Raw genomic sequence first — 72,089 nt, 5'->3', positions numbered from 1 at the left:
GAATTGATGTCAGGCACACGCCCTGCAAATGCCTGGACATGCCTGCATTTTCCACGGCACTCCCAGAAAACGGACAGTTGCCACCCAGAAATGTCTTTTTCCTGTCAATCTCTTGTGATCGGCTGTGCGAATGGATTCTTCATTAAATCCATCACAGAGCAATGATCCGCATTGTACCTGTATGACGCGCCTGCGCAATGACCGCCAAAGTACCTTTGAAAAATAATAGGGGACCAGCTCCTAATCGTGATATGGCTCCCTATACATGGACCTTCAATGGATGCTTTGTTTATTCACATCTCTTATCATGGGAGATATCCTGTGAAGAGCCAATTTTTTTTAATCATATACAGTAATTAAATAGATTACAGTATACTGTACATACTGTACTGTATATATACTGTATACATTATACAGTATATATAGTACAGTATATACATATATATGTATATATATATATATATATACTGTATACAGGGTACATACAATACAGTATATACCTGTACAGTATATACTGTACTGGATACAGTAATATATATATATATATATATATATATATATGAGCGGGTTCGGTTCTCAGAGAAACTAACCCTACCGGACTTCACCATTCAAGCCCAGATCCGAGGCTCGGGTTTTCCCGCCTGACTCGGAAACCAGAATGAGGCAAAACATCATCATCCCGCAGTCGGATTCTTGCGGGGTTTGGATTACATATAAGGAGCCACGCATCGCCACCATTTTCAATCCGGCATTGGAGAGTGTAGAGAGAGGACGTGTCTCCATTCTCTCTGTGTCCGTGTCTTGTGCTGTATGTGTCCAGTCACAGTGGTTGTGTCCTCTTGCTGCCATATGTCCAGTGCAGCTGTATAAGTCTGGTCCAGTGGTGCTGTGTTGTGCTGCATCAGTTCAGTGGTGGTGTATTGTGCTGCATCAGTCCAGTAGTAGTGTCCTGTGCATCAGCCATCAGTCATTCCAGTGACCAGTCACAGTGGTATACTCTGCTGCTATATGTCCAGTGCTGCTGTACAATAATTAATAACAAGTCCCTTACAGTGTTGCTGTGTTGTCCTGCATCAGACCAGTGGTAGTGTCCTGTGCATCAGCCATCAGTCATTCCAGTGACCAGGCAGTCACAGTGGTATACACTGGAGCCATATGTCCACTTCTGCCATATAATATTAAATTATAATAACAACAAGTCCCTTACAGTGTTGCTGTGTTGTCCTGTATCTGACCAGTGGTAGTGTCCTGTGCATCACCCAGAGTATACCAGTGACCAGGCAGTCAAAGTGGTATACTCTGCAGTCATATGTCCACTGCTGCCATATAATAATTAAAATAACAACAAGTCCCTTACAGTGTTGCTGTGTTGTCCTGCATCACACCAGTGGTAGTGTCCTGTGCATCAGCCATCAGTCATTCCTGTGCTGCACATTGTGTTATATAACTACAGAAAGAAAAATAATGGAGAAGAAAAATTTTGAGGATAAAATAGGGAAAGATCAAGAACCACTTCCTCCTAGTGCTGATGCTGCTGCCACTAGCCATGACATAGACAATGAAATGCCATCGTCGTCTGCCAAGGCCGATGCCCAATGTGATAGTAGAGGGCATGTAAAATTCGAAAAGCCAAAGTTCAGTAAAAAGAGCCAAAAAAAGAAATTTAAATCGTCTGTCGAGAAACGCAAACTTGCCAATATGCCATTTATGACACAGAGTGGCAAGGAACGGTTAAGGCCCTGGCCTATGTTCATGACTAGTGGTTCAGCTACACATTGCGATGGAAGCCCTCAACCTCTATTTTGCCATTTAATTCCAGTGATTTGGATGTATAATTCCAGTGATTTTGCCATTTAATTCCAGTGATTTGGATGTATAATTCCAGTGATTTTGCCATTTAATTCCAGTGATTTGGACGTATAATTCCAGTTATTTTGCCATTTTTTTCCAGTGATTTGGATGTATAATTCCAGTGATTTTGCAGTATAATTCCAGTTATTTGGACGTATAATTCCAGTGATTTTGCACAATAATTCCAGTGATTTTGCAGGATAATTCCAGTAATTTGGACGTATAAATCCAGTTGGAATTGTTTGTGTTGCTTGGCTTAGTCATACAGCTACCTCATTGCACCTCTTCGACATCTTTGCATGAGGTGCTGTTTAGGGCCTATCTTTTGAAAAGTGCCATCCTATCTGACACTGCCATATGAGTCCAGGGGTACTGCTGTATTAGTCCTGGGGTACTGCCGTATAAGTCCACCAATTGCAGATTTTTTTTTAAATTACAGGGGCGTGCTGGAGATGCTGTCAGTGGACTGAACAATTGCGGCCCACTCTTGACATTTAGCCACTGCGTGACACTACTAGATGGGCCAGGTGGTTGTGTCGCTTAGCTTAGTCATACAACAACCTCGGTGCACCTTTTTTTCTTCTTTGCATCATGTGCTGTTTGGGGCCTTTTTTTATATCTGCCCTCCTGTCTGCCACTGCAGTGCCACTCCTAGATGGGCCAATTGTTTGTGTCGTTTGGCTTAGTAATACAGCTACCTCATTGCACCTCTTCTACATCTTTGCATGAGGTGCTGTTTGGGGCCTTATTTTATATCTGCCCTCCTGTCTGTCACTGTAGTGCCACTCCTAGATGGGCCAATTGTTTGTGTCGCTTAGCTTAGTCATACAGCTACCTCATTGCACCTCTTCTACATCTTTGCATGAGGTGCTCTTTGGGGCCTAGTTTTTGAAAAGTGCCCTCCTGTCTGACTCTGCAGTGCCACTCCTAGATGGGCCAGGTGTTTGTGCCGCACACTTGTGTTGCTTGGCTTAGTCATACAGCAGCCTCGGTGCACCTCTTTTTCTTCTTTGCATCATGTGCTGTTTGGGGCCTTTTTTATATCTGCCCTCCTTTCTGACACTGCAGTGCCACACCTAGATGGGCCAGGTGTTTGTGCCGCACACTTGTGTCATTTAGCTTAGTCATACAGCCACCTTGGTTCAACCTTTTGGCCTAAAAACAATATTGTGAGGTGTGAGGTGTTCAGAATAGACTGGAAATGAGTGGAAATGAATGTTATTGAGGTTAATAATACCATAGGATCAAAATTACCCCCAAATTCTGTGATTTTAGCCATTTTTATGTTTGTTTCAAAAATCATCCAGATCCAAAACCAAAACCAAAACACGAAAGGGTGGTTTTTGGCAAAACCAAACCAAAACACGAGAGTGGAATTAGAACCAAAACCAAAATACAAAACACGAAAAGTGCCAGCCGCACATCTCTAATATATATACTGTATATCAACAGTCAGGTGGCAGTCAGATGAATAAACTGGCAACCGGCAGTTGTAAATGCAGTGTTTCGATGATGAAGTAAAGTGCTTTGAAACATTGAATTTACAACTGCCTGTTGCCTGTTTATTCATCTGAGTGCCGCCTGACTGTTGGTATAGATTGGACCCGCCATGTTACCTACTGTAGGTAGGCACCAGCTATTGTATCTGATCATTGAGAGTGCTGCTTGAAACACATATATATATATATATATATATATATATATATACATATTGCACACTCTGTATATTGATTTACGTCATTGTTTTAGCACTTATCAAAGGATTATTAACTGTGTAAAAGTGTGCATTTATGCTTTATACTGCTTACAGTATTTTACCTAGTAGTGCCAAAGGTCATTCCCATTTTCCGATGCATCCTTCTAATGCTGGTGATCGATATGTCCAGGTCATACTTGGAATGGAGAATTTGTTTTATTTGCGAAGCAGTACGCTCATCATCCTCACGAGTTAGTTCCTCCACAATTTCTTGCACTCTCCTACAGTACAATACAGTATGAAGAATACGAATTAATGAACAGCACAATCACAGGAAGATAAAGTGTTCCTTTTTTTCTTACAAAAAAATTGTCTATTGTATACAGTAAGTCAGTTAAACATCACAGTACTGTATGTACCAGTGGCGTGCGGTGAGGTCAGTGGCTGGTGAGGCACTGCAGCCATAATGTCCGCCGAATCCTGCCGATGACCCCTACCACCGCCGAGCCAATGCCCGCTGCCACCGCCAAAGGCTTACAAACTCGCCCACAATCAACTGACTCAGCCCTCCGCCACTAATTTCTATCTCAGTCCGATGCCGCCAATGCCCGCTGCCTGCTCATCATACTTGTAGTGTAGTGTACTTGTAGTGTAGTGTACATTTTTATAGTATACATTTTTATAGAAAAAATAAATAAAATTAGTGTTTGGGACTGGGAAGGGAGTGGGAGGAGGACATGAATGCAATTTTGTTGTCCAGGGCTTCCATTAACTTAATGGAGAAGGGTCTGAATGGGTTAAAAAAAATGCGTGGGGTCCCCCCTCCTAATTATAACCAGCCTCGGGCTCTTTGAGCCAGTCCTGGTTGTTTAAATACTGGGGGAAAAATTGGACAGGGGTTCCCCGTATTTAGACAACCAGCACCGGGCTCTTAGTCCGGTCCTGGTTCCAAAAATACGGGGACAAAAGATGTAGGGGTCCCCCGTATTTTTAAAACCAGCACCGGGCTCCACTAGCCAGGGACATAATGCCACAGCCGGGGGACACATTTATGTAGGTCCCTGCGGCCGTGGCATTTACCCCCCCAACTAGTCACCTCTGGCCGGGGTTCCCTGGAGGAGTGGGGACCCCTTAAATCAAGGGGTCCCCCCCCTCCAGGCACCCAAGGGCCAGGGGTGAAGCCCGAGGCTGTCCCCAGCACCCCTGGGCGGTGGGTGCCAGGCTGATAGCCATGTGTGTAAAAAAAGAATATTGTTTTTTGTTGTGGAACTACAAGGCCCAGCAAGCCTCCCCCGCTTGCTGGTACTTGGAGAACCTCAAGTACCAGCAGGCGGGGAAATAACGGGCTCGCTGGTACCTGTAGTTCTACAACAACAAAAAATACCCAAATAAAAACACAAACACACACACCGTGACAGTAAAATTTTATTAATACACACTTACACACTCACACATACTTACCTACATCCCACGCCGGTCACGTCCACTTGTCCAGTAGAATCCAATAGGGCCGATACCTGTAAAAATGAGAGAGATTACTTACCTACATCCCACGCCGGTCACGTCCACTTGTCCAGTAGAATCCAAAGGGGTACCTGTAAAAATGAACATTATGCTTACATATGATCCACAGGAGGGGGAAAGGAGAGAGAGAGAGAGAGAGAGAGAGAGAGAGAGAGAGAGAAACGAACACACACAACACACAGAACTAACCTGCTGCTGCTGGAGCCGGCGGAGGAGGACAGCCGCACAAGCCGCTGCTGGCTGTCAGGTGATCGGGAGCCGGGAGGACGGAGCCAGACGGGGGAGGACGGGGGGGGAGAGCTGCACACTCCTCAGGACCGCCGCCGCCGCTGGCAAGGTGAGCGGGAGCCGGAGCAGGAGGACGGGAAGGGGGGAAGCCGCAGACACACTGGCCACCGCTACTCCTGCCTATCATTCACGCCGGGACCCGCCGCCTGCAGCGCCGCATGTGGGTGATTGGACAAGCGGATCCAGCCCTGGATCCGCTGTCCAATCACAGGTGCCTCGCTGACATAGGGGTGGTGTCCCTGTCAGCGAGGCACTTGGAACAGTGCCGCTTTCCCCATGTTTTTTCATGGGCTTTTACAGCCCAGTGATAGGCTCCGCCCCCCGCACTGTCCCGTTCCCATTATCCACGGGAGGCACCTGCTGTCAGTGCCTCCCAAACTGCTTTAAAGCAGTAAAATGAGTAGGATTCAATAAAGAAGATACTTATGACACAGAATATGTGTCATAAGTATCTTCTTTTTATTATTTTAATAATCACAGTGGAGGCACTGCCTCCCCTGCCTCCCCTGACTGCACGTCCCTGGTATGTACCATGTGCATTTTGTAGGAAATAGAAATCTGGGCGTTGTTCTCTCGAAAGCATGATAGCGCACAGTTTGCAAAGTGACTATAATGCCACTTTCCTTGAGCCATGCTGGCTCTCTTTGATACTTTTATTTTCTTTATTCAGGTTGGCGATTATCTTGCTCATAGTTTTGTTAATAGTTACTGGTATGTTGTCCAACTGTAACTCCTGTGTGGAGAAAAAACATTTGTGAATACTGTATTCAGGTTTCTTAAATGTACACATTTGAAAATTTGCATTGGTTTTATGCTAGAAGCTAATACTATACATGTTTACTATACAGTACCTGATGTTCAAATGTAAGTACTGTATACTGTACTGTGCAGAACTGTACTGAAAATACAACATCAGTGTTATGGACTGCAATTACTGTCCTGTATAAAACAGTTGAATAACCATCATTGGAAGTGTATGGGCCCTGTGAAACTTACAGTACTGTACAGCATAAGGGATGACTGACCTACTGTACCAGCATTACATGTCACTACTGTTTGTAAATTCTTCAATTATTGCCTACCAGCAATGCTGCTTACTGTATATTAAATACTGCAGGCCTAGAAATGTGCATCTCAATACGCTAGTTAAAAAACAGGGGCTAAGGGGATAAGCGAGCTCAATGCACCTTACGATACAGCAGACTCAGGGGCATAGCCAGACCTTTGTGGGACCCATAGCAACATTTTAGGGGGGCCCAATCCCAATGCTTGTAGAGAGACTCTTCTCTGCAGCAGTTTTTAATTTTGCCCTATATATACCCTATAGTGTCCTACAGTACTGTAGTTCATTTTATAAACCATAGCAGAGCCTTATTTAATGTTATGCCCCATAGTAGTGCCCTAGTTTCTTTTATGTATCATAGTAGTGAATAAAGTTCACCCTACAGTACTGTACTGTATGTCACATTTCTGAGCTGCCAGTACACATTATGCCACACAGTACCCCCAATTCACATTATTATCTATAGTGCTCCCCATTCAAATTGTGCCTCATTACAGAGCTACGGTCCATATAACATTAAAATGTTCTACAGTTCATTTTATACCACACTACAATGAGCAGGTCCAGGGGCATACCTACAGTAGATACAGTACAGTAAATTGCAGGCCCTATGTAAAAAGTTTGAAAGGACCCCTACATACCACCCAATGGTGAAAAATGTATATAAAGTAACTTTGACATGGAAGATGTGCCCCTCTCAGCTCTGGGCTCCATAGCAGCTGCACTGCCTGCACCTACAGATGCTCCTTCAGCATTGCTCTGTAACTTGCAAAACCTATGCTATCACTAGCTCCATAGCTGAGGGCTGCCACGAGGTGGGGGACTCGGGCGGCAGCCATTTTGTCAGTTTGCTATGCGGCCAAGTCCAGTGTATTGTAATGTGCATAGAGCTCACTTATCACTATAGCCCCTGTGTATTTTTAGCTAGGGTATCGAGACGCTCCTTCAGCATTGCTCTGTAACTTGCAAAACCTATGCCGTCGCTTGCTCCATAGCTGAGGGCTGTCACGAGGCGGGAGACTCAGATGGCAGCCATTTTGTAAGTTTGCTATGCAGTCGAGTCCAGTGTATCGTAATGTGCATAGAGCTCGCTTATCCCTATCACCCCTGTGTATTTTAGCTAGGGGATTCAGACACTCCTTCAGCATTGCCCTGTAGCCTACAAAACCTATGCCATTGCTAGCTCCATAGCTGATGGCTTCCACGAGGCAAGGGGTCACGGGAGGCAGCCATTTTGTCAACTTGCTATGCGATCGGGTCTAGTGTATTATAATGTGCATAGAGCTTATCCCTATCGCCCCTGTTGTACTGTATTTTAGCTAGCGTATTAAGACGCTCCTTCAGCATTGCCCTGATCCTTGTAAGACCAAAGCCGTCACCGGCTCCATAGCTGAAGGCTTCCATGAGACAAGGGGTCACAGGTGGCAGCCATTTTGTGAACCCGCTCCTGTGCCCCTGTGTGTTGAAACTAGCGGAATGAGACGCTTGTACTGTACTGTATATCCTTGCCCTGATTCATACAAAACCTATGTTATGCCCCTTTTATGAAACCCCCTCACCCGATACTATTTTGATGATTCAGGCGCCTTTGGTTTCAGTGTACAGCACACCACCCTAAATGACCCTCTCAAAGAGGGACAGAATGCTCTGTTCCTAGACTTCTATATTAATGTACTTTATGATTAGCATCACCTGTGGTGAAACACCTTTCTTATCAAATAACTACAGTACTGAAGTTCAACACAGGTGATGGCAATCATACTGTACATTAAAACTGAAGTCCAGAAACAGAGCATTCTGTCCCTCCTGGAAAGGGTCATGTGGGGAGGCACAGTACAGTATGATGTGTTACAGGGAGAGAAGTATAATACTGTATTTGAAAATGTACAGTTGTGCACTATACAGTATTTGAAAATGTACAGTTATGTTATGTCAAAGTCAAAAATATTACATAGAGAGAACATACAAACTGCACACATTTAAGTCGCTATACTTGCAAATATGCGCAGCGAGCACAGCAATATATAGTAACACACGCATTTGCTCGGACATGGCACGGAGATGGATTCGGCGCTTGTTTCATACAGTACATGGTTATAATAATGTCGGGCACCAGACATCATGGAGATTTAGAATTGGCTGATGAATTGATGTCATGAATGTGTATTATTTGAACAGAACCAGATGCGCCCGTCATGTTTGGTATTGAAGCAAGCAGATTGATGTGTGGGTTAGTTTGATGCCTGTTGTGAAGTTGTGGGACATTGCAGCGGATAGATATGATTATATGTATAAAAGCTAAGATCACTTTGTTAGAAAGTTTTCAGGGCTGAACCTGATCAGCATATACAAAGAGAATAGTGACTCAATCATAAAGGAGAGAGAGAGACCCCTCCCCCAGGAACAGACACACAGGAGAATAGTTCCTGTCTGGGGGGGTCGGGGTCAGTTGTGGGGGCCTCTGAGGACAGATATACTGTAACTCACTCACACAGCTACCTTACACACAGCAAGCATGGCTGGATCATCACCAGGCTCCTTACAAAAGGCTAAGTATCATAATCTCAATATCTCATGGCTGATTGGCATAGAATAGTTTTAAATATGTGTTTGTGTTGATACTCTGTGAAGTCTGTGATGAATTGGAACAGTAGACAATCTGTAGCATAGTATTTGTGGTATTTGTTTGCCTATTCTGATTTAAAATAGATTGTGCTGGTTTGTTATAATATATCTTGTTAATCATGAATAAGACCATGCAGTACTTTTGAATATGTGCTTGTAGCAGTGGCAGGCTGATACTTGTGGGTACCTGGTGGTCTGGTCTTGTGATAGCTCATATGCTCTGGTTATTGAGATACTGAAGTTGTTTGGAATGTGAAATTGAATAAGATGGTTCTAGGAAGTTGGATTGAAATTGTGAAAGGTGATTTAGATGGTTTGGAATTGTAAAATCAGAACATATGCATTGTTCTGAGGCTTGGACATTTTGGAATAAAATGGAGTCTTGTGTCTTCTGCTATGTGATTGTGGTGTAGCAGAGAGTGCCATGTGTTTGGACCTGCAAATCTAAAATGGCTGCTGCCGGGTATTTTCCCCTCCCCCTTTCAACCATGTGGTGCAGTCTTTGGAATCATGGGGGCTTTCTCAAAATGGAGTCTAGCTTCCATCCCATGCGGTATTCAGCATTGACTAACTGCACAGCGATTGTTCCTCACATGTGTAAGCTTCGCTGCAATCATATTGTCTTTCTTGTTGTTATGGGCCATATCTCTCTCTCTCTCTCTTCTCCTCTTTCTCTCGTATTCTCTTAAACGTAATTGTATTGTATTGTATTTCCCGTGTAGTTATCTGGTTAGTTAGTCTATGTTATATTGTAGTGTATGACTTGTATTGTATTAATTCTTTTGCAAGTATAACATTCATAATATATATATATATAAGGCGTTGGACCCTAAGCACGGTATCTGTGTATTTCTTATAGTGTTAAGTATTCTCAGAGCGTCGGTGACGCTCGAACAGCTTTTAAGTTAATAAGGTTATACTGTGCTGCATTTACACTCTATCACTACACTAAGGTCTTACTGCATAATACACTGTTTATGGTTTAGATATAAAGGTTTAACATTGTGAGCGTCAGCGCCGCTGGTGATCTCCTCGTGGTCCCGAGCGTCCGCTACGCTATAGCGAATCATTACGTTAGTCGGCAGCCAATAGCGTGCCTGCCTGTGATCTCTTGGCCGTGAGCGAACGTGACGCTTGAGCGTCTCGACTACGGCTAAGCGATTGTTACGCAACGTGCGTACCCTTACGGTACTCCATACGTAAATAGCGTACAGTGTTCTTAGACCTCATAAAGGGTATTATATAAGATAAATATTTAGCTTTATCAATTGGCTGCTCGTCCAGTCCTTCACATATCTCTGCTAGGTAATTTCAGCAGACATTATCCATCAGCAAAGGGCTGGAGATCATATTCTTCGCAGTGCTGACGGGATAAGCGTCTGCTTCGCTTAGTAAAGGGTGCTGAAGGAATCCGGGAACCGGAGGTAAGAACAACACACTAGTGTCTTTTAAAACTGTTTATTTCTGTTTTGTATACACACGCATATATCTGCATTCCTTTTTCGTGTATATTCATATCACTCTCCTGTTTGCCATTGTATAATTGATAAACGTGCTGAGAAAGATTTGTTGCTATTGGTAGTTAAAGAGTAAAAACGATACATTAAGGGGTAATTTGTAAAACACACGCACAGCTTCGCCTGAGATACAAGGAAAGACCTGTGTGGTGCTTGGTAGATGATTACAGTTAAAGATCATCTACATTGATAAACGTGCTAATTGTATTTTTGTATGGCCAGCGTACACGTGTCTCTAACAAAAGGCTGAGACTCGCGAACGCAACACAAAGGCCGACGCACGCAGCGTATATTACGCAACGGAGCGTCTGGGTACGCCCACCGAAACTCAAATCGCACAATAGCATTGTTTTAGTGGGGGCGGTATAGCATAGCCACGTGATAATAGCACAAATTGATTTCAGTTTTTCCAAAACTTAGTTTAAATACCTTACTTTACTGTAATGCCTCTGGGGACAGCTATCAGACTACGGGAAATGATTTTTCTGATCAGAAAACTATAAGAATGATAGTGGGTTGAAAACGGTATGAGTGTATTGAATCCCGCTTTGTGAACTGAGTGATCTGGGTGATCTTTGGTGGAACGTGATGAGCACGGTCTGAGTGAAAACGTGCAACAGAGTGTGATAAAGTTTTCGTTGTATTACGCTCTGGCTGTTTTGGAGCACAGTAGGGAGACTCCAATGATCCTACCATTTATGGGCAACAAGTGTCTATAAGTGGTACGATTGGACCGCACGGTTGTATGTGTGACCAATAACGCAACGTGATATGAGGTAGTATATCCATGCGTAAATCTTGCCCTCATACGTGTTGTAGGGAGCACATGCAAGCGTGATTTGTGTAAAGAAGGGAATTTTCACTGGTCTCTCAGGAAAATCTCTAGAGATAGGGCCTGTAACGGTTACACGTGTCTGCTAAAAGGGGCGGATTTGTTGTACTCGGAGCAGAAGGAGTTCAGTGGAAGAGCTTTAAGGATTTCCACCGTAGACTTCTGTGTTTGGTGCATTTTAGGAAGTTTTTCTGTGTTAAAAAAGGTCCACAATGGAAGCCAAGTGCACAACACAGGGACGTTCAGCAGTCAGGGTTCAGACTGCAGAGGCTTGCAGACCCCGAGGGTCTGCTCGGTTAGTAATGTGGAGGAGGTATGGTCCCCACACTGAGACCTTTTGTGATGAATGGACACGAATGACTGCGGGGGATAAGGCACCATTTCCCGGGATAGGTAGTTTTGACTTAGAGGTATTGCATAATTTAAGGCGAAGGATCTGTCTCATAAAATCCTGGAAACAACGAGTTAAACATAATGATTGTTTACAGATATGGCTACAGGAAAGTGACATGCAAAGAAATGTAACTTACATACCTAACTTTCATCCTTAGAGGAGAGACATGGCAATGGAGAGGATTATGGTTGCGGAGAAAGGCACGATGGGGTGCGATAAAAGTGCACTTAGTAACTATATTAAGAATGAATGTAACAAACGTAATAAAGTTTATAAAAATGAAAGTGTTAAATGTACAACTATTAACCCATGCAAGTCGCACCCCTTGTTAAACTTTCCTCAGGAACACCAACAAGAAAGTGAGCCCAGCACAATGTCGGAGCCTTTTCCAGCAGCCATCACACAAGACATCCAGGTGGACGCGACCAAATCGGTAAAGACTGTAATCAAACCCCCTAACGGAGGGTCAGGTGAGGTCGTGTCCACAGGTACGTATGATATTATACATCACGCACAAACAAATGTACCTCATATCGTGGAATCAATTCAGAATGACGTTACTGGACTTAATCCTGTCAAGGTAATTGCAGTACCAAATGGGAAAACTGACTCTTCAGGAGTCACTCCTGTCAGGAACATCGCCATGTACTGCCCCTTTTCCCGAACAGAATTAAGAACAATTCTGTCTGAATTTCCTGATCCCAGGAAAGACTTAGTTGCTTGTCAAAAATACATTAGAGTGCTAGGAAACACTGCAGAGCCAAATAACAAAGATTGGAGGACAGTTTTGAGGGCATGTTTACCCCCCGATGTTGATTCTTTGAAATTTATCGCTGATTGTAAGCTAGATGAGGAAGTACCACTAACAGACAAGTATAACCAAGATAATGTAAAAAGAATCAATCTACAGTTAGGAGTATATTTTCCTACAGTAGTAAAGTGGAATAAAATCTTTACAATAAAACAAAAAGAAGGTGAATCCGCATCAGAGTATTTTCACCGGGCTCTGCAGGATATGGCTAGGTACACTGGTATAGATGACATTGAAACTAACGTACACCACAGAGAGGTAGCTGTGTCTGTATTAATGGACAGCTTAAAAGACACACTAAAAATTAGGGTACAAACCTCTATACCTCATTGGAGAGGTATCTCGGTGGCTGCATTAAAAGAGTCCGCTATCGAGCATGACCAAAATATCCAAAGAACCAGGGAAGCACAGGGAGAGCGGTTGATGGTACTGAGCATCCAAGCACTAGAGGAGGCATCAAGTCGACCGGAACCCCAGGCCCCTAGCACATGGAGAAAGCCAAGGATTTGTTATCATTGTAGAAGAGAAGGGCATTATGCCAGCAACTGTAATAACCCACATAAAGTCAGACCCCCTAGACCAAGAAATGAGCAAAATTATAACACACACAATTATAATCAGGGATCTTTTAGGAAGAATTTTGGGCCACACCCATGATATGTAGTCAGGAAAGGTGATCATTAGGACTGATGGTAAGCCTGAGGTAACGGTTAATAAATTGGGAGGTCATTCACTGAAGACACAGGAATGACAAGGTGAAACGTTGTAAATGTATTTGTGAAAAATGTTTTTTTTTTTCTCTCTCTCTCCCCATCTCTGACGATTATTGATAGGACTCAAACATTGCATATCTACTTGGTCTTTGCAGAAGTCTACCAAACCCCAGCATGACCTATCCGCATCAATGTATTCTGGCCAGATACAGAGGGTGGAGTATGGAGGTGCTGGTGGGAGGGACTGCGCAAGGAAACCATTGGACGTGTAGATATGACAGCCTGATGATCTGACAATGTTTTAAAATGTTTGAAAAATGTTTTTTCTGTTGTTGTTCTCTGTTGATTTATGTGATATATACATATATGAATTGTTCTCTCTCTCTTTTGTTTTTTTTTTGTTTTCTCTCTTCTTTCTCATGTTTTCATGTTTTAAAGATGGTATGTCACACATCAGTTAGACAAATGGTAATGCAAGATTTTTGCTCCTTACAGAGAGATCGCTGGTTTGGAAGGAATATTGCATCACCGGAATGTTCGGTTGGAAGACTGAGAGACAGCACCTTTGAGATGACGACAGAACAGGAAGAATGACAAAGACTAGAGAACTTAATTATCGTAACAAGTTTCTCTCCCCCTCAAACTGGTTTTCCTGTACCCCCATTACAAATTTCTCCTTTTCTCCTCCTGTAAGATGGACTCGCCTCAAGAGACTGTGATCCGTGTTTTCATGTTGACCCTGATGTTGACCAGAGCAGTCTGTTTCGGTGAGAGTACCAGTGAGGTCGAGAAAGAAGTTTTGACACCAGAAAGGTTCCAATGACTAAGACGGAGGTGTAAATTTCCAATAGCAACACAAGCACCGAACAAAGGCGAGTACCGGAAACAATCTAACAGCCATGTTATTTGTAAACATTTTTTTTTTTTTGGATTGTTAGCTGAAGAAAACTGTATCTGTAGGCTCTGTGATAACGTAGTTGAGGATGGGTGCATTAAGAAATGCCAATCCAGTTTTAATATCCACATGGACCGGCATCCATCGAGTGACTATCACTCCTTAGTGGGTAGTGAGTGTTAAATCAAACAGATTGTTGGGTATGCTCTCAAGTACCTCAAGGTCATAGCAAATCAGGACTAGTACCATTTCCTTTAACGGTAGGGGAGGTACTTGAGCTAAAGGGTGGGAGACCGGTGGACAGGAGGTTTAATATCTCCAGTCCTCCTAGTTTGAAGCTCCACCAATATCATGTGGATAGATCCCTAATATGTTTTAACATTACCAATCCCCGAAAGCCGGGAAGTTGGGAAGTGTCATGGAGCAACCAAACCATGACCTTTTCATATAGAGCAGATAGAATGCCTACAGATACAGAGCTTATACGCCACATAGCCAGTAGAGAAAAATCTTTCCGATATAGGTATACCCTAGGAGGTAGGATTACGAGAGTTGGAGAGGTATCACCAGGATACTGCGCACATATCATACAAACTGATACGTGTACTAAACAAATGGGAGAATTAGGGGTAGGAGATTTCACATGGAGGATGTGTAATATGGTTATGTCTTACTCCGTCCCATATGTTCTCCCCGATGATGCATATTTCATATGCGGGAGGAAGGCGTATAAGTGGCTTGCCCCAAACTCTGAAGGATTGTGTTATGTTGGAAAAGTACTGCCAGAAGTAATGACTGTATCACATGCCAAAATGAAAGATATACACCGTGTTGCCCAAGCTCCTTATACTCACACCCATTACGAGCACGTAGTTAAACGGCACCTGATAGAAAGAACAGAGCATCCGGCCTCTGACATGATCCATGAATCCACCGGAATTCAGTTTCTAATCGCGTTAGATATCACTCGCACCGCTAGAGGAGTGTTGAATTATAAATACATATCTGCGCTCGCAAATTTGTTAGATAATATCACAGAAATGTATGATGACACATTTAGGTATACTGGAAGAGAACTTCAAGCTTATAAAACAGAACTGGTTCAGCATAGAATGATTCTCAATTATCTCACGGCAGTAACAGGTGGATATTGTGTCACAATGGCAACGCAGTACGGCGTGAAATGTTGCACATATATTACAAATAGTACCGAGGACCCGGTCGAGGTCATAGACCAAAAGATGGACGATATTCTCCAACTGAAGTGGGAATTTCGCAGGAGACACAATCTCACTCTTGCTGCTGTAGGTAATGAGCTGACTGGTTGGGTGTCATGGTTGAATCCGCGAAATTGGTTCTCTGGTTTAGGAGAATGGGCTCAAGGAGTCATAATGGATGTTGGGAAGTTTCTCCTATGTATCTTAGGTGTTATCATAACGATTGGCTTGATATTTAGATGCGGTCAGGCATTAACGAAGTGTAAACGAAGTACCAGGGTGATGAGTTTAAGGAGTGAGGAAATTGTAATTCCAATGGATTTGATTTATGACCCAAATGTAGAAACAATGATGTGATGAAAATGCGATTTCTACGGTCCGTTTCTTTCACCTGTTTTTCCGTTTTCCCCAAGGTAAAAAGACCCACTTGGACGAGGAATTTGATGATCCTGTATACAGACAACTGATGGATTAAAGAAGAAGTTTTGACAACCTTATACACAGATATTTGATGAACTTTGCCATAGATCCCCAGTTTCCCTAGAAATTTTAAAATTACGCTAGCCCAACACTTTTGTAAATCTATGGACATTGACAAAGCTTTTTGCCCACACGCCTTTTGGCAAAAGCACAAAGAAGACTGCATTCAACAGACACCGAACAAGACTTCAACCGACAAATGTTCATTTACCTGACATAGAATACCACTGCATTTACCGTAATTATGTCTTTTCTTCATCTCTACAACCTTCAGGTAATTACACACATAGTCGATAGGGAATACAGGCACAGATATCAGCAATCACATATTCCCCCATTCATGTATCATCAACTAAAATGTGCTCCCCATTTGTTACAACCACAACCGAAAAGAGCTCGGTAAAGTTTGACAGCCCATCCACAGACCCGTACCACGGGATAAGAAGGAATTCAAATGTATACTTCGCAATACCTCGAAGCTTGATGTACAACACGTAAGGCACGATGATACATGACCCCCCAAACATGGATTCATACACACATGCTTCTGCTATCTCACTAGGTCATACCCTCTTCACACCTTCTCTTCTCTCCTCCCTTACCCAATCATAGAAATGTATTTACATATGACATATATTTTTCTCTTTTTGAAATGTTTTAGGAAGTGGCAGTTATTGGTGACTGCCAAAGGGTGGACTGTCAAAGTCAAAAATATTACATAGAGAGAACATACAAACTGCACACATTTAAGTCGCTATACTTGCAAATATGCGCAGCGAGCACAGCAATATATAGTAACACACGCATTTGCTCGGACATGGCACGGAGATGGATTCGGCGCTTGTTTCATACAGTACATGGTTATAATAATGTCGGGCACCAGACATCATGGAGATTTAGAATTGGCTGATGAATTGATGTCATGAATTTGTATTATTTGAACAGAACCAGATGCGCCCGTCATGTTTGGTATTGAAGCAAGCAGATTGATGTGTGGGTTAGTTTGATGCCTGTTGTGAAGTTGTGGGACATTGCAGTGGATAGATATGATTATATGTATAAAAGCTAAGATCACTTTGTTAGAAAGTTTTCAGGGCTGAACCTAATCAGCATATACAAAGAGAATAGTGACTCAATCATAAAGGAGAGAGAGAGACCCCTCCCCCAGGAACAGACACACAGGAGAATAGTTCCTGTCTGGGGGGGTCGGGGTCAGTTGTGGGGGCCTCTGAGGACAGATATACTGTAACTCACTCACACAGCTACCTTACACACAGCAAGCATGGCTGGATCATCACCAGGCTCCTTACAAAAGGCTAAGTATCATAATCTCAATATCTCATGGCTGATTGGCATAGAATAGTTTTAAATATGTGTTTGTGTTGATACTCTGTGAAGTCTGTGATGAATTGGAACAGTAGACAATCTGTAGCATAGTATTTGTGGTATTTGTTTGCCTATGGTGATTTAAAATAGATTGTGCTGGTTTGTTATAATATATCTTGTTAATCATGAATAAGACCATGCAGTACTTTTGAATATGTGCTTGTAGCAGTGGCAGGCTGATACTTGTGGGTACCTGGTGGTCTGGTCTTGTGATAGCTCATATGCTCTGGTTATTGAGATACTGAAGTTGTTTGGAATGTGAAATTGAATAAGATGGTTCTAGGAAGTTGGATTGAAATTGTGAAAGGTGATTTAGATGGTTTGGAATTGTAAAATCAGAACATATGCATTGTTCTGAGGCTTGGACATTTTGGAATAAAATGGAGTCTTGTGTCTTCTGCTATGTGATTGTGGTGTAGCAGAGAGTGCCATGTGTTTGGACCTGCAAATCTAAAATGGCTGCTGCCGGGTATTTTCCCCTCCCCCTTTCAACCATGTGGTGCAGTCTTTGGAATCATGGGGGCTTTCTCAAAATGGAGTCTAGCTTCCATCCCATGTGGTATTCAGCATTGACTAACTGCACAGCGATTGTTCCTCACATGTGTAAGCTTCGCTGCAATCATATTGTCTTTCTTGTTGTTATGGGCCATATCTCTCTCTCTCTTCTCCTCTTTCTCTCGTATTCTCTTAAACGTAATTGTATTGTATTGTATTTCCCGTGTAGTTATCTGGTTAGTTAGTCTATGTTATATTGTAGTGCATGACTTGTATTGTATTAATTCTTTTGCAAGTATAACATTCATAATATATATATATATAAGGCGTTGGACCCTAAGCACGGTATCTGTGTATTTCTTATAGTGTTAAGTATTCTCAGAGCGTCGGTGACGCTCGAACAGCTTTTAAGTTAATAAGGTTATACTGTGCTGCATTTACACTCTATCACTACACTAAGGTCTTACTGCATAATACACTGTTTATGGTTTAGATATAAAGGTTTAACATTGTGAGCGTCAGCGCCGCTGGTGATCTCCTCGTGGTCCCGAGCGTCCGCTACGCTATAGCGAATCATTACGTTAGTCGGCAGCCAATAGCGTGCCTGCCTGTGATCTCTTGGCCGTTGTCAGGGCTCTGGTATTTTGTGTATCCAAGTTAGAATCAATATGTGGTTCTGTGGTGGGCACACAGTGCAGGAAACTTGGTGGGCGTAGATAAGACTTGCGGATGAGGTACACAGTAAGATGAGGTTAATATTGATATACTTTATTGTAGATTACATGAAATATACTGGCAAAAGAATCAGTTCAATATCTGGATTGCTTGAGCCGGACTGGAATCCAGAGAGACAACTGGAACTGGAGTCAGTTAAATATCTGACTTGCTTGAACCGGCCTGGAATCCGGTGAGACAACTGGAACTGGAGTCAGTTAATATCCGACTTGCTTGAACCGGCCTGGAATCTGGTGAGTCAACTGGAACTGGAGTCAGTTAATATCCGACTTGCTTGAACCGGCCTGGAGTCCGGTGAGAAAACTGGAACTGGAGTCAGTTAATATCCGACTTGCTTGAACCGGCCTGGAGTCCGGTGAGAAAACTGGAACTGGAGTCAGTTAATATCCGACTTGATTGAACCGGCCTGGAATCCGGTGAGACACATGAATTCACACTGATTAGCTTGCACTTGGACTGAGCTGTTTCAGGAATGCTTGCAGCAGCACACACAAGGACACACTGGAAGGTTATTTAACTTCAGGAATCTCAGCACAGGTGTACTGCTATGAGCTGGAATCACAGTGTCAGTATTGCTGCAGTGAGTAGAAATCACAGTGCTGGTAATACTTGCTTTGAGCTGAAATCACAGTGCTGGTAATGCTGCAGTGAGTAGAAATCACAGTGCTGGTAATACTTGCTTTGAGCTGAAATCACAGTGCTGGTAATGCTGCAGTGAGTAGAAATCACAGTGCTGGTAATGCTGCTAAGAGCTGAAGTCTCTGTGCTGATGATATATAATGAGCTGGAATCACAGGTAGTTTAAAGAGCTTCAGAGCACAAGGAGTGAACCCTGAAGTCTGAGTCTAGACACTGCTAGGAAGCGACGTTGTTCTGGACAATTTGCTAGGGCCCTGCCCAGCCCCTTTATCCCCCTTGCTGGACAGTGATTGGGCAGGTAAATCATGTGACTGAACCGACAGCCGCGGTTGGTAGAGTTGCGGTCAGCTGATCATCGGCAACATGGCGGCGCCCAGTACCTGCGGCCAGCGGGGAGGATAGCGGTGAGCTGGAATGGAGTTCAGGGGTACTGGAGCCAGCACAGTGGGAAGCAGAGCAAGGGGCGACATGACACCTGCAGGACCACCGGAGCCGGACTAGGCTGCGCACTGGTAAGATCTGTGACGCTAAGTCCCGATTCCTGACAGTACCCCTCCCTTTGAGGGTGGCCACCGGACACCTTTTAGGCTTCAATGGAAATTTGCTATGGAAGACTCGGACTAAATAAGGAGCATGCACATCTGAAGCATTGATCCAAGCTCTCTCTTCAGGACCATATCCTCTCCAGGATGTCCAAAGAACTGAGAAGTATGTGCCCAAGTCAGTAATTTCTTCCGCAATTCTGGTGTTACAAACATTTTGCCAGGAGGAGGAGTAGAATACGTAACTTGAGTAGTAGCAAATGATACTGGACTAATAATAGGACGTTCTTCTTGTAAATTTGCCTCTGTATCCGGAACCATGGAACGTGATAAGGCGTCCGCTTTCACGTTTTGAGACCCAGGACGAAATGTGATAAGGAAACTGAATCTAGAAAAGAATAAAGCCCACCGGGCCTGACGTGGGTTGAGACATTGAGCAGACTTGAGGTACAGCAAGTTTTTATGATCTGTAAGAATTGATACCGGAAATTTAGCTCCTTCTAGGAGATATCTCCATTCCTCCAGAGCCAACTTGATTGCTAACAATTCTTGATCACCAATAGAATAATTTCTTTCTGCAGGGGAAAATTTTCTGGAGAAAAAACCACATGGATGCAACTTTCCAGTATCAGAAGTCTGTGAGAGAACTGCTCCCACACCTACTGTGGACGCATCCACTTCTAAAATGAAAGGCTTCTGAACATCAGGCTGATGGAGAACTGGTGCGGTGATAAAGGCTTGCTTGATAAGGTGAAAAGCAGACAGAGCTTCCTTGGACCAGTGAGCAGGATCAGAACCTTTGCGGGTTAAAGCAGTAATTGGTGCTACCAGAGTTGAAAATCCTTTGATAAACTTTCTGTAATAGTTAGCGAAACCCAAAAACCTCTGTACTGCCTTCACAGTTGTAGGAAGAGTCCAATTGAGTATGGAATCTAACTTGGCAGGATCCATACGGAGTTCAGAGCCAGATATAATGTATCCAAGGAATGGAATAGATGAGACTTCGAATGTACATTTTGATAACTTTCCATACAAACGATTCTGACGAAGACGGCTGAGAACTTCTCTGACTTGCTGACGATGTGTTGCAAGATCTCGAGAAAAAATGAGGATATCGTCTAAATAAACAACGACAAATTTGTACAAAATGTCTCTGAATATTTCGTTTACAAAATGCTGAAACACCGCAGGAGCATTACTTAACCCAAAAGGCATCACAAGGTATTCATAATGACCATCTCTAGTGTTAAAAGCTGTTTTCCATTCATCTCCTTTGCGTATTCTTATAAGATTGTAGGCGCCTCGTAAATCGAGCTTGGTGAAGATAGTGGCACCTTTAACTCTGTCAAAAAGCTCGGTAATCAAGGGCAAAGGATAACCATTCTTAACTGTAATATCATTAAGACCACGATAATCTATACAAGGTCGAAGACCACCATCTTTCTTTTTAACGAAGAAGAACCCAGCGCCTGCAGGAGATGAGGAAGGCCGAATGAAACCCTTTTGGAGATTTTCTTTAATGTATTCTGACATTGCTATAGTCTCAGGAACAGATAGTGGATAGGTACGTCCCTTGGGTGGAGTTTTTCCCGGAATGATATCAATGGGACAGTCCCACTCTCGATGAAGAGGTAACACATTTGCAGCTTGCTCACTGAATACATCTGAAAAGTCCTGGTATACATCTGGTAATACATCTGAAGCTTTAGTCTGCCGAACAGGAATAACATGCTGTAAACAGGACTTGAAGCAAGAGGGGCTCCAAGCAGAAATCTGAAGAGTGGACCAGTCAATAGATGGATTGTGCAATTGCAGCCATGGAAGACCTAGAACCATCTCGTGGGTAGCCTTGGGAATCACAAAGAACTCAATCTGTTCAGAATGGAGAATCCCAATACGTAAAGACAAAGGTGCTGTCTGAAGGGTGATATTACTTTCTGGTATGCGACTTCCATTAACCGCAGTCAAAGCTATAGGCCTGAGTAATGTTTTAGTAGGCAGGCCCAATTCATGTACTACAGAGAGAGTCAGAAAGTTGCCTGCAGCTCCTGAGTCTAGGAGTGCTGAGAGAAATCTTGTACCATGGAAGTATTCCAGAGTTGCAGGCAGAATACAATCTTTGTGTGGGGAAGTTTTCTGAAGGATTCCTAACCTGACTTCCCCTTTACAGGTTAGGCTCTGGCGTTTCCCGGACGGGTGGGACAGGAACCCAGGAAATGACCTGGAGCAGCACAATAAAGGCACAACTTCCGTCGCAGTCTTCGAGAGCGCTCCTCAGAGGATAGGCGTGATTGATTAATCTCTATTGGTTCTTCTGAGGATGCAGATGTAGAAGATGCACGAGGAACAGAGAGTATCTTTGTGTGGTCACCCCTGAATCTCTCACTAATCCGTTCTCTCATACGTAGATCAATCTTAACGCATAAGGAGATCAGGTCATCTAACTTAGTCGGAAGATCACGCGTTGCCAGTTCATCCTTCAGTTTATCAGAAAGTCCATGCCTAAAGGCGGCCACCAAAGCATCATTATTCCAATTTAGCTCGGATGCTAAAGTCTGAAACTGAATTACAAATTGCCCAACAGGGCGTGATCCCTGCTGTATCTGGAGAATGTCAGCAGAAGCGAAGGAAGACCTGCCGGGCTCATCAAATATTCTTCTGAAGGTGCTCACAAAGTCTTTGTAGTTGGATAACAGAGAATCAGCACGCTCCCATAATGGTGACACCCAATTCAGAGCAGAACCTGACAGCAAGGACACGATATAGGCCACTTTAGTTCTATCTGTAGGAAAGTTATGAGGAAGCAATTCGAAGTGTACTTCACAAACATTTAAAAAACCTCGGCAGAGTTTTGGATTGCCGTCAAACTTGCAAGGTGTGGGCAGCTGAAGATGTGACGCCCGGGTGTCGGCTGTTGCTAGCTGGATAGATGTAACTGGTGCAGGACTGGATACTGGAGTAGCTGAATTTAAAGATGATTGCATGTTATTAAGATGTATTGAGACCTCTTGCAAGAACTGAACCACTTGCCCCTGGGCGGTTTCCTGACCTTCTAGTCTGGTTATAAGACTTTGAAGAGCCCCTGGACCAACACTCTGATCATCACTTGAATCCATTTGGTCCAGAACAAACTGTCAGGGCTCTGGTATTTTGTGTATCCAAGTTAGAATCAATATGTGGTTCTGTGGTGGGCACACAGTGCAGGAAACTTGGTGGGCGTAGATAAGACTTGCGGATGAGGTACACAGTAAGATGAGGTTAATATTGATATACTTTATTGTAGATTACATGAAATATACTTGCAAAAGAATCAGTTCAATATCTGGATTGCTTGAGCCGGACTGGAATCCAGAGAGACAACTGGAACTGGAGTCAGTTAAATATCTGACTTGCTTGAACCGGCCTGGAATCCGGTGAGACAACTGGAACTGGAGTCAGTTAATATCCGACTTGCTTGAACCGGCCTGGAATCTGGTGAGTCAACTGGAACTGGAGTCAGTTAATATCCGACTTGCTTGAACCGGCCTGGAGTCCGGTGAGAAAACTGGAACTGGAGTCAGTTAATATCCGACTTGCTTGAACCGGCCTGGAGTCCGGTGAGAAAACTGGAACTGGAGTCAGTTAATATCCGACTTGATTGAACCGGCCTGGAATCCGGTGAGACACATGAATTCACACTGATTAGCTTGCACTTGGACTGAGCTGTTTCAGGAATGCTTGCAGCAGCACACACAAGGACACACTGGAAGGTTATTTAACTTCAGGAATCTCAGCACAGGTGTACTGCTATGAGCTGGAATCACAGTGTCAGTATTGCTGCAGTGAGTAGAAATCACAGTGCTGGTAATACTTGCTTTGAGCTGAAATCACAGTGCTGGTAATGCTGCAGTGAGTAGAAATCACAGTGCTGGTAATACTTGCTTTGAGCTGAAATCACAGTGCTGGTAATGCTGCAGTGAGTAGAAATCACAGTGCTGGTAATGCTGCTAAGAGCTGAAGTCTCTGTGCTGATGATATATAATGAGCTGGAATCACAGGTAGTTTAAAGAGCTTCAGAGCACAAGGAGTGAACCCTGAAGTCTGAGTCTAGACACTGCTAGGAAGCGACGTTGTTCTGGACAATTTGCTAGGGCCCTGCCCAGCCCCTTTATCCCCCTTGCTGGGCAGTGATTGGGCAGGTAAATCATGTGACTGAACCGACAGCCGCGGTTGGTAGAGTTGCGGTCAGCTGATCATCGGCAACATGGCGGCGCCCAGTACCTGCGGCCAGCGGGGAGGATAGCGGTGAGCTGGAATGGAGTTCAGGGGTACTGGAGCCAGCACAGTGGGAAGCAGAGCAAGGGGCGACATGACACCTGCAGGACCACCGGAGCCGGACTAGGCTGCGCACTGGTAAGATCTGTGACGCTAAGTCCCGATTCCTGACAGCCGTGAGCGAACGTGACGCTTGAGCGTCTCGACTACGGCTAAGCGATTGTTACGCAACGTGCGTACCCTTACGGTACTCCATACGTAAATAGCGTACAGTGTTCTTAGACCTCATAAAGGGTATTATATAAGATAAATATTTAGCTTTATCAGTTATTTTATCAATATTGTGCTTTACATGTTTCCTTACTGTATTTTATCTTTTTAGACACATGAAAAGTGACAATGCAGGCTACAAGATTCTATGGGAGTGCCAAAACACGTACATCAATAGCACAGAGACTGGCTGCATCAGCCCCACACCGTATGCGCCAGTGTTCCAAATTCAAAATACAAAAATAAAAAATAATACAAAAAACAAAAAAAGCATTACCCCCCACCCCCCAAAAAAACACAAAAAATATGAAAAAATGTAAAAGTTGATATTGTTACTATATTTGTGATGTTACCTTTTTATTAAAGTACCATACAGTATGTTTGATGTTGGCTTTTTTATTACAATACAGTATGTGTGACGTTACATGTTCCTACTGATTATGTCCCACGTCCTCTGCTGTAAATAAAGTGTTTCTATCCCCAAGCGGCCGAGTCCATTGTGCTGTGTGCATCTGGGGCCTTATGCTGTGTCCATCCAGGGGCTGATGTTGTCTGTTTTCGCTCTCCATTCTGGTGCCCGAATGCACCAGTATTCCAAAATTAAAATACAAAAATGTAAAATAATACAAAAAAAAACAAAACAAAAAAATGCATTACCCCCCAAAAATATAAAAAACATGTTAAAGTTTATACTATTTGTGATGTTACCTTTTTATTAAAGTACCATACAGTGTGTGTGATGTTGGCTTTTTTTATTACAGTATGTGTGATGTTACATGTTCCTACTAATTTTGTCCCACATCCTCTGCTGTAAATAAAGTGTTTCTATCCCCAAGCGGCTGAGTCCATTGTGCTGTGTCCATCCGGTGCCTTGTGCTGTGCCCATCCAGGGGCTGCTGTTGTTTGTTTCTGCTCTCCGTAATGGTATCCGCATGCGCCAGTGTTCCAAATTCGAAATACAAAAATTCAAAATAATACAAAAACCAAAAACCCAAAAAAATGCATCCCCCCCCCAAACCCCCCCCCCCCCCCCAAAAATATGAAAATAAGGTTAAAGTTGATATTGTTACTGTATTTGTGATGTTACCTTTTTATTAAAGTACCATACAGTACTGTATGTGTGATGTTGGCTTTGTTATTACAATATGTGTGATGTTACTGTACATGTTCCTACTGATTTTGTCCCAAATCCTCTGCTGTAAATAAAAAGTGTTTCTTAAAATCAACATGATGTGGCGTCAAATTTTGTGTTCCCAACTGCCAGTACAGTATGTTCAATCTAGAGTACTGTATGTTTAATCTACTGTAAGATTGTGTCCTAGTCCCTTGCAGTGTACTGCTGCCATGTCCCTTGATGCACCTTTCTGCACTGTGTGTAAAGCAAACTTACTCCACTGTGCATATGGAGTACTGTAGGTAGATGTACAGTATGAAACAGTGATAAGACGGAGAAGTGTGCCTATTGGATGGTTGGATTAAAATTCTTGTAATGGATGATTGGTATTTGCTCTCATCCATTACAAGAATTTCATTCCAAACAGCCAGATCTGGCAGATTATCTGCCAGATAATTGTATGATGTACAGTACGGTATGCCTAGCTTGTAAATGACCTGAGATTGTCATACAGTAAGTAATGGTGCCCATACACTTGTGCGATGCGACATCTCGGGGCATCGCACCGGCAGTTCAAGTGCGATGAAATCGCACCTGAACTGCTGAAAGTGATTACCATGCGATCATGCGATAGATCGCATGGTAAGCACGTGATGGGCACGTCACCGCCGAGTAGGAGCAGTAAAACCTAACAAAATACAATTTAGTAGAACAAATAATATTATTATACAAATATAATGAAAAAAAAGGAAAGTACTGTAATTAAAAAAAAAAATAATTAAATCATACGTAACAGTAAATTAAAAAAAGTGGTCCACTAATAAGTGGACCACCACCCTCAGGGCCTGGAGGGCCATCTGCTACTGTTCTGTGGGGAAAAAAAGGACTGTATTACAACACAAATATACTGTACAGTGTAGTAGTGGTAATACAGTACTCTACGCTATATTAGAAAATCTCGATATTCACAATGTACTGTATTGTCACTACAGTAAATAGTACAGTACAGTCGAAGCCAGAAAATTTGTGAGTGGCCCGTATGCTGCTTATTATGACTAAGGTAGCGAGCATAATCAAAGATCTTTAGTCAATTTAATATAATAATAGATAAACTATGACTTTTTACATTTTTAAGTATGTATACTGTACATATTTATTAAGTACCGTAGTGCAGCTTACAAGGACAGTACCATACAGTATGTGCATGTGCTACACATTTACACTCCATTCAAGATGGCATATACAATACAGTGAAATTATTTTGCAGTTACTGTACTGATAATTTTTGGGATGACAGTACCAGCATAAGCATCCAACTGCGGCCCTCAAACAGATGCCACCCCTAGGTACAGTACATGCCTCTCGTGCCTAATAGAAAATTCACCACTGACAGTAGCTAGAGAGAGAGATGAATGGAGAGACAGTGTCAGAGAAGAGAGACACATCCAAATTTAGTAAGTGGTGAAAAGGTTTCTTCACAGTAAGGGCAATACGTGGAGGGAGCAGAGTTGTGGTAAATGGAACTTTTTCAAATTGGACTGAAGTACTACTGTAAGTGGGGTGCCAGAAGGGTCTGTACTTGGACCACTATTGTTCAACATTTTCATAAATGATCTACTGTAGCAGTAGGTCTAGAGAGCATGGTGTAAAATTTTGCAGACGATACCAAACTGTGTAAGGTTATAAATTCGGAGGGAGAGTCTCTTCAGAACGACGTATTTAAACTGGAAGCATGGGCAGCAAAATGGAGAGTGAGGTTCAATACAGACAAGTGTAAGGTACAGTAATGCACTTTGGTAGCAAGAATAAAAATACCACCTACAGTACACACTACTGTACTGTAAATGGGGTAAAATTAGGAAATTCTGTATTGGAAAAAGACTTAGGCATTCACATACTGTACAGTAGATAACAAACTTAACAGCGGTACCCAAAGTACAGTAGGATTGCATCTAAGAAGGCAAATAAGGTATGAGCAAGCATTAAGCGGGGAATTGATGCAAGGGATGAGATTGTTATACTCCCATTATATAAATCCCTAGTGAGGCCACATCTTGAATACTATGCACAATTTTGGGCACCATACTACAAAAAGTATATCGTGGAACTAGAAAAGGTTCATAGGTAGGCTACCAAACTGATCAAGGGGATGGAGAAGCTGGAATACGAGGAGAGGCTTGCTAGGCTAGGCATATTTACATTGGAAAAGAGGAGATTAAGAGGGGACATGATTAATGTTAAAGTGTATACCTTTTGCCTGGGGTTGTTTGTACTCCTCCATCTCCCTCTGGGGGGGTCTGATAGTCACACAAAATAACCCTTATACCAGTAATAATTGTTATAATTAATTATTGGGATATGATACAATACTTCTCTCCATTCTATATTCCTTCACTTGGTTACTTAAACTATATTACGTTATACTGTATATATCATTTAAACATTCATATCATTCTTACCCTCAGTTGTAATGAACCAAAGACCATATAACGTATAAAATAGTTTACTCCATAAACAGTAACTGCAATGTTATAGATGATTTACTGTACTGTACATGTGGATAGTTACAAATAATGCAATATGGATTACTAGGTCAGTTACATAATACAGTTTAACAACTCAGAAGTGAATTCCTAACTTGATCCCAGTAACGTATTATACATTAATATTAATGTATAATAATGGATAAGGATATACAGGGTTATGGTGGGTAGATAGCGCACTATAGTTAAAAAAAGAGGAATAAACAAAATGGGCATCATCCACAGCAGATAAAATTAGTCCTATAAATAATACAGCGTAGGAGACCACAAATACTGTAGCTTGAACTCGATAGACAAATTGCCTTTTTGAACCTCAGAAACTATGTTACTACAGTATGTTACAGTACAGAACTGTACTGTAGATTACTTACCAAGTTGGGGAGAAGGCTTCTCCTCCTCGTCTTCCTCCTCCTCGCTATCAATGATAATGACTAAGTGGAAAATAAAAAAAGATTGTAAACAAAATAGAGAACAGTTACTACAAAATTGCACAGTAGTTTACAGCAGTACAGTGCTACAGGAGGCAGAGAGACTTTCATAATACAGTAGGAGCAGAATGATTGTCCAGTGGTAGGGGACGTACAGTACTATACTGTACCTGTATTTAAAATACCAGCTATCGGGATCTCGACATTCAGAATGCCGAGGCAGAGTATGATTGGAGGGTTAGGGTAGTGGAGGTGGGTTAGGATGCACAATTTTTGGCACCATACTACAAAAAGGATATCGTGGAACTAGAAAAGGTTCACAGGCGTGCAACCAAATTGATCAAGGGGATGGAGACACTGAAATACGGAGAAAGGCTTGCTAGGCTAGGCATGTTTACATTGGAAAAGAGGAGATTAAGAGGGGACATTATTAACATTTACAAATATATACAATAAGGGGACAATACACGGAGCTTGAGGAGGATCTGTTTTTGATAAGATAGACACAGAGGACACGTGGACATCCGCTCAGTTTGGAGGAGAGGAGATTTCGCACACAGAAGTGAAAAGGGTTCTTCACCGTAAGGACAATACATGTTTGGAATTCCCTGCCTGAGAAAGTAGTGAAGGCGGTCTCAATACTTTTAAGAATGGGCTAGATAAATTCCTACTGTACTTACCACACTGGGGCTCCTCCTCCTCCGGCTCCATGTAAACCATATCTGTGTTGAATATAAAAAAATAGAAGTACTGTAGAATGACCATCCAATGGTAGGGTATGTACTATACCTGCATTTAAAATACCAGCTGTCATGATCCCGGCATTCAGAATACAGAGGCCGGAATCAGAATATGAATGGAGGCTTAGGGGGTAGTGGAGGAGGGTTTGGATACTGTTGTTGGCATAGTGCGATGGATCGATACCATAGGTGTGCAGCGGGAAGTCTTATAGATAAAGTATCACCTCAGGAGTTACCTTGTATTCAGACAGAACGAGACTTGAGATGTATATCTTCTTTATATAGTACTGAATAGCAGGATCAATATAACAACAGGTTTCAGTATCAGCTTCTCAACTTAAACATGTCAGTAACATCAGCTCATCTCCTTTCCTCAGAGACTTTTCTAGAACACACATGTGAGGAGATAAAACAAACAAGTACAAACATATGCAACAGACAAACACTACACCTCTGTAAGTATACAGCGCCATCTGCTGCCCCTGTACGGTAACTACATGCATATAAACAAACCCATAGTCTGTTGTACATATTTCAACACCCCTTCTCAACAGACTGGGTTTCTTCAGTTAGACCCATCTTTGACGTAAGTCTCCAATGTCTCTCTCTGGTAAGAGGCTTAGTCATGATATCAGCTGTCATATCTTCTGTTGGGCAACAGTTCAACTCTATAAGACCTTGTTCCTGTAGATCCCTCAGGAAGTGATGCTTGACATCAATGTGCTTGGTTCTTGGGTTCACTCTTTCTGTTTGCGCTAATGCAAGGCATCCTTGATTATCCTCATATATCTTGATAGGTTCTTCTTGAGGCATTCCTAGGTCTGATAGTAGTTGCATTAACCATACCACTTCTTGACTGGCGTGAGCTGCTGCGATATATTCAGCTTCTGTAGAAGATAGTGCTACGGTAGACTGCTTCTTGCTTGTCCAGCTGATTAATCCTTCTCCAATAGAGAATAGATATCCACTTGTGGATTTTCTGTCACTTGTGTCTCCAGCCCAATCTGCGTCAACATATCCTGTTAACTTGTGACTTGTGTTTGCTGAGAGCTTAAGCTTCTTGTTAATCGTTCTCTTTAAGTAACGAATTACCCTCTTAACTGCATTCCAATCCATCTTTGTTGGTTTAGAGACTTTTCTGCTTAAAATCCCAACTGCTGTGGAGATATCTGGTCTGGTGACGGTTGCAATGTATAGCAATTTTCCTATGGCTTTTCTGTATAGATGGTTATCCTGTAACAGGTTGCTCTGATCATTTGGTTCCTTTTCATAACTTGTCTCCATAGGAGTGCTTGCTGTCTTTGCATCTTGTATACCGAATTCCTCAATGGTTTCCTGAATTTTGTATTTCTGACTTAGTGTGAATGTTCCATCATCTTCTCTTGAGATTTGCATTCCCAAGTAATGCGTTATGTGGCCGAGGTCTTTTGTTTCAAACTGACGGTTTAGTTCTTGTAACAATTCAATTTCGTCCCCTTCTTGTTCAAAACAAATTAGCAAATCGTCCACGTAAATCAATACATAGAACCATCTTTCCTCTATCAACTTTGTATAGAGACATGGGTCTGCTTTGCTTCTGATGAATCCCTTTTCTGTCAGAACTCCATTTATCTTTGTATTCCATGCTCTTGCTGCTTGTTTAAGACCATATATACTCTTGTTAAGTTTACATACATGATCTGGGTTCTGAGAATTCACGAAGCCTGGTGGTTGTTCCATGTATATATCTTCCTTTAGTTCACCATGTAGGAAAGCCGTCTTTACATCGAAATGTTTCACTTGCATACCCTTTATGGCTGCTGTTAGGAGTAAGGTTCTAATGGTAGTGTGCTTCACAACTGGAGCAAACGTTTCATCATAATCTTCTCCAAATTTCTGTGAATATCCTTTAGCAACGAGTCTTGCCTTGTATCTTTCTATTTTTCCTTCAGAATCATACTTGACCTTAAAAGTCCATTTACATCCTATGGCCTTTTTGTCTATTGGTAGTCTGGTCAATGTCCATGTCTGATTGTCTTCCATTGATTCCATTTCTTCTTTTGCGGCTCCTAGCCATTTCTGTGCTTCTCTTTCAGAAAAATTAGCAATTTCTTCCCATGATGCAGGTTCTTGTATGTTAATAGCTTTTGCTTTGTAAGATAAACGTGTAGGTGCTTTTCCCTTATTTTCTCTTGAAGAGCGTCTCACCCCCTCGGATGCACTCTCATGAGTGTCGCTGGTATTTGTCTTGTGTTGTACTTCAACTTCTTGAGTGATCTCTACTTCATCTGTTTCTTTGGATTCAGTGCTTTCTTCTTCAGTAGAGTCTACTGGAGTTATGACATTATCTCGTGTTTCTTCTATGAATGTCACACTGTTGCTTATAACTACTTTTCCAGTTCTTGGATTTAAGATTCTGTAGCCTTTTGAATGTTCACTATAGCCGACTAGAACTCCCTCTTCTGCTCGGTTCTGCAACTTGCTTCGTTTTTCAGCAGGAATGTAGACGAAGGCTCTGCATCCAAAAACTCTAATGTGCTTTAAGCTGGGTTTCTTACCGTGCCACAGCTCATATGGTGTCTTCCTTACTGCTTTGGAAAGTAGTCTGTTTTGAAGATAGGTGGCTGTTGCTGCTGCTTCACCCCAATATTTATCAGGTAGTCCTGAATCTGTAAGCATGCACCTTATCATTTCTGTTAGTGATCTGTTTTTCCTCTCAGATACACCGTTTTGCTCTGGTGTATATGGTACTGTCTTCTGATGCTCAATACCGAGTCCTCTTAAGTACCGTTCTATTTTCTGTCCTGTGAACTCGCCTCCATTGTCGCTGCGAAGAGTTAGCATATTCCTCTTGAACCTGTTTCTGGTCATGGTCACATAGTCTTGCAGCTTTTCTAAGACTTCATCTTTACTTTTTATTAAATAAGTGACTGTGAACCTGGAGTAGTCGTCAATGAATGTCAGCATATACCTTTTGTCTCCTACGGTTCGCGTTTTCATAGGTCCGCATACATCACTATGTACCAGGTCTAGTGGTCGGGAAGCTCTGTTTTCACTTTTCTTAGGAATTGTCGTCCTTGTTGCTTTTGCTTTTATGCAGCATTGGCACTTCATCATTTCCGAACAGTCTGACACTTTGAGATCCCTGGCTAGGTCTCTCTTCTGCATTTCCTTTATGCAATCTGGGTGTCTGTGTCCTAATCTTCTATGCCACTTGTGAATACAGTCAGCGTGTTTCTGTGTACTCAGCTTTGCCTGCTGTGCTGCGATATCCAGACAGTATAAATGTTCTTTTATTCTGGCTGTAGCTAGTGTTTCTCTTCCATTTTGCATAAAACACTTTTTATTCTGAAACTTTACAGTAAGTCCTTTTTCTACTAGATTCTTTACTGATAGCAGTGCTCCCTCAAGCTTGGGAACATATAGCACATCTGTTACGGGTATTTCTGCATAGCTGCCATTACCCTTAGAGCATAGGAATTGACCATTCCCTTTCCCTTCTGCAATGATATTTGTTCCATCTGCTAGGTAGATTGTTTCTTTATGGTTCAAATCAAGTTCAGTAAAGAAGTCCTTGTTATTTGTCATATGACTAGTCGCTCCTGAGTCTACATACCACTTTTCTGACAATTGGGTTACTGTCGCTTTAAATGTTCCATTCCAAGTGTGTGCTCCAGTATCTGTAAGTGTGGCTTTGGCTCTTTGTTTGTGTAATCTTTCTGGTGGTTTGTGCTGCTCTGTCTTCCATATGGTGCAATCTTTTTTCAGGTGACCCACTTTCTTGCATCTGAAACAAGCTCTTGTTTCCCTGGTGTGTGGCTTAGTGTCCGCCATTTTAAGTGCTTTCTCTGTGTCACTTTCAGTATTGCACTCTGTAAGCTCCTTTCTGCGTTGATACTCCTCTATGAGCCTGTTCTTCACAAAGTCTGGTGTGATTTCTGCTTCAGGTCTCATTTCTAGTGCGTTTATTAGTGCACTGTATGTATCTGGTAAACTGCAAAGGAGGATGGCTACTATGTGGTTGCTTTTGATTTCTTCTCCCATTGACCTGAGCTGTATGGTTATCTCTAGTAGTGCACTGATGTGTTCTTGCATTGTCTTGCCTTTATTAAATCTCATTTGATATAATTTTGTTAATAGGAATAGTTTGCTGTTCAAACTTGATCCTTCATGCACTCTCTGTAATGCAGTCCACATGCCTTTAGCTGTACTCTCTTGTCTTATGTGTATAAGCTGTTCATCTTCCACTAGTAAACTTATAGTGGCTCTTGCCTGTCTGTCCTTCTTAATCCACTGCTGATCCTCTCCTTCAGGTCTGTCTGCATTTATAACATCCCATAAATCATCTCTGGTTAATAGCATTTCTACTTTAAACTTCCATGTTTGATAGTTCTCATTAGAAAGCTTGCTAGCAGCTAGTCTGAGATCTGTGTAATTTGCCATAACCCTTCCTTGTATAGATCTCTCTATTCTTCTGTGGTATTAAACTTGTTTTACTCACAGTTTTCTTTCCAAGGTTCTCCTGGGTTGTTTCTTGTGTGCGTTACACAGTCTGCTGTCTGCGCCTGCTGGGACTTGCAGTGCGACTCGTGATCTGGATGCTGCTTAGGATGCACTCCTGAAAACTTTATCTTGTATAGACTCCAGTCTGGGCCCATAACCTGTTGGCATAGTGCGATGGATCGATACCATAGGTGTGCAGCGGGAAGTCTTATAGATAAAGTATCACCTCAGGAGTTACCTTGTATTCAGACAGAACGAGACTTGAGATGTATATCTTCTTTATATAGTACTGAATAGCAGGATCAATATAACAACAGGTTTCAGTATCAGCTTCTCAACTTAAACATGTCAGTAACATCAGCTCATCTCCTTTCCTCAGAGACTTTTCTAGAACACACATGTGAGGAGATAAAACAAACAAGTACAAACATATGCAACAGACAAACACTACACCTCTGTAAGTATACAGCGCCATCTGCTGCCCCTGTACGGTAACTACATGCATATAAACAAACCCATAGTCTGTTGTACATATTTCAACAACTGTACCTCACCCTGTTGGGATTTCTGCAATCAGAATGCTGCTGTCGGTCACTTGACTGCTGGAATCCTGAACCCTGATCACGCGAACCCAAGTCATTGGTACACAATTGGAAAACCTCTTCAAATAAGTCTATCAAATTCCAGACCCACCCACATAACCTTTAATACTTCCCTATCTAATTACTGTACATCCTTTCTGTACAGAACACATAACCTCACATATTTTGTCTTTCTTTACTCTCACAGCCTCCTGACCCTTTACCAACATTGCTGGGTGATCATAACATACAATCCATTAAGAACCTAGCACTCTGGTGGACCATTATGCAATAGGTAGCATCTATCCTTGTGAATCAATGCCTATTCCCCTATATTTTGTAAGCTTGCGAACAGGGCCTTCCTACCTCTATGTCTGTCTGTTTTTACCCAGTTGTGTTCTATTACTGCTGTTCTAATTGTAAAGTGCAATGGAATATGCGGCGCTATATAAGAAACTGATAATAAATAAATAATAAATGTACAATACAGTACAGTAGAGTACTGTAGATTACAATACTTACAAGGCTGGCCTGATGGCTCCCCCATCTCCTCCTCCTCTGCCTCCGTATCAATAACAAGGCGGTCTGTGTGAAAAAGATAACAAGTATTGTAAAATTAAAAAAATACAGTAATACTGTAGGAAACTAGTGTGTCTGTAACAATAATAATTATTACCACTTCCGGAGCTTCCCTGTTCCTGCTCTTGGGTGGATGGGGCACGTGGTACTGTGGAAAAATACACTGTAACATAAGCTACTGTACAGTACAATGAAATGCAGTACTGTAAATAATGCATAAAAATAAATAATAAAATATCATAAGATATGCCAGCGCTCAGTATCCCAAAGATGGTATCCCGAATGCGGAAATACCAAATGTGAAAATGCCCACAGGGGTTTGTTAAGTATAGTACCCTCCTCCCATCTAACCAAAAACCGACCCTCCGGTAGCCTAAACCTCCCCCTTGGTTCTTAAACCTAAGTCCCCCCTGGTGGTGCCTAAACCTAACCACCCATGCCCGCAGCCTAACCCTAACCCTACTTGCTCCCTATCATAACCCCCACATTCAGGATGCCGGTTCTCAGTATTCCGACGATGGTATCCCGAATGTAAAAATCCCAAATGCTAAAATCCCAAAATGGTTCGTTAAGTACTCTATAGTACCCAGTTCTGAAAGCAGGGTGGTACAGAGTACCATTTAGAAATTTGGTGGTGGTACGCAGTACCAACAGCCCTCCACTGGTGCATAATTTATAAGGGGCATTTTTGTGTGTGGTACATAAAATGGTGTCAGTGGCATAACTGTGTGAGGCATAATATGTACTGTAATAGGCATTACAGTGTGTGGTATAATATGTAAGGCATTAAGGTGTTTGGCATAATGTGTAAGGGGCATTACGGTGTGTGGCATAATGTGGCCATGCCCCTATTGTCATGTAGCAACTCCCCTAGATTTGTGTTGCCACGCCCCCTCATGACACATGACCGCACCCATTTTAACGATCAGTACCACTAAGAAAAAAATTCTACTTGCACCGCTGATACTTTAGTGACCCCCTCCCCTCTAACCCAAAAGCTCTCCTCCTGCAGCCTTAACCTAAACTTACCCCTTGGTGCTTAACCCTAAGTCCCCCCTGGTGGTGCCTAAACCTACAGTAACTCTCCCTTCCTTGGCTGTATACTCACTTCATCCAGCATCCGTACGATCAGGATCCTGTCTGTCAGGATCACAGAGCCGGTCTCCCACCCAATTTGAGCCCTTATCACCGCCATTTTCAGGGGTGTGTGGATTCCGACACAGGTATCTCGACTGACGGGATCCCAAGTCATGAAAGTCACACCAGAATTCTCATTACACAATACCACTGGAAAGCAATGCAGAAATCGGAGAGTAGTGTGCTTACCGGCTAAGCTGGGGCCTGGCTGCTCCTCCTCCTCCTAAGCCTGGGAAGGTTGTGGGCAGGCAGATGAGGGTACTGTGAAAAAAAGATAACAGTACCATAAGTGAAGCTGTCAATTTGTAACATGTACTGTAACATAGTATCTAAGGTTGAAAAAAGACAATTGTCCATCGAGTTCAACCTATTTGTGGTCTCCTATGCAGGATTATTTATCTAAATTTTTTTGACTGATGCTGATGTCAGCTGTTGCATTATATCCCTTTTTATAGTGACTATAGTGTGTGACTATGCACCATAACTCTGGATATCCTTATCCATTAGGAATTTATCTAACCCATTCTTAAAGGTGTTGACAGAGTCCGCCATTACAACTCCCTCAGGCAGGGAATTCCATACACGTACTGTCCTTACCGTGAAAAAGCCTTGACGCTGTACTGTACAGAATCTCTTCTCCTCTAACCTGAGCGAGTGTCCACGAGTCCTCTGTGTTGATATTACCAAAAACAGGTCCCGCGCAAGCTCGGTGTATTGTCCCCTTATATATTTGTAGATGTTGATCATGTCCCCTCTTAGTCTCCTCTTTTTCAATGTAAACATGCCTAGTCTTTCAAGCCTTTCCTCGTATTCCAGCGTCTACATGCCCTTAATTAGTTTGGTCGCCCGCCTCTTAACCTTTTCTAGCTCCAGGATATCCTTTTTGTAGTAGGGTGCCCAGAATTGTACACAGTATTCAAGGTGTGGCCTCACCAGTTATTTATATAAAGGGAGTATAACACCCTCGTCCCTTGCATCAATTCCCCATTTAATGCATGCTAATATCTTATTAGTCTTCTTTGCTGCAATCCTACTTTGGGTACTGCTGCCTAGTTTGCAATCTATGAGAACGCCTAAGTCCTTTTCCAGTACAGTATCCCCTAATTTTACCCCATTCAGTATGTAGGTGTTATTTTTGTTCTTGCTACCACAGTGCATTACCTTACACTTGTCTGTGTTGAAGGTCATTCTCCATTTGGCTGCCCATGCTTCAAATTTAACTAAGTCTTTCTGAACAGACTCAGCATCCTCCTCCGTATTTATAGCCTTACACAATTTGGTATCATCAGCAAAAATTGACACCATGCTCTCTAGACCTTCCGTTAGGTCGTTAATGAAAATGTTGAACAATAGCGGTCCAAATACCGAGCCTTGTGGCACACCACTTAACACTTCAGTCCAGTTTTAAAGAGATCCATTAACCACAATGCGCTGCTCCCCATTATCTAACCAGTTTTTGACCCAAGTGCATATTGCGCTTCCTAGCCTTATTTCTTGTAGCTTGTAGATAAGTCGCATGTGTGGTACAGTGTCGAAAGCTTTGGCAAAGTCTAAAAAGATTACATCCACCTCTTTACCCTGATCGAGGTTTGCACTTACTGTTTCATAAAAATCAAGTTAGTTGGTTTGACAGGATCTGTCCTTCACAAATCCATGTTGATTCCTTTTAATGACCTTATTGGCTTCAAGGAACATCTGAATACTATCCCTTAGAATACCTTCCAGCACTTTCCCCACTATAGATGTAAAACTAACTGGTCTATAATTACCCTGTTCAGCTTTACTTCCCTTTTTGAATATTGGCACTAATTCCGCTATACGCCAGTCTTTGGGAACCATACCTGATATAACTGAATCCTTAAAGATCATAAATAGGGGTTTTGCAAGTTCAGAGTAAAGCTCCATTAGAACCCTTGGGTGAATTCCATCGGGCCCCGGTCAATTATTAATCTTTAAATGTTTTAATCGGTCACAGACTACCTCCTCACTTACATAAGTACCTATCAGTGGAATATAGAGATGAGCGGGTTCGGTTCCTCGGAATCCGAACCCGCCCGAACTTCATGTTTTTTTTCACGGGTCCGAGCGACTCGGATCTTCCCGCCTTGCTCGGTTAACCCGAGCGCGCCCGAACGTCATCATGACGCTGTCGGATTCTCGCGAGGCTCGGATTCTATCGCGAGACTCGGATTCTATATAAGGAGCCGCGCGTCGCCGCCATTTTCACTCGTGCATTGAGATTGATAGGGAGAGGACGTGTCTGGCGTCCTCTCCATTAGAATAGAGATAGATTAGATAGAGAGAGAGAGATTGTGCAGAGTCGCAGACAGAGTTAGTTTACCACAGTCAGTGACCAGTGCAGTTGCTAGTTAACTTTTATTTAATATAATATATCCGTTCACTTCTCTCTGCTATATCCGTTCTCTGCCTGAAAAAAAAAACGATACACAGCACAGTCAGTCACACAGTGTGACTCAGTCTGTGTGCACTCAGCTCAGCCCAGTGTGCTGCACAGTCATCAATGTATAAATTAAAAGCTTATAATTAATTGTGGGGGAGACTGGGGAGCACTGCAGGTTGTTAGCAGGAGCCAGGAGTACAATTATATTAATTAACAGTGCACACTTTTGCTGCAGGAGTGGTGACCAGTGCCTGACCACCAGTATAGTATTGTTGTATACTACTAATATCTCTTTAAATATCAACCAGTCTATATTAGCAGCAGACACAGTACAGTGCGGTAGTTCACGGCTGTGGCTACCTCTGTGTCGGCACACGGCAGGCAGTCCGTCCGACCAGAATTGTATTATTTATTATTATATACCTACCACCTAACCGTGGTTTTTTTTTCATTCTTTATACCGTCATAGTGTCATCCTAATTGTTACGAGTATACTACTATCTCTTTATCAACCAGTGTACAGTGCGGTAGTTCACGGCTGTGGCTACCTCTGTGTCGGCACACGGCAGGCAGTCCGTCCGACCAGAATTGTATTATTTATTATTATATACCTACCACCTAACCGTGGTTTTTTTTTCATTCTTTATACCGTCATAGTGTCATCCTAATTGTTACGAGTATACTACTATCTCTTTATCAACCAGTGTACAGTGCGGTAGTTCACGGCTGTGGCTACCTCTGTGTCGGCACACGGCAGGCAGTCCGTCCGACCAGAATTGTATTATTTATTATTATATACCTACCACCTAACCGTGGTTTTTTTTTTCATTCTTTATACCGTCATAGTGTCATCCTAATTGTTACGAGTATACTACTATCTCTTTATCAACCAGTGTACAGTGCGGTAGTTCACGGCTGTGGCTACCTCTGTGTCGGCACACGGCAGGCAGTCCGTCCGACCAGAATTGTATTATTTATTATTATATACCTACCACCTAACCGTGGTTTTTTTTTTCATTCTTTATACCGTCATAGTGTCATCCTAATTGTTACGAGTATACTACTATCTCTTTATCAACCAGTGTACAGTGCGGTAGTTCACGGCTGTGGCTACCTCTGTGTCGGCACACGGCAGGCAGTCCGTCCGACCAGAATTGTATTATTTATTATTATATACCTACCACCTAACCGTGGTTTTTTTTTCATTCTTTATACCGTCATAGTGTCATCCTAATTGTTACGAGTATACTACTATCTCTTTATCAACCAGTGTACAGTGCGGTAGTTCACGGCTGTGGCTACCTCTGTGTCGGCACACGGCAGGCAGTCCGTCCGACCAGAATTGTATTATTTATTATTATATACCTACCACCTAACCGTGGTTTTTTTTTCATTCTTTATACCGTCATAGTGTCATCCTAATTGTTACGAGTATACTACTATCTCTTTATCAACCAGTGTACAGTGCGGTAGTTCACGGCTGTGGCTACCTCTGTGTCGGCACACGGCAGGCAGTCCGTCCGACCAGAATTGTATTATTTATTATTATATACCTACCACCTAACCGTGGTTTTTTTTTCATTCTTTATACCGTCATAGTGTCATCCTAATTGTTACGAGTATACTACTATCTCTTTATCAACCAGTGTACAGTGCGGTAGTTCACGGCTGTGGCTACCTCTGTGTCGGCACACGGCAGGCAGTCCGTCCGACCAGAATTGTATTATTTATTATTATATACCTACCACCTAACCGTGGTTTTTTTTTTCATTCTTTATACCGTCATAGTGTCATCCTAATTGTTACGAGTATACTACTATCTCTTTATCAACCAGTGTACAGTGCGGTAGTTCACGGCTGTGGCTACCTCTGTGTCGGCACACGGCAGGCAGTCCGTCCGACCAGAATTGTATTATTTATTATTATATACCTACCACCATCCGTGGTTTTTTTTTCATTCTTTATACCGTCATAGTGTCATCCTAATTGTTACGAGTATACTACTATCTCTTTATCAACCAGTGTACAGTGCGGTAGTTCACGGCTGTGGCTACCTCTGTGTCGGCAGTCGGCAGGCAGTCCGTCCATCCATAATTGTATTATTATTATAATATATACCACCTAACCGTGGTTTTTTTATACCACCTAACCGTGGCAGTCCGTCCATAATTGTATACTAGTATCCAATCCATCCATCTCCATTGTTTACCTGAGGTGCCTTTTAGTTCTGCCTATAAAATATGGAGAACAAAAAAGTTGAGGTTCCAAAATTAGGGAAAGATCAAGATCCACTTCCACCTCGTGCTGAAGCTGCTGCCACTAGTCATGGCCGAGACGATGAAATGCCAGCAACGTCGTCTGCCAAGGCCGATGCCCAATGTCATAGTACAGAGCATGTCAAATCCAAAACACCAAATATCAGAAAAAAAAGGACTCCAAAACCTAAAATAAAATTGTCGGAGGAGAAGCGTAAACTTGCCAATATGCCATTTACCACACGGAGTGGCAAGGAACGGCTGAGGCCCTGGCCTATGTTCATGGCTAGTGGTTCAGCTTCACATGAGGATGGAAGCACTCAGCCTCTCGCTAGAAAACTGAAAAGACTCAAGCTGGCAAAAGCACCGCAAAGAACTGTGCGTTCTTTGAAATCCCAAATCCACAAGGAGAGTCCAATTGTGTCGTTTGCGATGCCTGACCTTCCCAACACTGGACGTGAAGAGCATGCGCCTTCCACTATTTGCATGCCCCCTGCAAGTGCTGGAAGGAGCACCCGCAGTCCAGTTCCTGATAGTCAGATTGAAGATGTCAGTGTTGAAGTACACCAGGATGAGGAGGATATGGGTGTTGCTGGCGCTGGGGAGGAAATTGACCAGGAGGATTCTGATGGTGAGGTGGTTTGTTTAAGTCAGGCACCCGGGGAGACACCTGTTGTCCGTGGGAGGAATATGGCCGTTGACATGCCAGGTGAAAATACCAAAAAAATCAGCTCTTCGGTGTGGAGGTATTTCACCACAAATGCGGACAACAGGTGTCAAGCCGTGTGTTCCCTTTGTCAAGCTGTAATAAGTAGGGGTAAGGACGTTAACCACCTCGGAACATCCTCCCTTATACGTCACCTGCAGCGCATTCATAATAAGTCAGTGACAAGTTCAAAAACTTTGGGTGACAGCGGAAGCAGTCCACTGACCAGTAAATCCCTTCCTCTTGTAACCAAGCTCACGCAAACCACCCCACCAACTCCCTCAGTGTCAATTTCCTCCTTCCCCAGGAATGCCAATAGTCCTGCAGGCCATGTCACTGGCAAGTCTGACGAGTCCTCTCCTGCCTGGGATTCCTCCGATGCATCCTTGCGTGTAACGCCTACTGCTGCTGGCGCTGCTGTTGTTGCCGCTGGGAGTCGATGGTCATCCCAGAGGGGAAGTCGTAAGCCCACTTGTACTACTTCCAGTAAGCAATTGACTGTTCAACAGTCCTTTGCGAGGAAGATGAAATATCACAGCAGTCATCCTACTGCAAAGCGGATAACTGAGGCCTTGGCATCCTGGGTGGTGAGAAACGTGGTTCCGGTATCCATCATTACTGCAGAGCCAACTAGAGACTTGTTGGAGGTACTGTGTCCCCGGTACCAAATACCATCTAGGTTCCATTTCTCTAGGCAGGCGATACCGAAAATGTACACAGACCTCAGAAAAAGAGTCACCAGTGTCCTAAAAAATGCAGCTGTACCCAATGTCCACTTAACCACGGACATGTGGACAAGTGGAGCAGGGCAGGGTCAGGACTATATGACTGTGACAGCCCACTGGGTAGATGTATGGACTCCCGCCGCAAGAACAGCAGCGGCGGCACCAGTAGCAGCATCTCGCAAACGCCAACTCTTTCCTAGGCAGGCTACGCTTTGTATCACCGCTTTCCAGAATACGCACACAGCTGAAAACCTCTTACGGCAACTGAGGAAGATCATCGCGGAATGGCTTACCCCAATTGGACTCTCCTGTGGATTTGTGGCATCGGACAACGCCAGCAATATTGTGTGTGCATTAAATCTGGGCCAATTCCAGCACGTCCCATGTTTTGCACATACCTTGAATTTGGTGGTGCAGAATTTTTTAAAAAACGACAGGGCCGTGCAAGAGATGCTGTCGGTGGCCAGAAGAATTGCGGGACACTTTCGGCGTACAGGCACCACGTACAGAAAACTGGAGCACCACCAAAAACTACTGAACCTGCCCTGCCATCATCTGAAGCAAGAAGTGGTAACGAGGTGGAATTCAACCCTCTATATGCTTCAGAGGTTGGAGGAGCAGCAAAAGGCCATTCAAGCCTATACAATTGAGCACGATATAGTAGGTGGAATGCACCTGTCTCAAGTGCAGTGGAGAATGATTTCAACATTGTGCAAGGTTCTGATGCCCTTTGAACTTGCCACACGTGAAGTCAGTTCAGACACTGCCAGCCTGAGTCAGGTCATTCCCCTCATCAGGCTTTTGCAGAAGAAGCTGGAGGCATTGAAGGAGGAGCTAACACGGAGCGATTCCGCTAGGCATGTGGGACTTGTGGATGCAGCCCTTAATTCGCTTAACAAGGATTCACGGGTGGTCAATCTGTTGAAATCAGAGCACTACATTTTGGCCACCGTGCTCGATCCTAGATTTAAAGCCTACCTTGGATCTCTCTTTCCGGCAGACACAGGTCTGCTGGGGTTGAAAGACCTGCTGGTGACAAAATTGTCAAGTCAAGCGGAACGCGACCTGTCAACATCTCCTCCTTCACATTCTCCCGCAACTGGGGGTGCGAGGAAAAGGCTCAGAATTCCGAGCCCACCCGCTGGCGGTGATGCAGGGCAGTCTGGAGCGACTGCTGATGCTGACATCTGGTCCGGACTGAAGGACCTGACAACGATTACGGACATGTCGTCTACTGTCACTGCATATGATTCTCTCAACATTGATAGAATGGTGGAGGATTATATGAGTGACCGCATCCAAGTAGGCACGTCACACAGTCCGTACTTATACTGGCAGGAAAAAGAGGCAATTTGGAGGCCCTTGCACAAACTGGCTTTATTCTACCTAAGTTGCCCTCCCACAAGTGTGTACTCCGAAAGAGTGTTTAGTGCCGCCGCTCACCTTGTCAGCAATCGGCGTACGAGGTTACATCCAGAAAATGTGGAGAAGATGATGTTCATTAAAATGAATTATAATCAATTCCTCCGCGGAGACATTGACCAGCAGCAATTGCCTCCACAAAGTACACAGGGAGCTGAGATGGTGGATTCCAGTGGGGACGAATTGATAATCTGTGAGGAGGGGGATGTACACGGTGATATATCGGAGGGTGAAGATGAGGTGGACATCTTGCCTCTGTAGAGCCAGTTTGTGCAAGGAGAGATTAATTGCTTCTTTTTTGGGGGGGGTCCAAACCAACCCGTCATATCAGTCACAGTCGTGTGGCAGACCCTGTCACTGAAATGATGGGTTGGTTAAAGTGTGCATGTCCTGTTTTGTTTATACAACATAAGGGTGGGTGGGAGGGCCCAAGGATAATTCCATCTTGCACCTCTTTTTTCTTTTCTTTTTCTTTGCATCATGTGCTGATTGGGGTGGGTTTTTTGGAAGGGACACCCTGCGTGACACTGCAGTGCCACTCCTAGATGGGCCCGGTGTTTGTGTCGGCCACTAGGGTCGCTAATCTTACTCACACAGCTACCTCATTGCGCCTCTTTTTTTCTTTGCGTCATGTGCTGTTTGGGGAGGGTTTTTTGGAAGGGACATCCTGCGTGACACTGCAGTGCCACTCCTAGATGTGCCCGGTGTTTGTGTCGGCCACTAGGGTCGCTAATCTTACTCACACAGTCAGCTACCTCATTGCGCCTCTTTTTTTCTTTGCGTCATGTGCTGTTTGGGGAGGGTTTTTTGGAAGGGCCATCCTGCGTGACACTGCAGTGCCACTCCTAGATGGGCCCGGTGTTTGTGTCGGCCACTAGGGTCGCTAATCTTACTCACACAGCTACCTCATTGCGCCTCTTTTTTTCTTTGCGTCATGTGCTGTTTGGGGAGGGTTTTTTGGAAGGGACATCCTGCGTGACACTGCAGTGCCACTCCTAGATGGGCCCGGTGTTTGTGTCGGCCACTAGGGTCGCTTATCTTACTCACACAGCGACCTCGGTGCAAATTTTAGGACTAAAAATAATATTGTGAGGTGTGAGGTATTCAGAATAGACTGAAAATGAGTGTAAATTATGGTTTTTGAGGTTAATAATACTTTGGGATCAAAATGACCCCCAAATTCTATGATTTAAGCTGTTTTTTAGTGTTTTTTGAAAAAAACACCCGAATCCAAAACACACCCGAATCCGACAAAAAAAATTCGGTGAGGTTTTGCCAAAACGCGTTCGAACCCAAAACACGGCCGCGGAACCGAACCCAAAACCAAAACACAAAACCCGAAAAATTTCAGGCGCTCATCTCTAGTGGAATAGTCTCATTATTGAGATTGTGTGTTAGTCCCTGAAATGGGTCCTCTCTAGTAAATACTGTTGAAAAAAACTAATTTAGTGTATCTGCTATGTCATTATCATTTTTGATTAAGACTCCCAACTTGTCTTTTAAAGGGTCTATACTCACCTTCTTTAATCTCTTGCTATTAATGTATTTAAATAATTTTTTGGGATTCTCTTTGATTTCCTTTGCTACTAGTTTTTCAGTTTCTACTTTAGCCGCTCTTATTTCTTTTTTGCATATTTTGTTACAGTCCTTATAGTGCTGAAATGATTCTGCCATCCCATCAGATTTGTATTTTTTAAATGCTCGCCTTTTCTTGCCCATAAGTTCCTTTATCTTTTTATTAAGCCACATCGGTTTATGATTTTTAATCCTTTTTTTTGCTGCCCGTTGGAATAAATTTGAGAGTATTTTTAGCTAGCAGTGATTTTAATACATTCCATTTCTCTGTAGTATTTTTTCCAAGAAACAAACCTTCCCATTCAATATCCCTTAAGGTTTCCTACATCCTTTCAAAGTTGGATTTACTAAAGTTTAGAGTCCTAGTAGAGCCAGTATAGGACTGTTTATGGAAACTGATATTGAATGTGACCATATTGTGGTCACTGTTACCTATGGGCTCCCCTACTATAATATCTGATACCAATTCCCCATTGTTTGTTAATACCAGATCTAAGATTGCATTGTACCTGGTAGGTTCCTCAATTAGTTGAACTAAGTAGTTATTATTAAGTGTGTTTAAAAACATATTACCCCTAGCAGTGTCATATGAATCGTTTTTCCAGTTTATCTCTGGATAGTTAAAATCTCCCATCCCTACTATATCACCTACTCCTGCTGCTCTTTCAATTTGCTTCAGTAACAATTCCTCACAGATACATTAATACCAGGCGGCCTGTAGCATATACCCAATACTAACTTTTTTATTCCCTTTTCGCCGCATGCAATTTCTACCCATAATGACTCGACAGTGTCTACAGTCCCCTCCTGCATATCTTCCCATATAGCAGGTTTTAAAAATGGTTTTACGTAAAGACATACCCCATCTACCCCTTTTATTTAGTCTGTCTCTCCTAAACAGCATATACAGTAGCCCTCTAGATTGACTGTCCAGTCATGAGATTCGTCCCACCAAGTTTCAGTAATGCCTATAATATCATACTGTTTGCTTGCTGCAAGTATTTCTAGTTCGCCCTTTTTACCAGTAAGGCTTCTAGCATTCACATACATACAACTAAGATAAGTATTTCCCCTTGCGTTATGGACATCATTCACCTTATGTAGCAATGATGCCCCGTAATCATTATTAGTTAGTGATTTGGTAAAACCTCTTTTAGTACCCATGATAATACCCTTACCAGCTGCTCTTACCCCCAACTTCTCCCCCATTTCGTTTACTACCGCCATCCCCACTATTCTCACTGCACGACCCGTAGTTTCTAGCTAAACCCTCCCCCCAGGCTCCTAGTTTAAAATCTCCTCCAACCTTATAACCATCCTTCCCCCCAGCCTCTAATGAGTCAGAATGTACAGTATCCAGGACACATGTACAGTAGTGTAACAATGACAGTCACACCAGAATTCTCGTTACACAATACCACTGGGAAGCGAGGCAGAAATCGGAGAGTAGTGTGCTTACTGGCTGAGCTGGGGCCTGGCTGTTCCTATTCCTGAGCATCAGAAGGCTACGGGTGGGCAGGTGGAAACAGTACTGTGAAAAAATAACAGTACCGTATGTGACGCTGTAGTGTATAAATTATACAGTATGTACAGTCTAGTACAGTATATATTTGCACAATGGAATTTGTTGTGCTACAGTATACACAGAAAGTAACAGTTAATAAATAAATATATACAGTACAGTATATACAGTACTGTATACAGTATAGCTTTTATTTATTTTTTCTACAGTATATACATAAAGTACAGTATACAGTATGTACAGTACAGCATGTACAGTATAGTATCTCTCCCTCCTACCCCACACAACCCACAGGCTGTTTCATGCATTGCCAACCCTCCCACACCATCCCAAAGCCCTATATCCTCCTCACAAATCCACTGTTACCCCGGGGAGAAACTCACCTCCCCTTGCACTCAGTGTTGGACTTTGACATGAAGGGCCTACCGGGGGAATGCAGTGGTATGGTCCCATGCATAAGAGTGTGGCCAGCCACCACATTGGTTTACCTAACCATTAGAGACTGCATGGGCTGGGGCCCCTTGATATATACTGCATACAGGGGGTAATTCAGAGTTGATCGCAGCAGTAAACTTGCTAGCAGTTGGGCAAAACCACGGGGGTTATTCCGAGTTGATCGCTCGCTAGCAGTTTTTAGCAGCCATGCAAATACTATGCGCCGCCCACTGGGAGTGTATTTTAGCTTAGCAGAAGTGCAAACGTTTTATCGCAGAGCGCCTGCAAAAAAAATTTGTGTAGTCTCAGAGTAGCTCAAAACCTACTCAGCACTTGCGATCACTTCAGACTATTCAGTTCCGGATTTGACGTCACACACCCGCCCAGCATTCGCCCAGCCACGTCTGCGTTTTCCCTGGCACGCCTGCATTTTTCCGAACACTCCCTGAAAATGGTCAGTTGCCACCCAGAAACGCCCACTTCATTTCAATCACTCTGCTGCAACCAGTGCGAATGAAATGCATCGCTAGACCCTTGTAAAACATTACTGTAATGCAAGAGAAATACACCTTATAACACATTAGGCCACAGTAATGTCCCTTAGAATAAATTCTGCCACAGAAATGTCCCTTAAAATAAATTCTGCCACGGTAATGCCCTTAGAATACTATCTGAAACACAAATCTCCCTTCCAATACAATCTGCCACAGTAATGCCCTTAGAATACTTCAGTATCTGCCACAGTAATGCCCTTAGAATACTACAGTATCTGAAACACAAATGTCCCTTAGAACACAATCTGCAACATGAATGCCCCTTAGAACACAGTGACCTCACCATACAGCACCTGACTGTCACAGCAGTGATCAGGTCTGAACTGCGCATGCGCTGGTGCCGCAGTGCGCCGACGCATGCCAGACAGCCAATGGCTGTCTTAGCCCTGCGATCACTTCTGCCTGATTGACAGGCAGAGGCAGTCGCTGGGTGGCAGGGGGCGGACCGTTTAGGGGGAGTGGTCCGGGCAATGCAGGTGTGCCCGATCCATTGGGGGGGTGGGGTGCAGTGGCTGCGTGATGTCACACGCAGCCGCTGTGACCCGAGCAGCGACGAGTAGCTTCCTGCCAGCGCACAGGAGCTGCGCTGGTGGGGAGTTACTCTGCCAGTACAAAAGCATCGCCGCTGTGTGATCAGGTCTGAATCACCCCTCAATCCTGCAGTCTTCTGCCACCTGATACTTATTTCAGTGTCATCTGCTGATGTAGCTATGTTTATTTACCCTGTACTTGTCCTATATTGTCTTCAACTGTAAGTTGCTGTTTTCCTGTTTTGATTATTTTTTATGTACTCTGTAATTAAACGCTGCGGAACCCTTGTGGCGCCATGTAAATAAAGGATAATAATAATAATAATAATAATAATAATAATTTACAGTACATTAAGGCAAACAGTAATGCTGCTATGGTTGCAATACAGAAGATAGACATTAAAGATATAGACAGTCATTTGGTCGACAGTAAAAGGTCGATAGTCAAAAGGGTGACACTCAATGTTTGAAAACATTTTTTAAACCCAATTTGTTGAAAGGCATCAAGGTTGACATGGAAAAAGGTCGACATGAGTATTTTATGTTTTTTGGGTGTTGTTTTCTTCATAAAATGACCAGAAACCCCAATTAGTGCCCCACTTCACTCGCCATGCTTCGAGCAAGGTGCCTCGCGGTGCTCGGCACAGGTTACTATTCCCAATTGTAGTCCACATGGATCGTAAAGTACTGTATAAAAAAGAAAACAATTTAAAAAAACTCATGTCGACCTTTTGCCATGTCGACCTAATGGCCATGTCAACCTATATCTGGTGTCGACCTAGTCACTGTCGACCAATTGGTATTGACCTAAGGTGTGTCGACCTAGGTGGTGTCGACCCAGAGTCTGGATATCGTTTTTGACTTGGATAGTAAATGCAGCAAAAGTTGAAAAATGTTATTTAAAAAAAGTGTTGACCATTCGACCCTTTTTATCTTTGCACCTTGTTTACCATTTATTTACCACAGGTACTGTATAAACTGGATACCTGCTGCTACAGCATACCCTTACAGGTACTGTTTTATACAGTACCTGTAATTACAGTAACTTAAAATACAGCAATCTACTGTACTGTACTTACACTCCCTTACGGACTTGAGATGTCTAGGGGTCGTCCGGACAAGGTCACTCCATCTCCTTTGGAGTGACCGCACCGTCCTGCTACGGTTGTATTTCCAGAGGATTGCCCTTCTGACCCTCCGATAGTCCATTATTTTCTTCTCGTTGCTGGCGAGAGCTTGGTCCCGCCAGATAACGAGGAGTCTTAATTCTCCTATGCTATAGGGACGGTCTCTGGCAGCCATGATTCCAGAGAATGATGTGCTGCATCCCAGATTTGCATCCCAGACGGCGTGCATCCCAGGTTGATCATCTTGGGCCCAGGATGTCAGTTCCCATTGGTTTTGATTAAGCCTGGTCTTTGAACACAGTATTTAGCAAGAATAGCAGAATGAGATGCTCCTGAAGATTTACTCTGATTTATGTAAAACCTGTGTGCACACTTCTATTGAATGTGAAGGTTATAGATTATTAAAAAACAATAATAAAGTGTCAGAAAAAAATAAACATGTATTTTCACTTTGGGACTCAAACCCGGGACTCTAAGCATGGGAAGTGGCACAGTTCACCGCTTGACCACGATGCTTCATGATAGATAAACAAGCTCATGTGTAAATGTACTGTAAGCAGTGATCTCTTCCCATTGAGTTTTGTGTATGGCGTTATGGGACTTGGACACTCATATTTCAGAACACAGTATTTAGCCACCGCCTCCACCCACCCCCATCCCACTTCCTCCCTGGGAGCCTGCTCATTTCATAGACAGGAAGTGAGGGAGGTCAGGTTACAATAAATGTACAACACAGTATACTGTATGTAAATGAAGATCAGATAGAAAACTGCAGTCGCTTTGATAGAGACACAAGCTCATGATCCCTTCTCATTGCCTTTGCTTATGCTGTGCTATGGGACTTGGATGCTCACATACAGTACAATACAGCATAGTCTCTCTAACATCAATGAACTATAGTCTACGGGAACTCATTGCCGCTGTGTATTTTAGATAGCGGAATGAGACACTCCTGCAGATTTACCCTGATTTATGTAAAACCTGTGTGCACACTTCTATTGAATGTGAAGGTATATTACTATAGATTAAAAAAAGAAACATGTATTTGCACTTTGGGAATCAAACCTGGGACTCTAAGTATGGGAAGCAGTACAGTTCCCCACTTGCCCATGACGCTTCATGATAGATAAACAAGCTCAAGTGTAAAATGTACTGTAAGTAGTGATCCCTTCCCATTGGTGTTTGTTTATTGGTGTTTATTTATGCCGTTATGGGACTTGGATGCTCATATTGCACAAAACATACAGTATACTGTACATACTTCAACGTCAATGAACTACATTATTGCTTTGCATCTGTATACACTATTTAAATCTATTGATTTGTCTACAGGAGTTGGACGCTCACATTCAGTAACACGGCAATGGACAAGTGTTTTAACACGTTCGTTTGTGTCTGTATAAAATATTTTTTTTTTTAATTATTTTTATTGATTCTCTCCATCTGACCATTGGTCTGTGCATACAGCATACAATACTGTATATTAACATTACAGTCGTCACTGACCATTTGCCAGAGCTTGTAGACCATTCCGTCGCTATTCACTCTAAAGTACAGTATTGGATTAGTGGAGCATTAGCCACCCAGTGGTGGAGATGTGTATTGCGTGCTGAGTATGTCGTTGTGCCTCAATGCGCCTCTCCGTGCATAAACTCAGCAACCTAAGCTATCACCTAGGTGCGACTAATCTTCAGTTTAGGCAGAGAACCGGCAAAGATAAGGGAGGCTCCATCTGTATTTTATATATTCATTATTCGACCAGATGTTATCGTCTTCCCATTTGGCGAGAAACAGGTTGGAATAACTAGGTGCCAGTGGTGTGCCCATGGCAGTTTCAAATTTTTGTAGATAGAATTTGTCTTCATTCCAAAAGTAGTTGTGTAATATTTGCCAAAATAAAGTTGATTTGTTGGTTGGGTAGACTTGTGTTGTTTGAAAGGTAGAATCTGGTGTGGGCACATCCTATATTGTGTGCAATGCACGTATATAGTGACTTTACATCGGTAGTGCACAATGGGGCTAATTCAGACCTGATTGTAGATGTGCTAAATTTAGCACATCTACGATCAGCTTCCCTGACATGTGGGGGGATGACAAGAAGAGGGCTAGTCTGCCCCACATGTCAGGCCCTGCCCCACCGAACAAGTACAAAAGCATTGCACAGTGGCAATGCTTTTGTACTTGAATAGTAGCTCCCTACCAGCACAGCCTCTGCATGCTAGCAGGAGATACTTGTCGCTGCCCAGGTCGCAACGGTCACTGCCCCCACAATGGTCCAGGCACACCTACGTTGCCCAGACTGTGCACCTTAAATGGCGGCCAAATGCCACCAGCCTGCCCCCTCCCACCCAGCGAACGCCTCTGCTTGTCAATCAGGCAGAGGCGATTGCAGGGCTGAGACAGCCATCACCTGTCTGGCATGCACTGGCGCACTGTGGCTCTGGTGCATGCGCAGTTCACACCTGATCGCTGCTGTGCAAAAAAAATGCACAGCCGTGATCAGGTCTGAATTAGCCCCAATATGTAATTTTCTTCCCATTGCATTACTTCCAGTTTTTGGAGTATTCCTTGTAGTATGAAGGTAGATTTTCTGTTGAGTCACTAATGTCTGAAGAAAAAAGTCTGTATATTTAGACAAATAGGATGTTACTGAATTTATTCCTGAAACAATCAATCGGCGGGAGGGTTATTGAGATTTTTATGCATTTTTGGTAGAAAGTAGAATGTCTGTATTCTTGGATGTTAATCTAAAATGAATTCATATTCCTTTTTCTTCAAAATTCCTATTTGAAAGCCTTCGTCAAGATGTTGTTCCAACTCCTGTAGAAATTGTTGGGTTAGATCTTGCTTTAGAACTTCATATGTTGTATCTGAAAGCAGTGGTTCTGCCTCTTTTTCATATGCTTCACGCCCCACAATAACAACACCTTCTCCTTTATCTGCCAGCTTTATTATGATTCGGCTATCTTCTTTTAATTCTTTCAGAGCTTCTCTTTCTGCTTTTCGATAAATTCTGTTTAATTTTCCGTTGTTCAAGGATTATGTAAAAAAAAAATCTCTAGTAGTTTTTTGAATGTGTCGATATGAGATCATTTACAGTGTATAGGGTTGAATGTAGATATTGGCTTTAAGGTAAAGTGTGAAAACTGATCATCCAGAGAATTGGTACTGGTGTTCTCCTCTAGTTTTGCTAAATATTTCTTTATACACAACTTTCGGACAAATATTTGAAAATCGATATAGGGGTTGAATTTATTAATTTTCTATTGTGGAGCAAATTTCAAGCCTTTCTGGAGTATTTTCATCTGTGATTCTGTAGGTTTTTGTGTTACTTGTACATTTTTCTTCTTGCTCCTGGCTCCTCCTCTCTGGCCCCTTCTTCTGTACTCTTTCCTCCCTTTAGCTTCTTGTTCTTTAGTGTTAATACATCTGGGGGTTTCCTCATGCCATGTTTTATGTCTAAAAAAATGTCTCCATCATCATCTGATTTTTCATTGGTCTCTTTGCAATGATCTCTTTTTGTCAAATTTTTCCTTGATTGATGAGTTTTTTTTCCAGGTTTTTACTTTGTATAGTTTGTGGAAGTAATTTGTATTGGTCATCTTCTTCTTGTATTGCTTGTTGTCGTCCAAATTTGGACGAATCCTGCATTGTTTTGTAGGAATTATTGTATGAAAAATTCTTATTGTTGTACAGTTGATAATATCTATTTCTGGGAGATGATGGATTTGCCTTGATTAATGGTTCTTTCCATCCCCTTGTATTTTGTTGCTCTCTTGTTCTGTTTTTGGGATATGGTTTGAATTGTTTCGATTACGGATTTTTCTGTGGTCTTCTCCATCTTTTCTCATAATTGGGATCTTGTTCTTGTTTTTTTATTTCTCTGTGCTTTCTTCCACCTTTGTTCATTTTTGTAAGGTGGTTGGATGTTATATGCAGTTCTTTTCATGTTTATATTTAACAATACAATCAAAAACACATTAAAACTGTCAACAGCAACAACATGCTTCCGACCACAAGCAATCACCATAGAAATTGGATCTTCAACATTCCACGAGGTCAATTTCAAAGGATCAAATGCAATTATACAGACCCTGAAATATTCAAAATACAGAGTAAAGAAATGATGACAAACTTTGTTGAAAAAGGCTACCAAAGAGAGAAATTGGAATCAGAAATCATAACAATAGAGCAACTGGATAGAAAAGAGATACAAAGAAAAAAAACACAGTTCTCCCTTCCATTCATCACTCAGTTAAACAGCAACACCAATGTGATTGAAAAAATGTTAAAAGAACACTGGCATATTTTGCTAACTGGACGAAACACTACGACCATTACTTCCAGAAAAACCAAAAATAATATACCGGAAAGCCAAGAATGTAAAACAAGTTCTAGTTTCAATTTATTTGAAGAAAGAACAACAACAAACTTCAAAGAACACCAAAGGATATTATAAATGTCTCAACTGCAAAGCGTGAAAAATCTACCAAACCGATAACCACATTCAAATCATATATAACTGGAAGCAACTATACAATCACGACCTTCTTACATGTGAAACGGAGGGAGTAAATTACCTAGCTTTATGCCCTCGCAGTCATCAATATGTGGGCCAAACAAAAAGGAAGGCAAAAATTAGGTTTGCCGAACATATTTATAATGTGAAAAGAGGATTAATGACACATAGTGTATCCAATCATTTCCTAGAGAGACACAACAAAGACCCAACATGGTTGACATTTTTACCTATACAAAAAATAAGAAAGAACTGGAGAGGAGGAGATTTAATAACAAAATTGAAGAAAAACAAAAGCAAATGGATATTTGAGTTAAAAACATTACAGCCATTGGGACACAACATAGACATTGAATTAAAAAAAAAATTCTGAGTACACACACACATAAACTTCAAAATAAACATAATGTGGCACCTGGAATCTTTTTACAAATGTTTTATTAATTTTTTATGGTTAGTATAAAAATGGACTATTACCATCAAAGTCAACTAAAGGAATTACATGTGGTTCCCACATATTTTAAGCCACTTCCGGACCGGAACTTCCGTTTTCTCAATAATGGACTAATAAAGTTTTAGGTATAAATATTGATACTTTTTAAAGCCAATCCAACCTTGAAAAAGTGCTACATATAGCATGAAACATGTTGGTAGATAAGTGGTAATACAAAGGACAACTACAGACTGCCGTCTAGTGGACCCGGTGGATGCCAAGTGACGTCATCCTTCAGCTTCCCTGCTTCACCGCTCCTGCGCTGGATGGAGATGTGGTGAGATGCAATTACAGCAGAAAGCCACGGACAGCCGTCTAATTGCAACTAGGCGGAGGAATCCCGTGGCTATTGGTAAGGTAGGGAAAGTTAGGTTCCTAATCCCCGGAAAAACCTGTATTTCATACCGCTCAAGTGCTCCCCAAAAGAGCTGTAAACAATTTGTTTTTATAATAACAATAACCTTCTTTTTTTACAGGTGCCACACATAACATAAGCGCTCGTTTATCCTAAATTTTATCTCCAGTATTTGATGAGGCATGAAAAATATTAATAATGTACAGATATTTATTTTTCTATTAATTTTACTACTATAATTTTGATGTTCTGTGATTTATATATATTAAGTACATTAATATTAAATAACATATTGTCAGGCTTGGGATAGGTCTCTGACGAGCGGATAACAGCAGGGCCGGTTCTTGCCCTTGTGGCGCCCCGGGCAAAAAAATCATGTTGGGGGTGTGGCTTAATATGGGGGCGTGGTCAGTTACGCCCCCATTTGTAGCGCCGCTGAAAGAAAAGGAAAAAAAGTATACTAACATCCCCGCTTCTGATTCCAGACCTCTGCAGACCTCCGCCGGCGCCGCTGCTCTCCTCGGATGCATAGACACTAGAGGTCAATTATGACCCCTAGCGTCTGTGCCACAATGCTGTGCGGTGCACGATGATGTCATTGCGCACCGCACAGCAAAGGTCCTCTCCACGAAGGGAAACTAGACGCATAGCATCTGGTTCCCTTCACAGCGGGGGACCAATGGGGGGCACAGTGGTGGATCTTGCCATGGTGCGGTGCCCTCCAGATGGCACCGGCACCCTCCGGATGGCACCAGCGCCCTCCGGAAGGCGGCGCCCCGGGCAAAAGTCCTGCTTGCCCATGGCAAGATCTGGTACTGGATAACAGCTGGGGAGGATATGATCACAGGAGGTTGAAAGCAAGGAGGTCAAATTTAATTCTTTCTCATGAAACTATAAAACACTCAGAAGCAAGTGGAAGTTCAAATAATCCAGACTTTGTATTTATTTAACTGTGGGAGTGATCAAGTTCTGCAATAGGTTAAATACTGAAATGAGAAAGTCTTGAAAACTGGAACTACAAACATACTGAATACTGAAATGAGAGAGTCCTGAAAACCGGAACTGCAAAAGACTGGATAAGTGGTACTGGAAACTTTGGACTGTTGAAGACTGGATGAAGTGAGTAGGAACCCTGGAATGTTGAATAAATAAGATTAGAAATCCTGGAATGCTGTGACTTTAAGTAATGAGATTGGAAATTCTGAAATGCTGCAACTTGAATAAATGAGATTAGAAATCCTGTAATGCTGTGACTCTAAGAAATGAGATTGGAAATTCTGAAATGCTGCAACTTGAATAAATGAGATTAGAAATTTTGGAATGCTGTGACTAGAAGAAATAACATTGAAAATCCTGAAATGCTGTGACTTGAATAAATGAGTTTAGAAATCCTGGAATGCTGTGATTTGAAGAAATGAGATTGGAAATCCTGAAATGCTGTGACTTGAAGATAATAACTGGAAATCGTGACTGAGGAACACAAACTGTGAAAACGGAATACTTGGTAATCGTGACTGAAGAGTTCAGACTGTGAAAACTGGATACTTGGAAACTCAAACTGCTGAAGACTGAAGCTGAAACAGGAGAAGTTGGAAAACATGAACTGCTGAGAACTGAAGCTGAGACAGGAGATGCTTGAAAACGAACTGCTGGAAGCTGAAGCTGAATTAGGCAGTGCTTGGAAACATGCACTGCTGATGACTGAAGCTGGGTAACTGTATAGAGAACCACTGAAACCTCCAGCAGCACAGAACCCCCCTGAAGCCCTGCTCAGTGGGTGGACGATCCACAGAGAGCGGTGCTGGGTCACACTCCAGCTTAGCATGCAGCAGAGAGAAAAATGAGGCACTGAAGAAATGGACTAGAAGCCTTCAAGGATTTTAGAAATCAGGGTGGAGTACAGGATCATATGCAGGAGAACAGAGTTGAGAGACTTGACTATGATTAGCAAATTAAAGCACTGGCAGTGTTTTCATGGTCCAAACCCCTTTTAAAAGGATGTGACAAACCAGGATTGGCTGAGAAACTCAGGAGAACTGCCATTAGCTAAAAGTGCATGGTTTTGGTCTCCAACATGGAGGCGCCCAGGAATGCAGACAAACAAGGAAGCACTCGCCTGTACTCACTGTCCCTGCTCCCCGAGCTCCAGAGCTGCCCACTACAGACACCTCACTTTGCCTCCCCATTCCTTCGCCAGGAGCAAAGACCATCCGCCTGCCACTGTACTACCACCAGCACCAGCAGTCCCGGACACATATACTGTAATATCTAAAACTTATGTGCAGGATCATTGTTATCATTATCATTGCTGAGTCCTATAAACACAGCACTGTCTGATCTTGTACTGTATATTCTGTCCATTTAGGAGCATTTGGAGGATTTTACTATATAATGCTTCTCAAACCATCATAGGCCTAATCCTGCATCAGCCCCAAAGCGCCCAATGAGTGTATCCAAAATGGCTCTGATTTTAGCTATAATGTTTTCAAATAAATTAATGCTGAGTAAGTTCAGTGATTAGCCAGGCTCTCTGCTAGTCAGTGTGGTGCTTGAACTGACCAAATGCTAAACTGTGACAGAGAAGCACTCAAATCCACATCTCACCAATTTAGCTAAGGAGTACTAAATAATATAAATGGGTGGTCAAGAGCTGGGACCAAGCAGAACAAAGAATATTGAATATCCTGAAATAGTAATATCCTAGCTGCATTAGAGTAGAAACCAACTCTAATTAGTTCTTAGACTCTGCAGCTTAAAAGTAGAATTATCTCCCATATGTTGCTTAACTCACTGGTTCATTGAAATCGCTACTTCATCAAGTGTCTAGCTATACATAAATACATAGAGTAAGATTTTCTTAATCCAGCAATGGTCTTTATATGGAATTAAGAAGGGATTTAGTGATCACTAACTCTACATAAAAGACAGGGAAGTAAACTCTGAAACAGACCCAGGCTTGCACCTTTCAAGTAAACAGCACAGCAATAAATATTTTGCTATTACTAGGATTCAACATTAATGTATAGTCTTCTTTAGAGGGACAATGGCACTACTTTTAGAACTACATGGGAAGAGGATTTCAATAAATATTCATCTATGTGCACCACTGAACAGTGGCTAGTACATGCACATTGCATAAAGAGAAGGTTATCAGGGTAGTAACTAGTGTTTAGCTTAAGTATAGAATTGGTTAGTGTGTTAGAGTAGTGTCTTTAAGGATTTAAGTGAATTAAACACAAAAAAGGGTATCACCTTTAAAAGTAGAAAGGTCACGTAAACCGGTAATCTGTAGGGATGGAGTCTTGATATAAATGTTCATTTAATGTATGTCTCTAATGTGAATATTAATGATACTTGTTTCTACAGTACAAGCACCAAAGAAGTTTCAGTATAATATTTTTTTTATTGTGTTTGGGAAATTATCATTCCTTCCCCTCTCTGACTGGTAAGGGGATAAGGTGCTGTCCAGAGAAACCCATCTTTTCCATGGTGAGTAAAACAGCAATATACTTTGTGCAAAGCAAATGTGGATTTGGTTATCTTGGCCAAACATCAGGGGCGATAAGGTTATGTCCCAGAGTTATCAATAAATGAGGAATTCCATTTAAGATATTTTTTTTAAAGTAAATATTTAGCTAGATTATAAACTGTTTTTATGTATAAGCCTGTTGATTTAATAAGATATTTGAATACAGATAATTATATGTACATATTTGGATACTTTAAAAAATATGTTTCATGTTTCTTGATACTTAGTGTGTCTATTTTGTAATAGTTATTCATTTCTTTATATAAAATAAATGTTTGATATACAGCAGGCCTCATGAGCATTGAGGGGTAGTAACACGGGTTAGTCAGGTTACATGATGAGGTATGGCAGGCTGTGGAAGCGCTCTATGCCATGGCTATGTGGGTCACATGGGAATCCAGATCTATAAAAACTTGGACATGCATAGGGAGGAGGTCCCTCTGTGTCAGGAAAGCAAAGCGTGACCTGAAGCAATGAGGAAACAAGTGATAGGAGAAAGGTGGTGTCACAATCCATGTAGTTTCTCCTCCATGCCTGGGGTGGCGCTCTCTGCTCTGGTGCTCAGCGTTCTGCTCTGTATCTGCAGCTTGATTAGTAGCTGTTACCACAGCTGTGAGCAGCACCTGAACTCACTACTTAGGCCAGCCACACAGGCTCCCTGTTGCCAGTTCATCAAGTCAAGATTGTTACAGCTCCTGGTTCTGGTCATGCTGGTCTCTGCTGCTAAATCGACCAAAGAACTGCCAGTGCTCTTGTTTCCGGCGAGTTTCTCCGCAGTCTACCCCAGTGTCTCCGGTGCTTCCAGTGTTAACTGCTGCACAGCTTCCAGCGTTCTCAAGCAGCTTCTGGACTTTAATGTGTCTCGGTCATCAGCGTGCTGGGAGTCAGTGTCTGCATCAGAGTCTTTAAGTATTATTTTCAAGTTCCTAGAATCATCAGTGTTTCCAGTCACCGTGTACTACTCTGCAAACCACCAGTGTCTTTCATTGTTATTCTCGAGTTCCTGGAATCATCAGCGTCTTCAGTCACCGTTTTCTACTCTGCAAACCACCAGTGTCTTTAATTATTATTCCCAAGTTCCTGGAATCATCAGCGTCTTCAGTCACCGTTTACTACTCTGCAAACCACCAGTGTCTTTAATTATTATTCTCAAGTTCCTGGAATCATCAGCGTCTTCAGTCACCGTTTACTACTCTGCAAACCACCAGTGTCTTTAATTATCATTCTCTAGTTCCTGGAATCATCAGCGTCTCCAGTCACCATTTACTACTCTGTAAACCACCAGTGTCTTTAACCATTATTCTCAAGTTCCTTGAATCATCAGCGTCTTCAGTCATCGCTTACAACTTTGCAAATCATCTGTGTTTTCAATCATCATTCACAAGTTCCTTAACTCATCAGCATCTTCAGTCACCATTTACAAGTCTGCAAATCACCAGTGTCTTCAATCATCATTCACAAGTTCCTTAACTCATCAGCATCTTCAGTCACCATTTACAAGTCTGCAAATCACCAGTGTCTTAAATCATCATTCACAAGTTCCTTAACTCATCAGCACCTTTAGTCACCGTTCACAAGTTTACAAATCATCAGTGCCATCCTGTGATCAAGCTACAGTGCAATCCTGCAGTCCTGTTACAGTGCAATCCTGCAGTCCAGCTACAGTGCAATCCTGCAACCCTGGTACGTGCATACTCTACCACAGTCTACATCATTTTCATGTACTCACAGTCTCCTGGCATCCCATGTCCCCTCAGTTTTCCCTTTGTGTTCTCTAGTTATTCCTGCTTTATATTTATTGTTTACAGTTGTACATTGCTTTAATAAGCTTGCTATTATACCGTGAACATCAGTCCCTGCTAATATGTTCTCACAATGGGAGATCCAAACGAATTCTGACAGTATGAACTGGGCAAAAACAAACAGCAGGGGAGATAATTGCAGTCTGCCTGAGGGAGTTTTCTCACAGCTCGTTAACCCCTCAGCTCCCGGGACATCACCTTCTTTAGATTTGTTACAACTGGGGGTTTTAAAGGAGAAGTTAGACCAGCTACAGACTTTAGTGTCCGGTATTCTATGCATTCTTCCTGAATTCCTGGGGAGACTGGTGGACCCCAGTAAAATAGCTCCAGAAAAGGAGTTTTCTTCTGACCCATGGACTAGGCATGCTAGGGGCACCTCTCCTCCTCAGACAAGAGGCAAGTTCCAAAGTTTCCCTCGACCTAGCCTCTCTGAAACAGAACGCCAGTATCGTAGAGACTATAAACTTTGCCTGTATTGTGGGGGTCAAGGACATTTTATTTTAACCTGTCCGATTCGAAAACCAAGAAATGGGGGCAGAGTGTATCTCCAATCTTTAAATACCATCTGTCACAAAACTGGTCTTCCACCTAGAGTTTCCAAGCCTGTCGCCCCAGGAGGGGTTTTTTCAGAGTGTCCAGCCCCAAGAAGGGGTTCTTCAGAGTATCTTGCCCCAAGAAGGGGTTTTCAGAGTGTCCAGCCCCAGTGAGGGGTTCAGAGCGTCCAGCCCCAGTGAGGGTTTCTTCAGAGTGTCCAGTCCCAAGAAGGGGTTCTTCAGAGTATCTTGCCCCAAGAAGGGGTTCTTCAGAGCGTCCAGCCCCAATGAGGGGTTCAGAGCGTCCAGCCCCAGTGAGGGGTTCAGAGGGTCCAGCCAGAGAGACTACAGAGCGCTGTCCAGCCAAAGAGACTACTGTTATGATTCCAGCACTCTGGTCAGAGGAGATCTTATGGCAAGGACCGGAGCACTGGAACGGAATGCTGGGGAAGGGAGCAGGACAGGAAAATAGCCCCTGGCGCCCTAACTCTGTTGTCTCACCCGTGTTGTCAGAAATCCCCTGCGAGACTATGGTTTCTTGAGCCCTTGGCAGCCGCGTTTGAAGGGCGGATTATGTCTGCCCAACTTCGATGCCCCCCGGTCTTAATGAGAGACAAAGGGAAACCCGAGACAGGGTGATAACAAGAGGCCCTCTAACTAAACAACCAGGCCAGGGGCTAAGCAAACTCAAAACTATAATATGTGCGGAGAAACCGCCAGGGAAAAGGACAACCAAAATATCCACTTGTCCAATTCTCCTACCCGGCACCGCCGAGTACCAGAGAGGACTTGTGGAAGCGGAACCCTCCGCAAATGCTCCAAACACAAAATATAAAAGGTAAAGCGGCTGAGCCGCAACACACGGCAGAGCCGCAACTCACGAACACCACTGGATATAAAACGGCGATCAGTCAGGACTCCAGGGAACCAAACGACCTCTTGGGATGAGATGACAACTCCCGAATACCGGACTTCTGAGGACTGGAATGACCGGATACAGCAGGACTGGAAACAGACTCTCAGCAAACAAAGGCAGCATGCAGGAAGCTATTACCGGTGTCTGTGAGAAGCCCTGGGAGTGTATTTAACAAGGAGTCCTCCAATCAGCTGCTAAAGGCTGATTAGAATAAATGCCGTGCAGCTGCCTTGCTGCACGGCCAGAGAGCAGGTGAATATCTTAATTTCCTAAAGCCTAGCAACGGGGAACGCGGTCCGCCAGTGGCGTCCCCGTTGCTAGGGTCCGTGCGGCTCAGCGCGCCCGGCGTCTAGCGTTGCTAGGGAGCCGGCGGCTGTACGTGCACGGCGTCTCTAGTTGCTAGGCGCCGGGCCGCGCAGACCATCAAGCGGACCCCGGTGCCTAACAGTACCCCCCCCCCTTGAGGAGGGGTCAAGGAACCCCTAAAGCCAGGTTTCTGAGGAAATTCCCGAAAAAATGCCCTCTTGAGCCTCGGGGCATGAAGATCCTTATCCAGGACCCAAGACCTTTCCTCCGGACCATAGCCTTTCCAGTGAACCAGAAAATACAGCCGATCCCGGGACAATTTGGAATCGAGAACCTTCTCTACCAAGAACTCCTGTTGTCCCTGTACATCCACTGGAGATCTACCCTGAGAGATCTTCCGAGGAAATCTACTGGAAGAAACGTATTGTTTCAACAGGGAACAATGAAACGTATTTCCAATCCTGAGAGATCTTGGTAAACGTAACCGAAAGGCAACTGGGTTGACTCTTTTAATAATAAGAAATGGCCCAATAAATTTGGGTCCCAGTCTAGCCGAGGATTGTCGAAGCCTGATGTTGCGAGTCGACAACCACACCCTATCTCCCACCTTAAAAGTGCAAGGACGTCGGAGCCTGTCAGAAAATTTCTTCTCTCGAAAGGCCGCTTTTCTGAGAGCAAGGTGCACCTTTTTCCAAATGGCTCTGAGATGGGAGGTTAAGGTAAGCGAGGAGACTGAGGAATGATGAAAAAAAGAATTAGCTCTGGGGTGAAAACCAAAAACTGAAAAGAATGGAGACTCTTTAGTGGAGGAATGACAAGAATTATTGTAAGCAAATTCAGCCAATGGAAGAAACTCGGACCAATCATTCTGGAGTTTGGCTGAATACAAGCGCAAATATTGTTTCAATGATTGGTTAACTCGTTCGGTTTGCCCGTTGGATTGTGGGTGGTAACCGGATGTTAACGACAATTTCATCTTCAATGAGGCACAAAAACATTTCCAGAATTGTGCGATGAATTGTGGACCCCGATCAGAAACAATATCAGTGGGCAACCCATGAAGCCTGAATACATGGCGGAGAAACAAAACTGCCAACCCTTGGGCAGAAGGCAATCGGGGAAGAGCAATAAAATGAGCCATTTTACTAAAACGGTCCACTACCACCCATATGACTCGGAATCCGGCTGAAAGGGGAAGGTCAACCACAATATCCATGGAAATATGAGACCACGGCCTGAGAGGAACATTTAAGGGCATAAGTTGCCCGATGGGCAAGGAACGGGGAACCTTATGCTGTGCACAAACCTGACATGAATAAACAAATTCCTTGACGTCTTTAGAAAGACCAGGCCACCATACTGAGCGAGAGACTAACTCCAATGTCTTAGAGACTCCTGGATGCCCTGAAACTTTGTTATCATGGAATTCCGTTAAAACAGTAGCTCTCTAAAACTCAGGGACGTAAAGACGACCAGCAGGAGTAATTCTAGGAGCTTGGTGTTTAAGCTGTTTTAACTGGGTAAATAAATCTTGTGTGAGGCCCGCCCAGATGACCGAAGATGGAAGTATGGGGGTAACAGGATTGTTATTGTGAACCGGAAGAAAGCTACGTGACAGGGCATCAGCCTTAGTATTCTTGGAACCAGGCCTGAAAGTGATTATAAATTTGAAACGCGTAAAAAATAATGCCCAACGTGCCTGCCGGGCATTAAGCCGCTTAGCCGATTCAATGTATTGCAGGTTCTTATGGTCAGTCAATACCGAAATAGTATGTTTTGCTCCCTCCAGCCAATGCCTCCACTCCTCGAAAGCCCACTTTACCGCCAGTAACTCCCGATTACCAACGTCATAGTTGGATTCAGCGGAGGAGAATTTCCTGGACATAAAGGCACAAGGATGTAACTCCAGAGACTCCGGATCCTTTTGAGAAAGGATAGCCCCCACTCCAACCTCCAAGGCATCAACCTCCACCACAAAGGGCAATTCCGGATTAGGATATCTGAGGACTGGAGCCGAGACAAAGGCTTGTTTCAAGGCCCGGAAGGACAACTCAGCTTCACGCGACCAGTTGGTAGGATCCGCTCCTTTCTTTGTCAGAGCTACAATGGGAGCAACCAGGTTAGAAAAAGAATGAATGAACCTCCTATAATAATTCGCAAACCCTAAAAAGCGCTGAATTGCTTTTAAATTGGTGGGTTGCGCCCAACTAAGGATGGCCTGGAGTTTCTTTGGTTCCATGGAAAATCCCTGAGGGGAAATTATGTACCCTAAAAAAGATACTTCCGTGACATGAAACTCACACTTCTCCAGCTTGGCATATAAATGATTCTCACGTAACTTTTGAAGAACCAGACGCACCTGGGTAACATGTTGTTCCATTGATTCAGAAAAAATCAGGATGTCGTCTAAGTAAACGACCACGAATTTCCCTAGGAAGTCACGGAGCACATCGTTAATGAGGTCTTGAAAAACTGCCGGAGCATTGGACAGGCCGAACGGCATCACCAGGTATTCGTAGTGACCCGACTGAGTACTGAAGGCCGTTTTCCACTCATCTCCAGATTTAATTCGGATGAGGTTGTACGCTCCTCTAAGGTCAATTTTAGAAAAAATCACAGCAGAACGTAACTGATCAAATAGTACAGAAATCAACGGCAAAGGATAGGTGTTTTTAACTGAGATCTTATTCAGGGCTCTAAAATCAATGCAAGGTCTAAGCGAGCCATCCTTTTTCTCCACAAAGAAGAAGCCTGCACTTAAAGAAGATTTTGATGGTCTAATAAACCCTTTCTCAAGGCTCTCCTTTACATAATCATTCATAGCCGCAGTTTCTGGCCCGGATAATGCATATAATCTTCCCTTTGGCAATGCGGCACCAGGAATTAACTCAATAGCACAATCATAAGGCCGATGGGGAGGCAGAATGTCCGCATTGCCTTTGGAGAAAACATCAGTAAACTCCTGGTATTCACCGGAATGAGTTCTGGAATGATAGCTGCTACTCTGACTGGAAACGTGATACATTCCTTATCACAAAAAGTACCCCAATGTGAAATCTCCCCCGACCGCCAATCAATGGTGGGATTATGAAAGGCCAGCCAAGGGTGACCCAGAACAACTGGAACTGCTGGGCAATGTGTAAGAAAGAACTCGATTTTCTCGGAATGTAGAGCTCCTACTGTAAGTAGTACAGGGGGTGTACGGAGAGAAATAATCCCATTAGACAGCGGACTCCCATCTAAGCCATGCATGGTGACACACCTACCCAAAGGTAACTGAGGAATGCCTAAGGCCTTAGCCCAAGTTAAATCCATAAAATTTCCTGCAGCTCCACTGTCAACAAAAGCCGACACCGAAGAACTGAGGCTGCCAAAGGAAACTTTAACTGGGACTAAAAGGGAGTTATTCGAGGAGATAAGCTGCAGACCTAGGTGAACCCCCTCACAATTCACCTGGTCAAAGCGTTTCCCTTGCTCGGACAATTACGAGCAAAATGTCCCTTACCCCCACAGTACAGACAAAGACCAGAATTTTGCCTTCTGGCTCTTTCTTCAGGAGACAGCCGGGAGAGACCCATCTGCATGGGCTCCTCTACGTCTTCAGGAATGGAATATACACACGGACTTGACCTTGCAGGTGCTCCTTTTTCAGCCCTCCGCTCTCTGAGACGACGATCAATCTTAATAGAAAGCTCCATGAGTTTATCGAGAGTCTCAGGAGCGGGGTACTGAAGGAGACTGTCTTTTATAGACTCTGATAAGCCGAGGCGAAACTGACTGCGCAGGGCTGGGTCATTCCAGCCACAGTCGTTCGACCAACGGCGAAACTCCGTACAATAAACCTCCGCAGGATTTCTACCCTGTCTGAGAGCGCGCAACTGACTTTCAGCGGACGCCTCTCTATCAGGGTCATCATACAAGAGCCCTAAAGACTCAAAAAAAGCGTCAACTGACAACAATGCCGGATCCTCTGCTCTTAAACCAAATGCCCAGGTCTGAGGATCCCCCTGGAGCAAAGAAATAATAAACCCGACCCGCTGAGATTCAGTACCCGAGGAAGTCGGTCTTAAACGAAAATAAAGTTTACAGGATTCTTTAAAATTAAAAAACTCTTTTCTATCACCAGAAAAACGGTCAGGCAAATGCATCTTTGGTTCAGGGACTACCCTTGGGGAAGCTCGCAAAAGATCTTCCTGCGACTTCACCCGAAGAGAAAGATCCTGAACCATCTGAGTAAGTTCTTGAATCTGGCTGACTAAGAGCTGACCAGGATTTGGCCCTAAACCTGTTGGATTCATGAGGCCGATAAACTCTCACAAAACTGAATGAGAAAAAATTAAACCCCGTTTAATTTTAAGTTTTGGTATGGCCGGTAATAATGTTATGATTCCAGCACTCTGGTCAGAGGAGATCTTATGGCAAGGACCAGAGCACTGGAACGGAATGCTGGGGAAGGGAGCAGGACAGGAAAATAGCCCCTGGCGCCCTAACTCTGTTGTCTCACCCGTGTTGTCAGAAATCCCCTGCGAGACTATGGTTTCTTGAGCCCTTGGCAGCCGCGTTTGAAGGGCGGATTATGTCTGCCCAACTTCGATGCCCCCCGGTCTTAATGAGAGACAAAGGGAAACCCGAGACAGGGTGATAACAAGAGGCCCTCTAACTAAACAACCAGGCCAGGGGCTAAGCAAACTCAAAACTATAATATGTGCGGAGAAACCGCCAGGGAAAAGGACAACCAAAATATCCACTTGTCCAATTCTCCTACCCGGCACCGCCGAGTACCAGAGAGGACTTGTGGAAGCGGAACCCTCCGCAAATGCTCCAAACACAAAATATAAAAGGTAAAGTGGCTGAGCCGCAACACACGGCAGAGCCGCAACTCACGAACACCACTGGATATAAAACGGTGATCAGTCAGGACTCCAGGGAACCAAACGACCTCTTGGGATGAGATGACAACTCCCGAATACCGGACTTCTGAGGACTGGAATGACCGGATACAGCAGGACTGGAAACAGACTCTCAGCAAACAAAGGCAGCATGCAGGAAGCTATTACCGGCGTCTGTGAGAAGCCCTGGGAGTGTATTTAACAAGGAGTCCTCCAATCAGCTGCTAAAGGCTGATTAAAATAAATGCCGTGCAGCTGCCTTGCTGCACGGCCAGAGAGCAGGTGAATATCTTAATTTCCTAAAGCCTAGCAACGGGGAACGCGGTCCGCCAGTGGCGTCCCCGTTGCTAGGGTCCGTGCGGCTCAGCGCGCCCGGCGTCTAGCGTTGCTAGGGAGCCGGCGGCTGTACGTGCACGGCGTCTCTAGTTGCTAGGCTCCGGGCCGCGCAGACCATCAAGCGGACCCCGGCGCCTAACAACTACAGAGCGCTGCCCAGCCAGAGAGACTACAGAGCGCTGCCCAGCCAGAGAGACTACAGAGCGCTGCCCAGCCAAAGAGACTACAGAGCACAGCCCAGCCAGAGAGACTACAGAGCGCTGCCCAGCCAGAGAGACTACAGAGCACTGCCCAGCCAGGGAGTCTACAGAGCGCTGCCCAGCCAGGGAGTCTACAGAGTGCTGCCCAGCCAGGGAGTCTATAGAGTGCTGCCCAGCCAGGGAGTCTACAGAGTGCTGCCCAGCCAGGGAGTCTACAGAGTGCTGCCCAGCCCGAGAGTCTACAGAGTGCTGCCCAGCCCGAGAGTCTACAGAGTGCTGCCCAGCCCGAGAGTCTACAGAGTGCTGCCCAGCCCGAGAGTCTACAGAGTGCTGCCCAGCCCGAGAGTCTACAGAGTGCTGCCCAGCCCGAGAGTCTACAGAGTGCTGCCCAGCCCGAGAGTCTACAGAGTGCTGCCCAGCCCGAGAGTCTACAGAGTGCTGCCCAGCCCGAGAGTCTACAGAGTGCTGCCCAGCCCAGCCCAGTGAAGTGGGAGCTCTTGCCTCAGGCCAGCCCCGTGAAGTGGGGGCTCTTGCCTCAGGCCAGCCCCGTGAAGTGGGGGCTCTTGCCTCAGGCCAGCCCCATGAAGTGGGGGCTCTTGCCTCAGGCCAGCCCCGTGAAGTGGGGGCTCTTGCCTCAGGCCAGCTCCTTGAAGAGGGGGCTCCTGCCTCAGCCCAGCTCCGTGAAGAGGGGGCTCCTGCCTCAGCCCAGCCCCATGAAGAGGGGGCTCCTGCCCCAGCCCAGCCCCGTGAAGAGGGGGCTCCTGCCTCAGCCCAGCCCCGTGAAGAGGGGGCTCTTGCCTCAGCCCAGCCCCGTGAAGAGGGGGCTCTTGCCTCAGCCCAGCCCCGTGAAGAGGGGGCTCTTGCCTCAGCCCAGCCCCGTGAAGAGGGGGCTCTTGCCTCAGCCCAGCCCCGTGAAGAGGGGGCTCTTGCCTCAGCCCAGCCCCGTGAAGAGGGGGCTCTTGCCTCAGCCCAGCCTCGTGAAGAGGGGGCTCTTGCCTCAGCCCAGCCCCGTGAAGAGGGGGCTCTTGCCTCAGCCCAGCCCCGTGAAGAGGGGGCTCTTGCCTCAGCCCAGCCCCGTGAAGAGGGGGCTCCTGCCTTAGTTCAGCCCCGTGAAGAGGGGGCTCCTGCCTTAGTTCAGCCCCGTGAAGAGGGGGCTCCTGCCTTAGTTCAGCCCCGTGAAGAGGGTGTTTCTGCCTTAGTTCAGCCCCGTGAAGAGGGGGTTTCTGCCTTAGTTCAGCCCCGTGAAGAGGGGGTTTCTGCCTTAGTTCAGCCCCGTGAAGAGGGGGTTTCTGCCTTAGTTCAGCCCCGTGAAGAGGGGGCTTCTGCCTTAGTTCAGCCCCGTGAAGAGGGGGCTTCTGCCTTAGTTCAGCCCCGTGAAGAGGGGGCTTCTGCCTTAGTTCAGCCCCGTGAAGAGGGGGCTTTTGCCTTAGTTCAGCTCCGTGACGAGGGGGCTTTGAGCATTATGTCAATCTCAAAAGAAGAATCTAGCACTCTCGTTTCTCACAACACAGGCCTTATATCTAGACACATAGGCACTGTTGTAGTCCTGGGTTCCAATCTTACTACTAACTTGTTGGCTCACGATTTGGGTTCAGCCCAGTCCCCCAGGACTTCCGGGAAGGACCAAATCCAAAAAGTACCATCCAAGTCTCTAGTCAAAGTTCGGTTAGGATCATCATATATTTCTGACCAGTCTCCTGAAAGTCTGTCCCCTCCTCAATGTCCTGATGATCCATCTCCAGTGTTTCCAGAAAATCAAGTTTCCACTTCACAGAATTCATCCAACGCTCCATCTTTGGATTACTTTGATGGAGATTTAACGCAATACTTCGCACTAGTTAATCGATATGTTTCTATGATGGAGACAGATCCTTCCCTCGGAATTACTCCATCTAACATAGTTACATTTTTATGCCTGACCTTCAGAGGAGAAGCCGCGGCTTGGGCTAGTCCACTAATTGAGACCAATGACCCAGTTCTTCTCAATCTTGTGGCCTTCAGTGAAATGGTAATTAAGAAATTCAATTCATGGTCTTACCAGTCTTCAGTCCCAATTGAGGTTCCTGCCCAGCCGGGGTCATCTAAGGTTCCTATCTATCTTGGTTCATCCGAGAATCCTGTTGCCAGCTTAGAGACTCCAGCAATCAGCTTACCTGTTGGTTTTCTTCAGCTCCAGTCTACTGTTCCTACTGGGAAATCCACAAAAAGGAGAAAGAAGAAAAAGGGAAAATCTAAGTTGAAAGCCTCTGTTGGACTTCCTTGGCAGCATGAGGATACCCTGATATGCCCTCTACCTTTTGATTCAGACTCTGACATGTGTTGAGCGTCTGGAATCCGCTCCTTAGGGAGGGGGTACTGTCACAATCCATGTAGTTTCTCCTCCATGCCTGGGGTGGCGCTCTCTGCTCTGGTGCTCAGCGTTCTGCTCTGTATCTGCAGCTTGATTAGTAGCTGTTACCACAGCTGTGAGCAGCACCTGAACTCACTACTTAGGCCAGCCACACAGGCTCCCTGTTGCCAGTTCATCAAGTCAAGATTGTTACAGCTCCTGGTCCTGGTCATGCTGGTCTCTGCTGCTAAATCGGCCAAAGAACTGCCAGTGCTCTTGTTCCCGGCGAGTTTCTCCGCAGTCTACCCCAGTGTCTCCGATGCTTCCAACGTTAACTGCTGCACAGCTTCCAGCGTTCTCAAGCAGCTTCTGGACTTTAATGTGTCTCGTCATCAGCGTGCTGGGAGTCAGTGTCTGCATCAGAGTCTTTAAGTATTATTTTCAAGTTCCTAGAATCATCAGTGTCTCCTGTCACCGTGTACTACTCTGCAAACCACCAGTGTCTTTAATTGTTATTCTCGAGTTTCTGGAATCATCAGCGTCTTCAGTCACCGTTTTCTACTCTGCAAACCACCAGTGTCTTTAATTATTATTCCCAAGTTCCTGGAATCATCAGCGTCTTCAGTCACCGTTTACTACTCTGCAAACCACCAGTGTCTTTAATTATTATTCTCAAGTTCCTGGAATCATCAGCGTCTTCAGTCACCGTTTACTACTCTGCAAACCACCAGTGTCTTTAATTATTATTCTCAAGTTCCTGGAATCATCAGCGTCTCCAGTCACCGTTTACTACTCTGTAAACCACCAGTGTCTTTAACCATTATTCTCAAGTTCCTTGAATCATCAGCGTCTTCAGTCATCGCTTACAACTTTGCAAATCATCTGTGTTTTCAATCATCATTCACAAGTTCCTTAACTCATCAGCATCTTCAGTCACCATTTACAAGTCTGCAAATCACCAGTGTCTTCAATCATCATTCACAAGTTCCTTAACTCATCAGCATCTTCAGTCACCATTTACAAGTCTGCAAATCACCAGTGTCTTAAATCATCATTCACAAGTTCCTTAACTCATCAGCACCTTTAGTCACCGTTCACAAGTTTACAAATCATCAGTGCCATCCTGTGATCCAGCTACAGTGCAGTCCTGCAGTCCTGTTACAGTGCAATCCTGCAGTCCAGCTACAGTGCAATCCTGCAACCCTGGTACGTGCATACTCTACCACAGTCTACATCATTTTCATGTACTCACAGTCTCCTGGCATCCCATGTCCCCTCAGTTTTCCCTTTGTGTTCTCTAGTTATTCCTGCTTTATATTTATTGTTTACAGTTGTACATTGCTTTAATAAGCTTGCTATTATACCGTGAACATCAGTCCCTGCTAATATGTTCTCACAATGGGAGATCCAAACGAATTCTGACAGGTGGGAGTCGCTGCATACTTTAAAAGAGAAAAAGCATAATACTAAAGATGGGTGTGCTGCTTCAAACAGCGTGTCCACCCCAATAGTGAGCACAAAGTGGGCAGAATCCCTACATAAAAACTCACAGCAGATAGTTAGGGGGGTAGGATGCTGCAAGAAGACAGTACGACTAAAGAGAGCTCCATGCAAAAGATAGAGGACAAGTGAGTGGAAGAGGGGGAGAAGCTCCTATGCAGAAAATAGCTGTGCAAACCCCATATATTGAGGAGAAATAGCTGCAATGCTATATAATAAGCATTTTCATTTTTGTTCTCTAATTTAACTATGCTTCCAAAGAAGGAAAATGGGTTTTCATCTCTTTAAGAAAAATTAAAGGTGCTTGTCCAAAATCAGCTTGCTAACAAATTACCCACCACACCTCATCAGTGTCTTCACTTAGCCCATATATGATAGCATTGGAAAACAATGTGCTAGGTTAATTTGGGTTTGCTGATTCCACATCTGAAATGGAAATTTACCTATTACATCAGGATTTTAAGCTATAGACATTACCAATGTTTAAATTGTACATGTTTGTACATTGTTTGCATCATGTGGAACAGGCTTTAGAGCAGATTCACAGTTTGGATATGTTATTTTTAATTTTTCTTTGAAAATCCTGAGATATTTGTCATACAGATGTTACAGTCTGAGTGTTGCTTTTTTTTTAGCACCTGTCATATCATTTACACTGAAAAACTTCCTATTACCTCTTAGCCATTGCATCAGCTCTGTGTTACATACAGTACAGAAAATGTGATGAGCCTGACTATTTGTTAAGTGCAGCCGGATGATCCAGCAGGATGTAGTCATGTGACCGGTGGTCAGGTGACTGCTGGTCACTATACCGACACTGTAATCACAAGCGTTGGACAGTCCGACAGTTGGCATGCCAACTAACAGGGACTATTCCCACTTGTGTTCACGACACCCATAGAGTAGGAACAGAACCTACTTCGGGGCTTTGTTGCGAGCCCGCAAGGGGCTTTGTTGCGCTCATTCCCCCGACGGCATTCGGGAGACCGGGATCCCGGGGTCATATGATGACTTCCGGGATCCCAAACGCCGGTCTCCCAATACCAACCCGATCCAGCAGCTGCTGCTACTGTGTGTGTGATTTTACTATTAGACGGGCACTGACGTCTCTCTGATTCAGCAGCGTGGACTCCTTATGTCACTAGTACAGATCTATCTGGGGGAGTGGTGACCAGAGAAGCTTTGTCTCATGAGAGGACAGCCTATTACGAGTTCAGAAACTCAGAGCTTCTCTGCGCTGTGGCCGCTGACAAGTGCCCCTAACTCTAACTTTTCATTAATTTATTTTTATTTTATGGT

This window comes from Pseudophryne corroboree, chromosome 1 (genome assembly GCF_028390025.1).
Source record: "Pseudophryne corroboree isolate aPseCor3 chromosome 1, aPseCor3.hap2, whole genome shotgun sequence".
NCBI lineage: Eukaryota > Metazoa > Chordata > Amphibia > Anura > Myobatrachidae > Pseudophryne > Pseudophryne corroboree.
Note: the sequence above shows the minus strand (reverse complement) of the source record.